The following is a 72089-nucleotide window of genomic DNA, read 5'->3' on the forward strand; positions in this document are numbered from 1 at the left end:
CTCTAAAAGGGTTTTTTGGTACTTAGAGATATTCACACCCGACACCCCCACGATCAATTGTTTCGGGTAGCCGTCGGCTTCAGAAAACACACAGTGGCTGGAAAGCTCCATCTGCTGGGCAGTATGCAGGACTCGCGGAGCTGCAATAGCACCAACACCACTACTACGCATCGGATGGAGTCTTCTGCGTCAGACCCCGTACACGGTGGGGAGTAGCTATAGGGGGTGCAGAGGTAGCAGTCGCTACCAGGCCCAGGAGCCTGAGGGGGCCCAAAGACCCTTGTGCTGCATAAGAAGACACACAAAGCACTAAGGGAAGGGGGGCCCCCAAGCCCAACTCTTGTACCAGGGCCCATGAGCCTTTAGCTACGCCCCTGCGTACACGATATGGTTTCCAGAAAGAGCTGATCAGTGGGGGTGCTGGGTGTTAGACCTCAGGAGAGGTCATGAATATCAGATTGGTGGGGGTCTATCTGCATTCCAGAAAACCCCTGACAACCAATTGGGGTTGTCAACCTGCTTTCCCAGACTCAAGAATGGCTAATCCGCCCATTTATACAGAAATACCAGAATCTTGACACAGGCGGCTTGTGCAATGGTTCTGCTCTTTGCCTGGTCCCTGATATTACACAACTGCTTCTTCCTGTTTTAACACTTCTCCAAAGTCACGTTCCTGCCCTTTATTACCAGCACCATTTCACCTCCGAGATCGCATAGAATACATAGATGAGGTCCTGTTTTAGGTCTGGTCTGTGCTTCATGGGAGACGTCATACTTTACACACAGTTTTCTGGCGCAAGTGGTGTTTTTGGACCAAAAATTTCAACTTTTTGCCTTTTCCACCATTCTCGCCAATTTCACAAAAAGTATGCAGGAGGAGGCGATCCGGGGGTCTGGCTCATTTAATAACATGTGCGCCAGAAGACTGCTACACATTAAAGGGGTTCCCTTTAATGCTCCCTTCTTCACCCAGGCAGCCCCTCATTTCATGCTCCGATGCTCTCCCTTGTCCTGAATCGCACAGGGCAAGGGCTTTTTCGTTCGATCCGGTGACGTACTAGGTCTCTGCTAGGGGGAAGCTTCCACCTAGCAGTAAGTCCGATGACATCACTCGCACTAATTATATATATATATACATATACACACACACACACACACACACACACACACACACATATATATACACACACACAGTCCTGGGCAAGGAAAGAGAATTGGAGCAGCAAGGGGCTGCTTGTGTGAAAAAGGGGATATATGTCCAGGTTCAGCTCTGAATCCAGACAATCCCTTTAAATGTCTTACTTTATTTACGGGATAACCCCTTTAAAACAATCCAATTTAGTATAGGCATACATGTATCTCCATAGTTAAAAACAAACCCCGTGTGGTCAGATGCTCCCTTCCAGCTTCTACCTGTTTCTCGCTAACTTGCAATCAGCCAATGTCGTCTACCGATTTATTTTTTTACCTCCAAGACCTGTATGCCAACACTTTAGCCCAGATTTACTAAACCTATAGATGGCATAACCTTAGCCCGGCGGTCTAGACCTGCACCAGATCTGTCAGAGGTTTAGGCTGGATGATACATGTGGTGGAGGGAGAGATGCTTTTCTCCGACTCTATACCAACTATTGGTTGGCTTACTTTGAGGCAGATTTTTACGATAGAATTTTGCTTAGGATCCCCCTACAGAAGCCAGAACGGACAGCCAGAGTCTGCAGGGAATATGTACAGTCATACATGGCTCCCCCTAGTGGCAGCAGTTAGAGAGGCCTGGCCCCTGACTTTTTGCACTAGGGGTTGTTTTCACAAGACAGAAAAGGATAAGGTAACGTTCAAATCCCTAAATTAAAAGGGGTTGTCTCATCAAGATAATCCTTTTCCATAGGGTATACAGACATCATGGAAAGGGGTTCCCCTGCTCTCTTTAGTAAGGACCAATGCAATACTACATTTGCCACTTCAGTACAAATCAATGGCCAGACGAACAGATGGCTTTTCTTTTCCAGGATAGGAGGGGGTCCAACACCCCGCACGAGCCCTCACCGATCAGCTGTTTTGGGGTACACAGCTCCATCCATTGTGTAGTGGACGGATCTGGTTACTGCAGCGCTGCTCCCATTCTTACAGAGTGGATGGACCCATGTAGTTCCAGCAGCAACTTTCAGTGTTAGGTTTACTGCAGAATAGCTGATCGGTGGGGCGCAGTGTCGGACCCCCGCCGATCAGATATTGATGGCCTACCTTGAGTATAGCAGTATTAAAATCTGGGAAAACCCCTTTAAAGGGCTCATTCAGACGACAGCGTTTCTGGGTCCGCATCCTTTCCACAATTTTGCGGAACAGGGTGCGGACCCGTTCATTTCAAAGGGGCCGCAAAAGATGCAGACAGCACACAGCATAATTCCGTTCCGCGGCCCCGCAAAAAATATACAGCATGTCCTATGCTTGTCTGCAATTGCGGACAATAGGCATTTTTATATAGGGCTGGCCGTATGCGGTCAGCAAAATGCGGAAAGCACATGACCGGTATCTGTGTTTTGCGGGTTCGTAATTTGCAGACCACAACACACTTACGGTCGTCTGAATGTAGCCTAATTCTGTAATTATCCAACCACTTGGGATGAATTTGGGGGGATACATAACTATGCATGCAAACTCAGAAATCTGGTGCAGCCTAACACCCATCGGTTGTCTTACCTTGCGACCGAATTTTGTGGCTACATTTTAAGCCACACCATTTCCTGTTAAGTCTCGCCCCCTATTTGAGCGAGACACGGTGAATTATTATTTTTCATTCATTTGCTTCATTAAATATATCTACAACAAGGAGTCAATATTTTGCACAAAAATTACAGATATTTGGTGCAGGATAAACGTAGCCACAATAGTAAATGCGCAAGCAACAAAACTTGTGTCCCAGTGTTGTCAGAAGCCCCCAGTATGATAATTGCTTACCAGCGCCGACATCCTGAAGACCACCGTATCAGCATTCCAATGCATTTCCTTGGTTAACACTGCCCCCTTTTGGAGAAACAATGGATCATTTGATGATACAATTTATAGCTTTATGGGTTGCTTGTATTCCAGAGACAGGGGTGCACCACCAATGAGGCCAGGTGAGGCGATCGCGTCAGGCAGCACCAGGTAGGGGCAACAGAAGGGCCATGGGCAAGGAGCGCTTTCATTGTGGCAAAGGGGTTAGGTTAAGAAATTGGGGGGGGGGGGGGGCGCAGTTTTAGTTTTCGCCTCAAGCAGCAGATAGGCTAGGTGCACCCCTGCCAGAGACACAAAGTAGATTTATAATGTGGGTAATGTTGAGGCAAACCAAATCATGACAATCATGTAGATCAGGGTGCACTAAGAAAAAGGTTGTGGGTACACTGTGCAGATCTCATGTGTTTGCATAGAGCCCAGTGCATACATATGTAAACTGTATCATAATGGGGACCCTGGTACTAGATTAAGGGCTTGTTCACACGACCGTAAAAAAAACAAATGCCGCCCGTGTGCCTTACGCAATTTGCGGAATGGAACATGAGGCCCATTATAGAAATGCCTATTCTTGTCCTCCAAACGGACAAGAATAGGACAGGACTCCATTTTTGCGGGGCCACGGAACAAAGCAACGGATGCGGACAGCACACAGAGCGCTGTCCGCATCTTTTGCGGACCCATTGAAATAAATGGTTCCGTATACGGACCGCAGAAAACGGCCCGTACACTGAATGCAAAATACGTTCGTGTGAACGAGCCCTAAAGGGAAGCTAACAAGCAGCAGCTGCCACATTGGTGGGTGTTCCCTCTGCAGGTCCAGTGTCTGGCCGGCCACGGCTTTCACAAATCATCCATTTGTCAGGATTCTCAGGAGCTGAACGATACAAACGCTTTAAGCTTCACTTCCATAAAGCCAGAAAATCCCTTTAAACCCTGTACAGCTGACACTGCAATCTTCAAGGCAATGGTTCCACGGAAAGAACTTTATCATTTTTAGGGTTCAGTGGGCTAAAACTGCACTAGAGTGCCACAGTCTGGAATATGAAATATCCAACCATTAGAATACATCAGTAGGATTGGTATATTATCCACCTTGGAGCAGAAAATAACCCTCTGCTGCCACCCAGTGGCCATAATGTGCTACAGTTCTGTCCCTGCTGCCATCTAGTGGGCATGTGATGAAATTCAGCTGGTTAAATCTTACTGCAAGGGAAGAGATGATATTCACTAACAAAAGATCTAAGGCAGATGATTGTGTCCCCCCAATAATGAAGGTTTAGTGAATTTACATTTAGAAATAAAGTCGAAGTGAAACAATTCTGATTTTCTTTGTCTTCATGGAATGCGTAGTTAATTAGTAACCCAAGTCCAGTCGGCATAAACCTAATTAAACCTTTTATAGAGCAGCATAGAACATGTTACAGCACAAGGAGACATGCCTTGTAGCGGAAAACTCGTGATATGGGTTGTTAAAGGGGGTTTCCAGGATTAGGATATTAATGACTTTTCTCACGATAAGCCAATAATATTAGAACGTTGAGGATCTGACTCACGACACCCCTGCCGGTCAGCTGTTTGAAGGGGCCTTGATGCTGATGCGCAGTCCCTTCAAAACAGATGATCGGTAGGGTGCTGTGGGTGTGACCCCTTATTGATGGCCTATTCTCAGGATAGGCCATATCCTGATCCTGGAATACCCCTTTAAAGAGGACCTTACACCTGGATATCCTTAATCTAATTATCCTACCTTATAGTGCAGCCCCCACTGATGTCTTTGCACTTTTTTTTCTCTCTAAAGAAGCCCCCCCCCCCCATTCATCTGCTGTGGTCCCCGTATCTTTTGGCGCCTCATATGCTAGCCCCTGGCTGGCACAGATTTCTGTAGTCTTAGACCTCTTGCACACGAATGTTGTGCATCCGTTCCGTGCATTGGCCTATCAGAGGGATATTAACTGCCAGCGTACGTTTTCCCTCTCCTTCCAGTATCCACATTAAGTCCTTCTTCCCCATTGTCTGCTGTAAAATCCGGCTAGTCCAGTCTGTCAGTAAATAATGTTTCCATCCCTTAAAATGCTGACACTGTGCGGCTAGGTAGTAAATCCATGGATTGGGTACTGCCAAACACCCCGTCGTTTTAGAATATTGTAACGTTTCAAGTTTGATCCTTGGTCGACCTCCTCTCCATATAAAGTTCCCTAAAGATAGAGATAATTTTATGGAATCTGTCCAGAGGTAGCCAGAATCGGGGCATTTGCTGGGTGATGTACTGGTAACAGTATATCCTGAAATCTCTTATATGTCTCCACCAGGATGCCATCTGTACCCGGGGCTGTCATTAGCCATGTCTTCCAAGGCATTGACCAATTCATCCATGACAATGGGTGCCTCTAATTGGTCCCTTTCCTCTTTTGAAAGTAAAATAAAATATTCTTTAAGGGATTCAGTTATCGGAGGAATGAACAAACAGAAGCATTCCATCGTTTACCCATGCTAAAGCTACCCGGGACAAAGAACCATATGTGGACGAGCTTCAAGAATATTACGTTCTGTCGGGTCTCTCAGTCTCCATATATCCATTAATCCCACCTCTAATGATGTTACACAATGCCGAAGTTCCCAAGGGATCTTCCATTTCCCCCCACCCTACATCTATCCATCCAGTGTGCAGTTGTAGTCTCCTACCAGCATCCACGGAATTCCGGGGTATTCTACCACAAACTCAAGGATCACTCAGCAGGGGTCAACGCAAATGGCAGAGGAATATATAATGCTACCAGTAACATTTGAATGCCCTCAATAGTGCAAAGTACACAAACAAATCTTCTGTCCTCATCTAAATGTTCTTTAATGCATTCAAATCTGATATTTTTATGTACCAGTATGCTTACTCCCCTGGAATGTGAGGATAGCACCGCATGAGCACCATAGCCCACCCAAGACTCTCTCCGCCAATGCAATGCATCTTTGGTTAAGTGCGTTTCCTGTAGACAGCAAAAAGCTGGATGAAAGCGTAATAGGTAATATAAGATGCCATGATGCTTTTGTGTATCAGCCTTTCCCCTCACATTCCAGCTAAGTATCCTAGTCATGTGAGTCATACTTTTGATATGAAACATAAAGTGATCTTCCCCCAATTTTTTTTATCTGAACCATATTGTATAGTCATGGGGAGAACCTCAACTCCTTAGGAGCCAGATATAAACTAAAAACGTTCCTTGAGCTGCACTTTCTGTGCACTACTCACGCTCCTGCATCAGAGGAACCGATAACTTGTTGGTATTCACAAAGTCCCAACAGTGGAAGAGTCTTCTGGTGAAGTGTCCCTCTGCATATTACAATCCTAGAAACCAGAGAACAGATAAAGACATCGCACTACACATTGAAAAATAAGAATCCCAGAGATCTTCTTTTCAGGCATTGTTGTCACATGCTCTCAGTTGGTTTTCATGGCAGTCCAGCCAAAACGCCGCCTCTCCTGGATCCTCAAAGAACTTGGTAGATCCTAGCCCCACCACACGCAATTTGGCCGGAAAGAACAGGGAGTATGGAAGTTGTAGATTCCTAGGTCTTCTCTTGATGTCCAGGAACCTTGTCCTGACCTCTGTGGAATAGTCCGGAAAGATGGAAATTTTTGCTCTATTGATGACCGTGTCCATGTTATCACGTGACTGCCTCACAATGGTATCCCTGTCCTTGAAAAGTGTAATATTTTGGCCAGGACGGGTCTCTGGTCACCCGATGAGCTCTTTCTACAGCATATAGTGGAGACAGTCCTTTGTCCTGAAATAGCTGGTGCAACCATTTTTCAATATATTCTGTGGCATTTGTCCCCTCTGTTTTTTTCCCGGGACCCCCACTATTCTGATGTTATTATGGCGTGATTTATTTTCCAGATCGCCTGGCTTGGCAAACAGTGCTGCCACATCTCTTGCTGACGTTTTGGACGCCATCTTAAGAGGCCTAGCTTCATCTTCCATCTCTGACACACTCTTTTCAAGCACTGAGGTTCTTTCATTGATTTTATGCATGTCATGCCTGATCAGAGATACATCTTCTCTCAGGCTTGGTGGTTGAGGGCTTTCAGGGTACTGTTGCAGCTAGCTGCTGCTTTCATGATATCCTTAAGGGTAGGTTCCTTTTCAGAGTGTTTGTGAGGGATTGCTTTACCCTGAGCTTTTATTTGGGACATAGGGACTTTGCAGTCCTTGTTGTTCTCCCCCCTCTTCATCTGTGGAGTGCTCCTCTAGCTCAGAGGAGGAATTATCTCCAGCACCATTGATCTGTGACCAGTCCTTTGTCTTTTCTGCTACCCTGGCATATTTGCTAAGGCGCGCTGCAACTCACCGCCTCCTGTCTTCCTCCCTTCCTCCTCTATTCCCATGCCCTGTGTCCTGTCTGTGCACGCGCCGCTCTTCCCACACTTCGGCACGTTTTCCACCTCCACTAAGAGTTCCAGAGGAATCCGCCATCTTTCAGGACTCTTTCTAGTGGTTTTATTACCACCTGCAGGCTTCAGTCTCCGGGATGTGTCAGGATTCAGGCAGGAGCGGTCTGACGCGCGTCCTACTCCATGCTGCGGTAGGCCACGGACCCCATCTGTTAAAATTTTGATTGACTGCAGCCACCACTAGAGGGCAGTTGCGAACTAACTCCATGACTTCACATGATATGCTGAACTTGATAACAGAGTAAGCTCCCCCTAGTGGTGACTTTTAGGGACAGTTTGTACCACCTTGACATTGTATAAGATATTACAGAGTAGTTTTACCCTGGTTAACTATGAAATTTAAATACTAAAACAGAAATTGAGACTCCAGTGCCCGAGAATGACTTTTATTCCTGAAATATTCACCACTTTCAGTGTGACAGACTCAGGACAATTCATATAATTTCACATCTATCCAGACAGGGTGCAATCATTGCTGGTACTGTAGAGACAAATCAGAAGAGGAACATCTCACCATGGAGTCTGGGGACAGGTGGAGGGCAGTGGACAAGAAACAAGACAAGAAAACATGATCTCAGGGTAGATCTACACAGCAAACACACATGGGAGAGGGACGGTCACGCGACATGGGGTCTACAGGGTTCTTCCATCAGTGGGAATGAATCCAGGGACTGGAAAGTGCACATTTAAGCTTGGTCCAATGAGACGGTACACATACTTTCACCGCCGCTTTTATACTAACCAACCATGTACTTGTCCGCAAGACCATTAACCAGCGGATCAGTATCTGCAGCTCCTCACATTGATGGAAGGCGAGCAGGAGCTTCACCAGACGCCTCCATACCTGCTCTGATGTCCCAGCTGAGGCATATCCATATTTACACACTAATGATATGAACAGAGAGTGACCTCATGGTAACGCAGAGGAGTGCTCGTCACCATTTAGGTTGTCCTTGAAGCCCCACACCTCAATTGTGGCGATCTGGAAGGTCTCTGAGCACAGAGGCTGATTGTTGAAAGTATTGCAGTGACTGGTCCGTCCATAATTCATATCAGAATCCATATACAAGGCTTGTCCATCGCCCCCTCCTGAGGAAACACATAAGGTAAAGGGTTACTGTCCAAATGGCATACAAAGGTTAGCAGATCTTCAAAAAATGTGGATATATACGTAATGTATATAAAAACATAACATTTTGCCTGCCTGCAGCCACCACTAGAGGGAACTTGGACATTAAGGCTGGGTTCACACCTGAGCGTTTTACAGCGCGTTCCTACGCGCTGTAAAACGCACAACAGGCAAGAACCAATGATTCCCTATGGGAATGGTTCTCACCTGGGCGTTTTACAGCGCGTACGATCGCGCTGTAAAACGCCCGACGCTCAAACAAGTGCTTGAGCTTTTTTTTGGGCGTTTGTCGCGCGTTCCCGCACATAGATATTCGGGAACGCGCGACAATGTGTGCACGCCTGTCTCTGTATGCGCGATTGTAAACGCCCGTACAATCGCGCATACAGAGCGCTCGTTTCCGAACGCTCAGGTCTGAACCCAGCGTTAGTGCATATTGTTTCCATTGAAAAAAAAAAAAAGTGTGCAGTAAGCTCCCCCTAGTGGTGGCTGCAGCCAGCCAGCCAGTTATAAATCTATTATCTATACCGTGTATTTGGTGCTTAGTATCTGGAAAACTGTGCTCTTGCCACTATAATTATATACTGAGAAATTAATCGGAACAGAATACTGGAGCCAAAAATGACTTCTTGATAAAAGATGAACATTCATTTTTAAGGCTCTACATGTGGCGGTTTGCAGACGATATTTGTTCTTCTTTTGGCAGTCGACACAATCTGATTTTATTTTCCGATTACACATTTTTTTCCATCTATTTCCTGAACATAGTTATGGGGGCGGCCATCTTGTCTGAGCTGTTCTTAACAGCATTTAAAGAATTGCTTTCCAGCGGCCTCATGGGTCATAGACACAATGTACAGGAGCAGACCTCATTAACTTCTATGGGAGAGTCTTCTAGGCATGCTCTGTGACCTGTGCAGAGGCCATTGTACAAGGAAAGAATAGAGAAGCTCTGACAATCGCCTATTGTGAAACCTATTTTATAGATTATGAGGGATTTATTTGCGTGAACGAGATGGGTAGGTGACTGCATCTAGCTCCTTTTGTCTAAGGCCTCATGCACACGACCGTTGTTTTATTCCGTGTCCGTTGTGCTGTTTTTCGTGATTTTCTGCGCTCCTATTGACTTTCAATGGGTCCGTTGAAAACTCAGCTAATGCACCGTTTGTCATCCACGTCCGTGGTTCCAGTCAGTCAAAAAAATATAACCTGTCCTATTATTTCACGGAAAACGGTTCGGACCCATTTAAGTCAATGGGAGTGCTAAAAAACACGGGGGCACACAAGATTGTCATCCGCGTCAGTTTTTTTCCTATCATTTGCATGGCAAACCTGTCTTAGATTTTTTTTTTTTACTTTACTTTATGTCTGGTGATCCTCCAAAAATAAAGGAAGACACACGGAAATGGATCACGGAACAACGGAATCCCATTTTGCGGAACGGAACACAACAACGGTCGTGTGCATGAGGCCTTACTCTGATTCTCACACATAAAGGCCTTGTAGGATCCTGTATCTCTTACATATGCTGATTGGCATAGAACAAAAAAGGCACCCAAACAGGGCTCCAGACAATAAAATAAAAAATAATATTATTATTATTATTATCATCAAGAAGCCTAACCTGAAAAATGTAGTTGCCAAAATGTAAAATACATATAAGTTATCGTATCATAAAAAAAAAAAAAATAAAGTTGTCACGATACCAAAATTTTGACTATTTCAATACTATAAAAAAAGTATTGCGATACTCGATACCATGTGAAAAAAATAAAACCACCAAAAAAAGACGCGTACATTCCAGATTTTATGGAACGTCTGGACAAGGCGACAAAAAAAAAAAAAAGAAAGGCAAATTGCAAGTTTTCTTTATTTTTTTTTTCCTGTTACGGCGTTCACCGCATAGGAGATATTTTTTAATATTTTAATAGTTCGCACCTTTTCGGGCGTGGCGATATGTTATTTTTTATATATTTTATAAATTATTAAATTGAGCAAGAGGGCGAATTAAACTTAATATTTGTGTTTTTTTTCTTCAAACTATTATTTTTTTATTTAATAACCATTTCCCCCCTTAGGGGCTAGAACATGGGATCTTTTCATCCCTTGTCCTGTTCACCCTGATAGAGCTCCATTAGCGTGAATAGAACCTCACACTGTCCCTGCTGCTCTGTGCACACGGCAGCAGGGAGTTTACCAGGGCTTCAGGAGCGTCCTGGCTGCCATGGTATCTGATCGGAGCACCAGGATTACACTGCTGGGACTCCGATCGGAACTGCCACTGCCACCAATGATTCGGCTTTATAAAATACTGGGGTTGGGGGGGGGGGGGGGGGGGGGTTCGGTGCACTGTGCCACCAATGAATATAGTTTACGCTTAATACAAACGCAGGCTGCGCTGCGGGTGCCAGCCATATCCCATACCCGGCACCCAGCCTCTATGACTGCGCGCTGTGAACCGCCGCTATTAACCCGTCAGGTGCGGCTGGGTGCCGGGTATGGGATATGGCTAGCACCCGCAGCGCAGCCTGCGTTTGTATTAAGCAGAAACGATATTCATTGGTAGCGCAGTGGCCACAGCCCCTCCCCTCCTCATCCCTGCTATCAGCCCATTGGTGGCAGCGGCAGCAGCGGTGCAGGGGGAGGGACTGCCTCCTTCTCCCCTGTGCTGTTGAGAATAACATGGCACGCACTGACAGCAGCGCGTGCCATGTCAGTTATTAGTGTGCGAGAGGCAGAGCAGCGGCGGGTCTAGGCGCAAATGGCGACAAGACTATAAAGTCTTGTCGCCATTTAGCAATTTTAAGTCGCATTGGTGACCATTTTGGTCACCATCTGGAGCCCTGCGAAAGTGTGTGAATAGTGGAGAAGTGTCATAAAAGGATAAAATAGGGGTACTTTCACTCTAGCGTCGCTGGATTCCGGTAGGCAGTTACATCACCGGAACTGCCTGCTGGCAATCTGTATGCAAATCTGGTCTAGTCTGTAGTGACGAAAGAAGGTACAGGGTGACTGCCATGTGGCTGCTCTACAAATCTGTTCTAAAGGTAGCGTCGGCCCTTTCTGCCAAAGAGGTGGAAACTGATCTAGTGGAATGAGCACCAAAACCCTTCGGGGGGAGTCTTTCCAGCTGAAGAATAGGCCAAAGTAATGGCGCTCACAAGCCATCTGTAAAGGGATTTAGTAGAGGCTGGGAGACCCTTATTCTTCCCACTAAATTGAATGAACAGCTTTGAGGTTTTCCTCCACTGACTAGTAACCTCCAGGTAATGAGATAGGCATCTTTTTTACATCCAAGCAATGGGGCTTTTCCTCCTTTTCATTGCTCGGATTTTGACACAAAGAAGGAAGGATAATGTCCTGTGTTCTATGGAACATAGAAACCACTTTTGGTAAGAAGGAAGGGTCTGGCTTAATGAGCACCCTGTCATCTAGGATGTTAGTGTAAGGTGGCGAAATAGAAAAAGCCGAAATTTCACCGACCCTCCTGGCTGAGGTGATTGCCACAAGGAAAGCAGTTTTAAAGGACAAGAGTTTTATGGGCAATTCTTGTAGAGGCTCAAAAAGGAGGCTCCGTGAGGCTAGTGAGGACCAAGTTAAGGTCCCAGGGGGGAACTGAAGGACCAGATATAGGTCTAAGTCTGCTGATGGCTTTAAAAAAAATCTTCGGACCCAGGGGTGGTTAGCAATGGGGGAATCAAAGAAGGCACTTAGAGCGGATACCTGTACCTTAAGAGTACTCGGCCTCAGATTCTTTTCATGACCGGCTTGCAGAAAATCTAAGATCTTGCACATAGGCGGGGGATTTAAAGGATTAACCGGATCCTTGGCAAACTTCTGGAAGGTGTTCCAAATTCTGAGATAAATGTAAGAGGTGATCTCCTTTCTGCAGGATAGCAAGGTGGAAACTACTTTCTTGGAGAGGCCTCTACTTTCTAGGATTTCCCCCTCAAGAGCCATGCTGTTAAGTGTAACTGCCTCACGCTCGGATGGTTGACAGGTCCTTGAGACAGAAGATCTTGCCTCTCTGGGAGAATCCAAGGGTCCGTCAGGGATAGCTTCCTCAACCAGGTTCTTCGGGGCCAGAATGGAGCAATTAGGATCACTCTCGTTCGTTCTTGTCTTAACTTTTGGAGGAATCTTGGAAGAAGTCTCAACGGAGGAAAGGCGTAGAGAAGCTGGTTCGGCCAATGGCGGGAGAAGGCATCTATCCCCGTTGGTGAATCTCTCGCGCTGAGGGAAAAGAAAAGACAACATTTTCTGTTTTCTCTGGTAGCAAATAAGTCCAGATGTGGACGACCCCAAAGTTGAATTATTTGATCGAAGACCATTTGATTTAGAGACCATTCCCCCTGGTCTAGTGTGTTTCTGCTTAAGAAATCTGCCACCTCGTTTTCCGTACGCCTTAGATGTACAGCCATAAGGGACGGAACACAAGGAATCAGGGAAAAAATGTCTGCGGCCAACTGCATAAGATTTTCTGATTTGGTTCCTCCTTGTCTGTTTAAAATAGGAGACAACTGTGGCGTTGTCCGAAAAAACTTTTATTGCCTTTCCCTGAAGTAGAGGAAGAAACTCTTTTAGGGCGAGAAAAAACGCTCTCAGTTCCCTCATGTTTTGAGAGTCTATACTCTGCTCTTTTTTCCAAACGCCTTGCCTTAAGTACCCTTGGCAACAGGCCCCCCAGCCGAAAGGACTTGCGTCGGTGGTAAGGGTAACAAAATTCTGTTGGTTCCAAGGGAGCCCCTGGGACAGGTTTACAGGATTCAGCCACCAGTGAAAAGACTGAATCACCTGGGGGGTGAGTGTGAGGGGTGTATCTAATGGCCAGAGGGTACCCTGCCATTCCTTCAGGATTTGCCACTGAAGGGGTCTGGAGTGAAGTTGGCTCCAGCTGACCGCTGGTATAGTGGAAGTCATTCTGCCCAAGACCGCCATTGCTTGTCTGATAGTAGGGTTTTTTGTAGACATCAGAGACTGAACCCCTTGTATTAATCTCTGAATCTTGTCTTGGGGGAGGATACAGAGTAGATTTTGTGAGTCCAGAATCATTCCAAGAAAGACACGAACTTGGGAAGGTATTAAATGTGATTTTCCCCAATTTACCAGCCGAGATCTTCTAGGATCTGCACTACTTCCTTGAGGTGTAACTCGAGAAGGAATTCTGACTCTGCTACCACCAAGAGATCGTCTAGGTAAGGAATTACTAGAATGTCTTTCTCTTATATGAGCCATGACTTTCGTGAATAGTCTGGGAGCCTGAGAAATCCCAAAGGGAAGGGCCGTATATTGTAGGTGATGAATGTGACCTCCTATTGAAACAGCAACTCTGAGACAGTCTACCTGAATAGGGATGTGATAGTATGCATCTCTTATGTCTATTGTAGCCATGAAACAGCCCCCGAAAAGTTGTTTTAAAACTGACTGGATAGACTCCATTCTGAATTTTTGGTAAGAGAGAAACTGATTTAGATCTTTTAAATTTATGATATAGTTCTGAATGTTCTGTCTGGTTTGGGAACCAGAAAAAGGGAAGAGTAGAAGCCCCTGCCTTCCTACGACTCTGGCACCAGGATTAGAAATTTTTTCAAAGTAAAGATGCAATCTCCTGTTGTAAAGCTAGATTCTTTACCGAATTTCCTAGGAAACTTGTGATTTTGAATCTGTCCGGTGGGTGAGAGACAAACTCTAGGCAAAAACCTTCCCTTATGACGCTTAAAATCCAGGGGCTTGAGGAGATTTTCTCCCAAGCGTGAAGGAAGTGAGTAAGTCTGCCGCCCACGGGAGAGAAACAGTCATTGCTGAGAGGGTTTAGAGGTTGAGGAGGATTGGGAACCGAAAAGGAAGCCCTTGCCTTTCCTATTCTTATTGTCTGCTCTGAAGTCTTTTCTCTGTCCCTTATAAAAATCCTTCTTGTTTTTGCGAAAAAAACGCTGTTTCTTGGGGGGTCTGGAGACAGGGAATCCTTTTTTATTGTCTGAAGCTTTATCCAAAAGGTAGTTTAAGACGGACCCAAAAAGATAAATCGCCCTGACAAGGAATTGCGCAAAGCTTATTTTTTGATCCAGTGTCTCCTGACCACCCTTTGAGCCAAATAGCTCGCCTGGCTGAATTAGAAAGTGCAGCTGACCTAGCGTTTAATTTCAATGCATCCACTGAGGCGTCAGAAATAAAGTCTACCGCTTTAAGTATAGTGGGAAAAACGGCTAATAATTGATCTCTCGGGGTTTTATTCTGAATGTGAGATTCTAATTCCTCTAGCCATAACTTTAGAGACCTAGCAGTGGATGTGGCGGCAATATTCGGCTTAAAAGCTTGAGCTGAGGCCTCCCAAACCTTTTTGAGGTAAACTTCCGCTCGCTTTTCAATAGGGTCTTTAAGAGTACCCAAGTCCTCAAATGGTAGAGCCGATTTTGTTTAAATCTTTGCAACAGGTGCATCCAACTTAGGCTACTTTCACACTTGCGTTCGGAGTGGATCCGTCTGGTATTTGTACAGACGGATCCGCTCCTATAATGCAAACGATGGTATCCGTTCAGACGGAACCGTCTGCATTATATTTCACTAAAAAAGTCTAAGTACAATTTGTATTCAGACGGATCCGTCCAGACTTTACATTGAAAGTCAATGGGGGGCGGATCCGTTTGAAAAAGGCACCATATTGTGTCACCTTCGAACAGATCCGTCCCCATTGACTTCCATTGTAACTCTGGACGGATCCGTTTGCCGCCGCACGGCCAGGCGGACACCCGAACGCTGCAAGCAGCGTTCAGGTGTCCGCCTGCTGAGCGGAGCGGAGGACAGACTGTGCCAGACTGATGCATTCTGAGCGGATCCGCATCCACTCAGAATGCATTAGGGCAGTACAGATCCGTTCGGGCCGCTTGTGAGAGCCTTCAAACGGAACTCACAAGCGGAGCCCCGAACGCTAGTGTGAAAGTAGCCTTAGGAGGCCTATCCCAATTAACTGAGTCCGCCTCATCAAAAGGATACTTCCTTTTCACATTTTTAGGGACAAAAAACTTTATAAGGTTTTTTCCATTCCTTTTGTATCAAAAATGTTATATTCTCATTCACGGGAAAAACTCTGGATTTTTTTTTTTCTGCGCTAGGTCGCCAAACATGATATCCTGAACGGATTTCGGGTCTCTGGATTAGTCTTTCTTCATGGTAGCACGGACTGCTTTTAGTAAAGCTTCCGTATCATCCGGGGAAAAAAGTGGTCTGCCAGTGGATTCTTCATCCTGAGACGAGTCTGGGCTATCTAGGATTTCCCCTGGTTCACTTTCTTCTAATGGATCCAAGTCAGATGTCTTATTAGCCATGCCTGATCTGGTTCCAAGGGAGCTCGAGGCTACAGAGGGGAGGCTCTTTTTGAAATCTTTCAAGGAATCAGAGACCTCTGTCTTCACCATCTCCCTAATACTCTGCAGAAGGAATGGGGACTCTTCCTCCACTAGTTTCTCAATGCAACGTTGACATAGCAATTTTGACCAAGAGGGTGCAAGTTTCTTTTTACAGACGGCACATTCTTTCCCTCTGGTTTTTGAGACCGCCTTTCTAGGCCCCTCTTTTATAGTCTAAAAGGCAAGACAAAGGGAAGGGAGATTTAGCATGACTAAATGAAAAAAAGTGATGGGAAATGATCCCCCTTACCCCACCAGGAGTACCGGTCTGCTCTCATGACCCTCCTGCTGATCGGCGCGTTGGGCACTCACCTCCTCCATGGTGCTGTGGGATAGAGTGGTTTCTAGGATCCAAATCCGGCTTCCTATGAGGTCGGGTCCTGCTGGAGCTATCTGCGGCCATTATTAGGAAATCTACTTCCTACTTCCGGAACACACACTGCGTGCGTTCCAAATACCGGAAGTCCTGCAGCAGAGATCCGGATCTCGCTTGTCTCGCGAGATTTTGTCCTTCTGCGATGCTGCGGTGAGGCCCCGGCCCGCCTGAACCCTGTCAGGAAGGGCCGGCGTGCCAGACGCACCTCCCAGTGCGACCGGGACTGCTGAGTAGCGGCAGCGCGGCATAGGCCGGACCCCAGCAGCAAGCACCAGACTTCCATCGGCGGCTCCTAGAGGAGACTTACGCCGGGACGGGTAAACCCCTCTCCAGATCAAACCCAGGGGCCCTGCAGCCTAAATCTTCTGCTCTCCACGCACCGTCCTCTGTCTAGGACAGGAAACTGGTGGTCTTGGGGCCATGCTCCTCCTTATGAGCTCTCCACGAAAGTTCCTGTTTCCTGTCCTGGATGGAGGCGGTCTCTCTCAAGGGTGCTGTCACGGGCGTAAGGGAAAAAACAAACAAAAAACACAACCTTCTTTGTAGACCATCTACCATTACAGTGACCACAGGCGGGTAGACATAGACACCTACAGCCTCAGACATCTTCTAGTCAGGGAACCCACAAGGCACGTCTGATAAGATCCCAGATCACAGCGGTAGTCGAGCTGTATGCATATATTGCAAGGGCAGTTTGTGATCTCAGAAAGCACCCATCTTTTTCCCCCACCACTGCCAGATAGTTCACAAAATGTCACATCAGTTGTTAAAGTTGGGCCACGGGTAGAGATTGCTTCTCCCGTGGTTCCTTTAGATAAGAGTCTTGTGTGTGAGAACCTCGTAAAGGGCGACTTACCAATGATGATGCACTCTGTGCTCCCCGCCATAAACATGGAGGCCGTTTTGGAAGGGAGGTTGAAATGACGAGTGGCCAGGAAAGGTGAAAGCCGATTGGAGGGGTCCGAGCTCTCAGCGGTCTCCTGGAAAGAGTTGGACTCATTCTCAGCTGCTGCCGAAGCAACTCTGCCGAGCTCCGGATGTTTTATTATCACCCACTCATAGCGCTCCACCTCCGGCTGCAGCTGTGTGAACAAGGGGAAGAATAAACACATTATCTCCATATCCCATGGATGTAAGAAAATTAAAATATTATCAAAAAATGAGGTCGGGGGGGGTAAAAAAGTCATGAACGGTACACGCCAAGGACCTCATATACATAAGCTCCCCCTTGTAGTGGGGCAGGATAATAATAATAAATTACCTTAATATCTAGAATATGTACTCAGGATGTAAAATGTCTGGACAATGGATCCCCAAAAAAAGTGGGTGACCTGGATGGATTACTCCATGTAAACATGTTCTTACCCGAAATACAAAGCATTCTCCAGTCCCAAAGAAGCTCAGGGCGTTCCCGCTCCTCCTGCGCGTGCTCCAGTCGGTGGACAAGTACGCACCGCACACCTACGACAAACCAGCAGGCAAATACTCAAAGGGTTATTCAACATGTAAAACATGCCCCCCAATGCCCAGGCCCCTTGTATAGATTATACTTACCCCGCTTCCCAGCACCTGCGTCGTTCCCGCTCAACGCATAGCTGACGCTGCATCTCCCTGTAGTACAGATCAAAACATCCGGCAGGCCGTGACGGGGACGCGGGGCAAGTATACAAGGCGCATGTTTTACATATTGGATAACCCTTTTAAGCATGGTGCCCAGATCACCGAGAATGCGCAATGGATGCAACTAGGTATAAACCAGTATATACACTGTATTGTAGAACATAGTGCTACAGCCCAGGCATTAAAGGGCATCTGTCAGCAGATTTGTACCTATGACACTGGCTGACCTGTTACATGTGCGCTTGGCAGCTGAAGTCATCTGTGTTGGTCCCATGTTCATGTTTCTCAGTAATGCAGGCACATATGAAGTTGTAATATATGCAAATGAGCCTCTAGGAGCAATGGGGGTGTTGCTGTTGCACCTAGAGGCTCTGCCCCCTCTGCAACTGTTGAGCCCTCTCTACTTCGACAGGTCCAGGCAGTGTAAATGCTTGGTCCCGGCAAAGTACAGAAGGTGCAACAGTTGCAGAGAGAGCTGTGTCTCTAGGTGCAACAGCAACACCCCCGTTGCTCCTAGAGGCTCATTTGCATATATTAAAACATCATTTTTCTCAGCAATGCGGGCACATATGAACATGCAACACAGATACATTCAGCTACAGGGCCCATAGGTGTTGGCTTGTTACTCACCTCTTGGTTGCTGGTTTTGATGAGAAGCAGGGTGGGCTCATGTCCCTCACAGTGCAAGTAAAACCTGACAACAAAAGCATTATTATGAACTACAGACAGACAAGATACCATAGGATAGTAGAACTGACTATTATAACCCAACCAGTCATTCATTTGATACCCAGGATCAAGGTCAGGGCAGTTTTGAGGGTCTGTATTATGTCCACAACATACTGGGAACCACTGACTTGTCACCTACAGTAAGTAGACCTTGTACGCAGGGACACCGCAGATAAGCAACTTGAGTTAATTGATCTTCACACAAAATACTTTATCCGTTCCAATCTCTGACGTATCAGGACGTCCATATGGCTTCCGGGTGCGTCCGTTATATTCTGGACCCATTAGCTTGAATTAATGAATCCGGAACAGATAACGGACAAGAAAGGTGCATGCTGCGAGTGCCTCATGTTTTAGATGTTGCTGAACTATGCCGAAAACTAAAAAACTGGATAAATCTAGCAATAAAGAGGATTCAACAGCGCTACAAAAGCCTACCATACAAGTAACTAATGGCAGCTCCTATATAATCACTATGGTAAATATAACCTGATGAGAGGAGGACCCTGCATTTAGCCAGAGACACAAGGGGGTAGAAAGAGGATGATGGTTGCCATGAAAAGGAGCAAAACCCGTTCATGAGCATAGGGAAGGAGGGTATACCTACCTGGTTCCAGGGGTGGATTGGCCATAGAACCTACAGGGAAAGTTCCCCGTGGGCCGATACCCAGAGGGCCACTCGAGCTCTCTTGATGGCCGCAGACCAGGTACATAACGATGAGATGCTCAATGGCAACAGGTGTCCTCCTGAACTCAACTGTAATACTGTCCTCATGATAGTGATATAATTGAATACTGCGCTTGGGGGCGGCAGGATTTTGTGCTGCCCTGTGGTGTTTGGTTCTGCTGGGGCGGTATTCTGTGCTGCACTACGGTATTACAGGCTCCGTCTACTTCTGTTGTGCCTGCCTACTAGTTTTGGCGGTCTTCTGTCAATTTGGACCCACCTACAACATGGGGCCACTTATTTTATTTTTTTCCCAGGGCCAATCCACCCCTGCCTGGTACCATGACTGGATGTCAGCATTTGGCGAGAGACATGTAGACAGGTTTACCTCTTCAGCAATCTGCAGAATTAATAGCATGTGGATGGAAATGTACAAAGGGCCTCACCCACCGACCTGTTCAGGCTGTTGCCATGTTCTTGATTGGTATAAAGCAGTAGCGGTTGGCAGAGGGCAAATCTCTCTGGGATCCAGGACCAGATGTCCCTCATTTCTTTCACGCTTACAATCCCAGACTTGAAATTTTCTGCATCGACAGCCAGGTGGACATTCTGCCTGTCAGAAATTAGGAGGTTAAAAAACAAAAAAAAAAAACGGGTCATTAGGCAGAAGAAATCAAATAAACAGCTACAGATCGCAGGCCTGACGCAGTAACAGTGCTCAGGCCATGCCGTTACCTCAATAAGCCAGACTGGAAGGGTTAAATAAAAGCGTATGTAACTGTTATGATCCTATGTATTTCCAAGCCAAAAGCTCCATTCAAACAATAAGGGTGAAGCTGCAATACCAAACAGCCTTTAGTCAGGAGTGGTGCCGTTTCTGGGGATAAGAAAAAAAATAAAAATAAAAAAAAACTAAAAAAAAAAAAACTAAAAAACTAAAAAAAAATTGTGCTGCCCGTAAATGCTATTCAGAATACTACTAGTTTTTCTTGGACTTAAAGGGCATCTGTCAGCAGATTTGTAGCCATAAAACCGGCTGACCTGTTACATGTGCACTTGGCAGCTGAAGGCATCTGTGTTGGTCCCATGTTCGTATGTGCCCGCATTGCTGAGAAAAATTTGGTTTTATTATATGCAAATGAGCCTCTAGGAGCAACGGGGGCGTTGCCGTTACACCTAGAGGCTCTGCTCTCTGCAACTGTCGCATCCTCTGCACTTTGACAGGACCAGGTATGATGATATTTACACTGTCTGGCGCTGTCAATAAAAGTGCAGCAGATGCAGAGAGAGCAGAGCCTCTAGGTGTAATGGTAACGCCCCCGTTGCTCCTAGAGCCTAATTTGCACATATTAAAACATCATTTTTATCAGCAACGTGGGCACATATGAACATGGGACCAACACAGATGCTTCTAGCTGCCAAGCGCACATGCAGCAGGTCATGGTACAAATCTGCGGACAGATGCCCTTTAAATAATCTCTTACAGGACAAGCTTAGCCATTACATAAATTAGCATTTCTTATCCCCATTCCATCAAACATGCAACAAGTTAGTAGAAGCATGGTCATGCTCGGAGGGGGATGGATGACGGCGTAGCGTCCCTCACTAGCGTAGCGCAATATGAGACAATGAGCTGGGATTGGGTGTCATGCGGAGATTTCAGTCAGCTTCCACCTGAAAAGGTTTTGCCCTTCTAAATGACGTATTTATAAGATTGGCATTAAAAATTCATTCTGCGAGGTCGTCTGGGATACAGAATGCTGTATAAACAGTCGTCCACCAGTAAGTCATGTAATCCTAGAGGATCCTAGGGAATTTAAAGGCAATGTGCTCTGTTGCAAGTCATTTCTCTGCGTCCACTACCAGAGCAGCGACTGTGCCGCTAATCTTCATGGTAGCAGAGCATGAATAGTTGCTGCTCCAGAAGTGAATGCGCTTGTGCAGCTACTCGGAGCGGTGGCCCTGTCAATCAAGCAGCAGGGGGAGCATTGACAGCAGCGGGAACAGCAAATAGCAGGTGTAGAACTCTGCTTGCTGACAGACAATTGATTCGCTCATCTCTAGTTCAAATGCAATTATTAAAACCTCTTTGCAAATACCAGACAATTACTAACGTATTGTGACTGTCCATATTGCCTCCTTTTGGTGGCTTCATTAATTTTTCCATTGCATTAGACATAGCTCGTTTCCAGGGGTTATGGCCACCGCTGCAACTCGGATACGGGGAGGGGGAGGAACTGGAGTTGCTGCGCATGCGTGCTTCCACGGTTCCGGCCACCAGAGAGGGCAGCACATTTTCCTATACTGTGCTAGTATGACCACCACTGCTGGACTGCAGGGTGGTCGTAACCTCTGGAAACAAGCAGTGAATAATGTGATGGAAAAATGAATCCAGACAGCAAAGGAGGCAATATAGACAATCACAATACATTAAAAGTGCCTTGTATTAACTTTAGTGTTGTGTCTATAGCTGTTATGCACATCCACTACTTATTCCTAACTGACTAAATGTACGTAAGGGTGCATTCACACAACCGTATAAACGGGTCCGCATCCGTTCCGCAATTTTGAGGCAAGGGTGCGGACCCATTCATTTCAATGGGGCTGCAAAAGATGCAGACAGCATCAGTTGTTCTGTTCTGCAGCCCCACAAAAAAAAAATTATTAGGGTATGTCCTATTCTTGTCTGGAATTGCAGACAAAAATACGCACTCTCTATATAGTGCCGGCCATGTGCGGAATGCGAAACACTTACGGTCGTGTGAATGCACCTCAAGATGTAGCAAATGAGCTCTCCTGCAGAAAGAAGAAAAAAAAAAAAGAAAAAAAATCAGCGTCTCTAGTGCCACCTATAGGTAGAGACTCTAAGTTAATGTCCGATAGAGCCTTGTAAACAGTAAAGAAGAAATGCAAAAGGCATAAAACTGCATAATCAGACTACACACTATTTGTAGTCTGTAGCCATAGAGATAAAAATAGTGCCTAGGTGGACATAACCTTTCAAAAAGGCCTGAACTGTACCAAATGCATACCTGCAGGGAGCTTCTGGCAACGCTGTAGAGAGAAGGCGTATTACAGGATGCCCAGTGAAATGCAATGGGCCATCTGGGTAATGCACAGACAAGTCACCGCAGATGCCAAGGTTCCTTGTTTTCGCCACCAGAGGAAGGATCTGGAGCAGTGGACAACCCTTCTGCTAACAGCTAGATGCTATAAAGTAGCACATAGATAAAGGCTGCATAAAGACGACCCCTTTAAAAAGGGCATCTGTCAGCAGATTTGTACCTATGACACTGGCTGACCTGTTACATGTGCACTTGGCAGCTGAGGGCATCCGTGTTGGTCCCATGTTCATATGTGCCCGCATTACTGAGAAAAATAAAGTTTTAATATATGCAAATGAGCCTCTAGGAGCAACGGGAGCGTTGACGTTACACCTCGAGGCTCTGCCCTCTCCGAAACTGGCACGCCCTCTGCACTTTCATTAAAAGGGGCAGCTGTGATGAGGTTTTCACTACCTGGCCGTGCCCACGTCTCTTGTCAGCAGCAAGGGGAAACCTGTGGGCCAAATTCAGATAAAACGATACCATCTGCTGACATTCAATCCATCGCTTGGCACAAGTATTGGTGCAGCCCGAACCTTCACATATACCAAAGGGTTCACCCCACATACTTACATAGCTTACATGTCCTAAGTGCAATGTTGAAATGAAGGAAAAGGTCTTAAAAAATATATATAATAATGAGCAGCAAATTAGCGTCTAAAGTTTATTGCAGACCACGGCTTGGGGTAAATTAGACCGGCAGTCAAGCAGTCACTGAATGTTACGGGAGAGTAAGCAAAAAAAAAAAAAGTCAGCGCCAGGGTAAGGAGAGGAAGGAGGACAGCAAGGTCACTTACCGGGCAGGAGACTTTACTCTGGAAAAGGGACAGCAGAAGTAGAGAGAAGAAAGAAAAAACAGGGAAAGGGAAAAAAAATATCAGCGAAACATTTCATATTAAAACCACTGACCAAATGTCCTACCGGCCGAGGCCGATGGAATTTCACCTTGGAAAGAAAATATTCTGAAAGTGCAGAACAGACTCAGAGAAGTCTATTAGTCGGCAGCAAACTAACAAAACACAGGCCAGCTTTATAATATGCATCACTCAAATACTTCATTGGAGCAGGTGGTCACTGTGCAAAACTCAAGGGACATGTCCACCATTCCAGAAAAATAACATGGTGCAAAAAGGTGGACGTACCCTGTCAAGATTCCAAACCATAGGTAGAAATACGACTATCACTTATATGCCAATTTCAGGATGTATAAGCTATGGACATTTTTGACATGAAAACAGCGATTTTTACATACCGTAGGTTTGTGGTTACCTTGAAAAAGAAAGTTGCACTAAGTTTCAAGCTGCAATATTTATTCTTTCATTCACTTTACATACTCTTCCCCTCTCTCTTCCCCCCCCCCCCCCCAATTGCAACCTGCTCCTGCTTTCAAACTTCTCGTGTGGAGGTTTTCCTTCCAGTAATGCATGCCATATCTGAGTCTAGGACACTGCTGAAAACTGTCTTGTGCGTGGTTTCCTCACCCATCTACAGCCTGAGTGAGCTGCTGTCCATGGATTCTCTGCCTTCCCCCTCGGTGTGATCCGCTATGTACAACCTCCTCCCACTCCCTGGTGCCATCTCTAATGGGGAGAGCAAGAAGGAAAGGGGGAGCAGATACAGGAATAGCGCTCTGATCGATTTACATCAGATTCAGCAGCACCATCAGCTAGGTGAAGGACTTGCACATAATCTGCAGAAGGAATATTGTAGGCAATGTTTAAAAGTTGCGCAATTATGCATGTAGGACACAAACAATCAATTAAAAAAAGTGTAAAGGTGTCCATAGCCTCTTAAGTGTAGTTTATTGCAGATATTTACTGCACAAGATGTGGAAAATCTCTCAGTTGCTCCTTAGCCACAAACCACCAACAGCCAGTGTACTGCTGCTGACAAAGTGGCCTTTTGATTACAGAGGAAGGGGGGGGGGGGGGCTGATTGCACTGTGGGATATGAGCAACTGAGCTAATTTAAAGGGGTTGTCGAGGATTAGAAAAACCATGGCTGCTTTCTTTCAAAACCAGCAAAACGCCTGTCCCAGGTTGTGCGTGATATTGCAGATCTGCCCCCATGACTTCAATGGAGCAGAGCAGCAATACTAGACAAACCCCATGGGCAGGAATGGTGCTGGTTTTGGAAGAATGGAGCAATGTTTTTCTAATCCTGGACAACCACTTAAGGCAAAATTAAGCAACTTTCTAAATAGTGTATTAAACATTGCTTACCATATTCCTTCTGCAGATTGTGTGCAAGTCCTTCACCTAGCTAGTGGTGCTGCTGAATCTGATGTAAATCCATTAGAGCGCCATGTTTTTTCTAATTCTTAACTGCTTATTATTGCTCAGCTTAAATACTAGACCAGATCCATCATGTATCCTGTAAGTAAAAATATTAGCACCTGGGAATATTCTCATTTTAGCATTCTTACCTTTTCTGTTTCACAGTGATCCCTTTCTGCTGCAGAGCTTTTTCATTTGCCATCTGAAGCAGATGAATCTCCTTACGGGAGAAGAGCCGGATTGCAAATGCTTTCTCCAAGAGCTTTTCAGGAGACACGGACTTGCTAATATCCCTCACAAATTCTTGGATGTCTCTTTTTACATTGTTCGACTCCATTGGTTGGCCGCCTCTTATCTTGTGAAAGAACTTGAGAAGAGCTAGGGCTACCCTGAAGAGCACTTTGTAGCCCTCCACTAAAAACACGTCAAACACCCGAGCAGCGCAAGCGAAGGGCAGGTCTCCAAAAAGCCACCTCTGCCAGTCAGAATAAACCTCTAGGACATCTTCGGATACGGCGACCATCAGCTTGTGAGGTCCCTGGCAATATTTGCCTGCAAGATCTCCGAAGGTCATACAAGACGACTCAAAAGCCAAGAAAGTCTGCTCGACAAGTCGTCTACTTGGGTCGTTACAAGCAAGTATTCTGGAAACGCTTTCAAAGCATTCTGCTTCATCCTGGCTATAGTGGAGAAGAAGGGCCACGATCGATGGAAGGACAGGGCAGAAGGAGATGTCAGGGAACTGGTTTGAGATGCATAAGAGGATTTTCCTTACAGCTCCGATGCCTTCAGAGTTTAGACAGTAGCTGGGAACCTGGCGGTCGTCCACAAACTCTGGTAGATGTAGGGTACTTGCATTTCTCTTACCCACTATTTTGCCCACAATGTCACGATACACGCTAGCATCGGGGGTTACCGTGCGGCATGGGATGTCCTTTATCAGTTTCTGATATACCTTGGCTCGTAACGAATGGCTTTTTGCCCAATACCCCTGACGGGATAGTTGTTTCAGCTCCTGGAAATCTGTACAGTTTAATACTTTGGGGCTACTTTGTTCCTGCCCTCCTGTCTCCATCTTATCCCAGTCCACAAATCGTCCATATTCGGTGTCGTCCATTGCTGATCTTTGGAAGATAAAAGGTATCTTTCAGGAATACTATTCCCAGTTCATAGCATAGTCTGAAAAACAAACAAACAATATTAACAGCCTATAACATCCTAGTCTTCAAAACAAAGCACGTCTTCACCTACAACCCAACCCCAACGTTTTTTTTTTGGTACCCATCCTCAGGATAGGCGATCAATATCAGATCAGTGGGAAGCCGACTCCCAGCACCCACTGTTCAGCTGTTTGAAGGGGCCACAGCGCTCAGGCGAGGGCTGCATCCTCTTCCTAGTATAAGGCTACTTTCACATTATCGTTTTCAATTCCGCTATTGAGATCAGTCATAGGATCTTAATAGAGGGAGAAAACACTTCAGTTTTGTCCTCATTCATTGTCAATGGGGACAAAACTGAACTGAACGAAACGGAATGCACCAAAATGCATGCCGTTCCCTTTGGTTGCACTCCTATCGCAGACATGTTTTTTTCTGTCCGCGATGTGGTGCGGAGCAAAAAGGATCCGTCCCCCATTGACTTTCAATGGTGTTCATGACGGATCCTTCATGGCTATAGAAGACCTAATACAACCGGATCCGTTTATGACGGATGCATGCGGTTGTATTATGGTAATGGGAGCGTTTTTTGCAGATCTTTGACGGATACGCAAAAACGCTAATGTGAAAGTAGCCTAAGATACCAAGCAAAGCGCCATTCATTGTATAGTGGCTGTGCTTGGTATTGCAGCTCAATACCATTCACTTTAATGGGACCGAGCTGCACCAATGGTGGTGACATGACAGCTCCTTCCAACAGTTGATCAGCGTGGATCCTGGGAGTCAGGCCCTCTCTGACCAGATATGCAAGACCCAGAAAACCCCCATCACTCATTGCTCCTGTCGGCACCACGCTGCACTGTACTGGGCCTGGCGTGCACACTTCAGCGTGCGCTGTGCATGTTGGGAGGAGAAGATGCCGCGGTCCTTCTCCTGCGGACTCCATATAGGCCAGCCGCACACCCTGCCAGGAAAGGCAAGTATTACGGGGGGGGGGGGGGGGGGTTGATGGCACTGTGGGATATGATGGCATGGAGGGGCTGATTGCACTGGGGGAGTGGGAGACATGATGGCATGCAGTGGCTGATGGCACAGAGGACTGAAGACATGGGGGGCGCTGAGGACTGACAGCACGGGGTGCTCGTGAGTTTTTATAAAGGAAAATGTTCTTTTAAAAAAATTTTTTTTTTTTTTTTATGATTAGAGTACTTGATTAAAATCGATAGAATTATTGTTTACTAAAATAATCGATAGCTGCAGCCCTAGTCTATTGCTGCATTTAAAATTTGCAGTGTTCAGAGTGGACATTTCCCAATTTTCCTTACTGGCTTAATGCCTAAAAAAATAAAAAAATAAGTTTCAAAATAGTATGTAGAAGAACAAATCTTCCCACTGCATCATAGGGGCAGAGCTAAACTTTTAGGGGCGTGTCTGACAACAAGCCTGATGACTGTTTCCAATGACCACCAGCAGGATTGTGAATTTCACTGTAGACTACAATATAGAATGTCACTATTCCCCTTCCCAAGGCACACATCTTTGCAATATTAAAATCCCTCTCTTTGGGGTGATTTTCTTATATTTGTGAGGTGTTCATTATGCATCTAGTTCTTGGTTCTGCCCTTTATAAACAGGAGCAGGTTACATAACCAAGGGCAGATTCCTGATGGCCGCTCTCCAAGAGCTCTTGCATAATATAAAACACCAATTACAGAAGCTTGTAGTCCACAGATATCAAGAAAGGCTGCTTCGCTTACAACACGGGAAGCTGTAAAACGTGCCTGTATTCTGCTGACTGCATTTAAGGCATTGTCACTCTTCTGCAAATGACATTTATCATGTAGAGAAAATGAATACAAGACACTAGGGGTGGGCGATAAACTATATAAATTCGGGCAACAATATAGATTTTGTCTATATCGCGATAGATGATCACAGAGCGGTAGTGAATTGAAGAAGCGTTTCACTCACCGCTCTGTGGCCTCCCGACTCTGCACCGGCCAGGGCCTTGCGTGCACACATAGCCAGTGTGCTGACTGTGTGTGACATCAGGTCCCTCCCAGTGCATGATGGGTAGAAGACGGAGTCCGCAGATGGACCACATCAGCCAGCCGTGCACCCTGCAGGAAAGGCAAGTATATTAGCAGGGGCCCGAATCTACCAGGGAATAGGGTGGGGGGCGGTGGATGTGGGACATGAATGATTGCAAATAGCAATGGCAACATGGGGCTGATTGCGCTGGCTGGGCAACATGATGACGGTGTCAATGGCATGGGGCTGATGGCGCTGGCTGGGCAACATGATGACTGTCAATGGCATGGGGCTGATGGCGCTGGCAGCGGGAGATGAATGATGGCAAATGGCATGGGGCTGATGGCGCTGGCTGGGGTGCATGGCTGATGATGGCAAATGGCATGGGGCTGATTATGGCCATGTAATTTGTATACAGACAGAAGAAAATAATATATCGCGATATATCGTTATATCGCACATGCTTCAAATTATATTGCAATATAGATTTTAGGCCATATCGCCCAGCCCTAGAAGACACTTACTAATGTATTGTGATAGTCTATATTGCCTCCTTTTCTGGATGGATTAATCTTTCCATCACATTATACACTTCTTGTATCTAGTGGTAATGGCTACAGTTGCAGCGCAGATACGAGGTGGCCGGGATGGGAGCTTATACGCGCTCCCATGGTCCCTGCCATCAGAGAGTACAGTGCTTTCTCCTATAGTGTGCAAGCACGACCACTGCTGCAGGATGGTCGTGACCCCTGGAAATGAGCAGTGTATGTGATGGAAAACTGAATCAAGACAGCAAAGGAAGCAATATGGACAATCACAATACATTAGTAAGTGCCTTGTGTTAACTTTCTCTACATGATATACGCCATTTGCTGAAGAGAAACAACCCCTTTAAGAAAGTAGTCGTGGGGAATTTTAATTCCCTGCAGCTGCTCTCCAAATTTTTCCAGCTCACATCTCGAGTGCATGTGTTTCCCAAGTAATTCGGGATATCAATGTTTAATAGGAAAAATGTATCACCATGCATTTCTGAATATATTTTGAGGGCCCCAAGGAATCCAGGGTGGAGCTGGACCTTTAACTGCAAGTAGAGGTGTTCACAACACGTGTCTGTTCTCAGTATTTGTACTTGTGGCCACTAGATGCTTTTATGAAGCCAGAGCCCTACAGGAAAAGCAGCAGAATCCAGTAAACCTGCCCGAGCCGAGATAACATCACTGCTGACCCAAATAATTTGATACCAAGGCTAATGCATTAAACAGGGACGTTTAAAACCACATGCAATGAGACAGCAAGCAAGACATTTCACCAATATAAAGTTATTAACCGTCCAACACTCCAGTGACTTTACCTAAAATCCATTTATACATTTTTTGCTGTATCCTGGGTTACTTATTGAACTATTCTACAAAACCAACCAGATCAGCACAGAGCTGCAAGCTTGGTTCATTAGAACTATAGAGAGACTAAGTGTTAAAGGGCATCTGTCAGCAGTTTTGTACCTAAGAAACTGGCTGACCTGTTGCATGTGTCATCCGTGTTGGTCCCATGTTCATATGTGCCCCCATTGCTGAGAAAAATGATGTTTTAATATATGCAAATGATCCTCTAGGAGCAACGGGGGTGTTACTATTACACCTAGAGTCTCTGCTCTCTCTGCACTTTGATGAACAGGGCCAGGCAGTGTAAACGTCATCGCTAGGGATGAGCGAATCGACTTCGGAAGAAACATCCGAAGTCGATTCGCATAAAATTTAGTTTCAATATTAGAATTTATTGGCTCTGATGAGCCGAAGTTATTACTTTGCGAAGTCTTGCGAGGCTTCGAATTATAACTTAAAAAATTGATTTATACTGTAAAAAAACATTTCCCGAACTCTGGTTCGGTTCCAAGGTACCACTTGGAACCAAACCAGAGTTCGGGAATTTTTTTTACAGTATAAATCTATTTCTGAAGTTATTATGCGAAGTAATAACTTCGGCTCAGAGCCAATACTGTATGGAGTGCTCGCTCCGTACAGTATTGAAACTAAGTTTTATTAGAATAGACTTCAGATGTTTCATCTGAAGTCGATTCGCTCATCCCTAGTCATCACGCCTGGACCTGTCAAAGTGCAGAGGCCACGGCAGTTGGAGAGCGCAGAACCTCTAGGTGTAACGGTAACGCCCCCGTTGCTCCTAGAGCCTTATTTGTATATGTTAAAACATAATTTGTCTCAGTAATGCGGGCACATATGTACATGGGACCCACACGGATGCCTTCAGCTGCTAAGCCGAAGCGCACATGTAACAGGTCAGCCAGTTTCAAAGGCACAAATCTGCTGACAGACGCCCTATAAGCCCATAATATGGACACTTATGCATCCAATACGCAATATCACTGGACACGCCAGCATGTTGCCTATTCCTTAGGGATCATATGCACATTTTATATGCATTTATATAGCGCTACTATATTCCGCAGGGCTTTACAGACATTAGCATCAGGCTGTCCCCAATGGGGCTCATGACTATATTATTGCCCACATATAACCTTACACAGTGTATGGAACTGTAAGGGCTCTTTCACACGAGCTTGTCCCTTGCTCGAATCGCTCTCCATGTGAAAGGGATCGTGCGTTCAGGAATTACAGAAGCGCAGGGCAATGTCATGATTGGTAATGCTTCATGCCTCTGCCTGACCTCTCTGTTAAAGAATCATTCTGACATAAAGCGGTCAGTATGATTCTGCAGAAGAATGGTAATGCTGTGTGCCTCTGCATGGCCCATCATGATAATGCCCTGCGCTTCTGTAAGTCCAGAATGCAGGATCCCCCTCTCACACGGAGCGCGATTCCCGTAAGACACGCTCGTGTGAAAGAGCGTTATCATGGATAAGTGATAAAATGCATGAGCACTGGGCTCCCCAACTGATCTAAACAGGGGGTCCCGTCTTTCCATTTTAAAATTGTGCAGTGCTCATAGATGGGAGCTGCTGCCCCCATTCAGTGTCTACAGACTGACTGAGATAGCCAAGAGCTGTACTATTTCCATCAGTCCCATTGACAATGAATGGAGTGGAAGCTTGCGTGTGTAACCTCCACTCCATTGATATGGAGAACATGGGAACGCATTCTAACAATCAGTGAGGATCCCAGCAATCATACTGTGGATGGCAGAGCCTTTGCAGCAGCACATGGAGGTTGTGCGACTTTTGAATGGCCTCTGCGCTTGGCCATTCAGGCTCATGATGACGTGATGAGAAGGAGTATGAGTCATGCCAAGAAAGGATAAGGTACGCAATACTCACAATGATTTAACTAGTGAGCTTGAAGAAGCTTACGAGTTAAGTCAACCTGAAATCTTTCCAGAATTTCAGGAACGGGTGGAAGAGCAAATCTCTGTGGCTGATGCATGTTCTGAGGAGTCGGAGCGTCAACAGCTAAAGGGGCTCTTCGCCGAATTCCAGGACATGTTTGCTAAGGATTCTTACGACTGTGGGGAAACTAACCTACACGTTGCAAGAATCCAAACGGATCCCAATGCACCCCCTGTATATGTTAAACAGTACCGACTTCCGCTGGCGGCATATGAGTCGCTATCGGAAATCGTCAAAAACTTGGAGAAGCGGGGGATCATCCGTCCAGTGCACAGCTCCTTCAACCATCCTGTGCTTGGGATTCTCAAACCCAATGGTCAATTCCGGCTCTGTTCGGACCTAAGGCAGTTAAACAAACGTGTATACATGTCCGGATGGCCCGTACCATATATTGACCAGAGTTTAGCGCAAATACAGGGATCCAAAATTTTCACTGCTCTGGATTGTGCGCAAGGATATTGGACAATTAAAGTGGATGAGAGGGATCAATACAAACTGGCCTTTACATTTGGAAAGCAACAATATGCATGGACCCGATTACCTTTCGGGTACATAAATGCGGGTCATGAGTTTGCTGTGTTCATGCATAAGGCAATGCCTGATGCCACTGAACGAGGTACCTTATCCTATGTGGATGACATCCTAATCAAAAGTACAACTTTTGAGGAGCATATTGCGGAACTGAGGCATGTACTAACCCAACTAAGAAACGCTGGTGTAAAACTTTCTTTACAGAAGGCTCAATGGTGTCGTACCAAAGTCAATTTTTTAGGTCACGAAATCACTGCCGATGGAATTAACCCACAGAAGAAGAAAGTGGAAGCAGTGATCAACACAAAGTCACCTACAAATACCAAGGAGTTGAGATCCTTCCTGGGCATGATGAACTATTCACGTAAGTTCATAGATAACTATGCCGAGATTACAAAACCTCTTTTGCAGTTGCTGAAGAAAGGAGTAGAATGGGAATGGAGTGAACGTCACGAGCAAGCTGGGAATGAGCTCAAAACCAGACTTATCCAGGCCCCATGCCTTGCCTATCCAGAAGGTGGAAAACCCTTTTACATTGAAACAGGCTTCACCAACAAAAGCGTGAGTGCAGTCCTTTTCCAAAAACAGGACAACCTAAACAAGATCATTGCCTATGCCAGCAAGTCCTTATCACCGGTTGAGGTAAAGTTCAATGACTGTGAAAAAGCATTACTGTCAACTGTGTGGGCTTTGCAATATTTCAGGAGTTTTATCCAGGGCGAAAAGATCATTGTGGAAACCGCACACCAACCCCTGCAATATTTGCAGAGTGATAGAATCAAGGATGGGAATTTATCAAACAGCAGGATAACCGCCTGGACGATGTCCTTAATGGGATGGCCATTGGAAATCAGGTACAAACAAAATAATAAGAATCCAGTTGCTCAAGGATTAGCCAAACTGCATGATTGTTCCAATTCAGGACATCAAGGTGAATTACCACAAAATGATTTCCTGGAAGAGCAATCTTCATCTCCATACAAGTCTTATGAAGAAGAATACTGCAAATCCTTACCATGTGTATATGTTGATGGCTGTTCTTTCCATACCGATATAGGAACTGAACGCACATTGGTTGCAGGTATCGGAATCGTATGGAATAACACATTCCCAGACATGTCCGTCGGATACAAAATTGGTCCCAAAAGTAGCCAGTTCGCGGAGCTCACCGCTGTGTATAAAGCTATACAAATGGCTATTGATTCTGGTCTTAAAGAGTTTGTTATAATCACAGATTCTAATTATGTTCACAGTAGCTTCGTGGAGTACTTCCCTGGATGGAAAAGGTCTAAAATGGCAAGAAGTAACAATAAGCCTGTCAAGCATGGTAAAATGTTTTGTAAGATCGACGAGATGGTTACCACCCATGGTCTCACCATTTACTGGAAAAAGGTAAGAGGTCACTCAAAATCTCCAGGTATGGATAAGGAGGGGAATGATTTGGCAGATTCCCTCGCTAAACAAGCAGCCATTAATGGAGAAGGCTTGGACGTTGATGACCTCATGGGAACTATCCAAGTGGATGCAATAACAAGAAGGCAGGCTCAAAAGGAAACCGAAGCCAATGTGGCCCAATGGAGCCAAGATTCCCCAAGTGAGGACCTTATCGCGAGTCAGAAGGGGGATCCAGTTATCGGCATGTTTTACAAACACATTGAAGATCCACAGAATTGTCCCATCACTATGGAAGACTGTGCAGGCAAAGAAGAGTTACGAATTTTGATGAAGGGTAAGTCCCAATTCTCGTTACAGGATGGATTGTTGGTAAGAACCTCAAAGAATGGTATCTCACAATGGGTAGTACCCACAGCATACCGAGGTTTGATGTTACAACACGCCCATGACGCCCCAACGGCTGGTCATCGAGGTGAGAAGTTAACGTATGAATTATTACGGGATTACGCTTATTGGCCTCATATGTTGCAAGACGTTCGCACATATTGTCAAGGATGTTTAATATGCCCTCAATTCCAGCCGCAAGCACCCACTCATCGGGCACCGCTGATGAAAAGGGGGATGTCCATGTCATGGTCAGATATCCAGATTGACTTTATTGGACCAGTAACAACTTCATCAAAAGGCAACAGATATATGTTAACCGTGACCTGTCTATTCACAAAATGGGTAGAATGTTTGCCTTGCAAGACTTGCAGTTCAAGTGTGTGTGCGTCTCTACTCATTAACCACGTGTTTTCCAGGTTCGGTCTTCCCCAACGCATCGAGTCCGATCGCGGAAGTCATTTCACTAGTGAGGTGATGACAAAAACGTGGGAGATACTAGGAGTAAAAAGGAAGCTACATATAGCTTACCGGCCAGCCTCTAGTGGTGGAGTGGAACGCTACAACCAAACAATTGTCAACATTCTAAAGAAATTTGTTAATGAATCCGGTAAGGACTGGGATGTAAAGTTGCCTCTGGTTCTCATGGCCATAAGAGCCACTCCAAGCACAGCAACCAAACTTTCTCCCTTCGAAATGATCACAGGAAGGAAGATGGTGTTACCCCAGCATTTACTCTACCGGACAACAGACCAAAATTTGATAAATGCTTCAACAGCCCATCAGTACATAGAGAATCTACGTAAGCACCTTCAACATGCTTTTGCATTTGCCCAGAAGAATCTGGAGAAAGCAGCAGTAAGCGCCAAAACCTACTATGATCTGAAGACTACTCAAAAGGAGTACCAAATTTCCGATCAGGTTTATCTCTATAACTTCGCCCGGGATCAGGTGAAGGAAAGGAAGTTCCTGCCTTCCTGGAAGGGACCCTATGTCGTCACTGACAAATTGTCACCTGTGGTCTACAAGATCAAAATTCCAAAGGGGGATGAATTTATAGAGAAATGGGTGCACATTAATCAATTACGTGTTTGTCATCCTAGGTCACAACTTCGCCAAATGGAAGGATTGCCGGATGATGAAGAGTAAAGAGATAACAAGGTTCCAGCTAAAGACGGAAACCCAGGTTTGGTATAGTATGAACATACAAATGTACTAACCTATCCTCATGTATTTTCCTCTGTGACTAATTATCTCTTGACTCACTTTGTATCGAGAACTTGCTCTGTCCAAGAAAAGAAACAAGACCAAATCAAAGATGTATGGTAGTATTAACTCTTTTCTTGCAGGAGTGATAAAAAGTGGAAGATGTATGTACTTATATTTGTCATACAATATATTACAGGTGCAAAATGGCACGGAGGGTTGTTGCCGTTATCTACATCGTCCTGATCTTGGGGAAGGAGTTCCAGGCCGAGCCGATTGCTGTACCAGGCCCTTCATCTGGGATCATGCTACAGGATACCACGGGATTCATCTTGACGAATAAGAGGATTCTATCCCAAAAGATCTACGTCAGTTTGGACCCACGTGTCTTCGTCGAGAGACAGTTCAACATTTCTGAGATTTCGTCTCCGGAGATAAAGATTTGGTATCAAATGCACATCGGCTATTCCCAAGAAAGAGTTACACAGATCCTGGAACAGACAAGGAAAACCATGACCAGAGAACAGTTTTCAACAAGTCGACGACCAAAGCGGTTCATTTCTGCAATTACAGCCGCCATAATCTTTGCCGTAGTGGGCACTGTCATTGCCACCGGTGTATCAGCTGTTAATTCCATCTCCGTTAAGACATTGGAACTTGAGATCGGTTCACTGAAAAGGAACCTAATGAGTATTCATGCAGAGATGGAGAACCAGAAAAAACATTTATCGGACTTATATTCCGTTGCAGAGGATACTGTCGTTACCGCCGACTTACACTCAAAGTTATTGACTCATTCAATAAATCTTCAGAAGAGTAATGAACAGTTTAAACAAGAACTTATTTCCCTAAAAGAACGCATTGACTTCCATACTCAAGTCTATCATGATGAAGTACAAAGTGGGATGCAGGACTTAAGGGAAGGACGCATTCCCCTGTATTTTGTTTCTTATGATATCATTCGTAAAATGCTACAACAGGTCAGTGAAGAGAAAGTAGAGGACTTTCAACTGAACTTAGCGTTCAACATGGGGATTGCCATACCATTGTATATTGATCCTATAAAGATGGAAATCTGTTTTCTTCTGTCAATTCCCGTTGTTTCTACAAATAATGTGTTCCAAATTAAAAGAGTTCATAATGTGGGCACTTGGAAAGACAATATCCACGTTAGAATTCAAACTCCTGACATTGTAGCCTATCAGCCCTGGAAACCGGACTGGCTTTCTGTCCCGATTCTGGACAATTGCGTAACATTCCGGGACAACAATTTCCAGTGCGAAGGCGATCCTTTCAATTATGACGCAACTAACGCGTTGTGTGGTCTTGAATATGAGACACATGGATCAGAAAAGTGCCAGGTGACCCTGTCTAAAATCGAGGAGGATAAGGTAGTGAACGCTGTTTTGATACAAGACAAGTGGCTTGTTAGTACCCGTTTACCAGATATGACTGTTTTTTCAAATGATCATGTGATGGTGAAAGTCATTGCCCTACCTTCTCGTGTCTCCATTGTAAAAGTGCCCCGTAATTCCAGGATTATGATTGGAAACCGTACTCTATATCCGGTCGACATAGGGGACGTTGAGGGGGAAGTGGAGAGTATTGATGCCTTCCAAAACCAAGAGATTACCATAAATCCAGATTTAAAATTTCTGCTAGACAACAAGCCTAGCCACATAGTCCGCATGGTAATCAGGAAGGATAACGTCACCATGGACACGTTACAGTATTCTGTATCGGACAATGATATGTTACATCCTTCTGTGTGGTCATGGGGGGCGGATTATGTATGGGGTGTGCTGATTGTCATCATTCTGGGATGGTTAAGTTTCCTGACCATCCAAGTGGTGCGTTGGTTAAGATTCTTCAGAAAAACTTTAGCAAAGCTTTGGTTGGAACATTACAAACCGAATCTGCGCACCCGGGTTTTTGAAAAACCCGAATGAAAAGCCCTTTGTGACATTCCAATGTAGTCCAACTTCTCTATTGGATTACATCGTAATGAAGGGGGATTTTGTTGTGCTTTTTCATAAGTTTAAACAGTTATACTTACTTATTTTAGTTATAATGGGTATTCATTGCCTTTAAGAGCAATGTTGATTTATATATTCACTGTTTTGTATGGATTTTCATGTAGGCCGAAGTAAGTCCATGAGAAGATTACTGTGCCGTTCAAAAGCTACTGTTATTGTAACAACATATTATACATTTAGAAAGTTAGAAGATACACCGCACCTGCAGATTCTGAGGCTTCATTGTTTTTCCTATCTGAACATGAATTCTACAGTGTGAGAATGGTCTAGATGTTCCTCAAAGTATATATTCATGTATCAAAGTTTGTCCCTCAGCCCTGAGACAAGGCCTCTAGATGTCAGAGGTGTGAAGTAGTGAAAATATTAGGCATGTATGAGTTAACCCTTAATGGTATGATGCTTATTGCTTATACAACAGTGCCATCTAGATATAAGCGGTTAATACTACATCAGTAGCAAAATTGCATTCTGGGTAGTATTATGACGCCATGCTCCTTATCAATGCACACACCCCTCCAACAATGATTGGTAAGTTCCAAACTCGGAGGGCGTGTTCATCTGATAAGTTTTGGGTTAAGAAACCAGTTACCAGAAAAAAAGGAAAGAAAAGAAAGAAAAAAAAAAGGAGAAACAAACATTTGGATTATAGATCTCTGGAAAATCATTTGGATTATGGGGAAAAACTCTTGAGAGCTGGCTGCCCCAAGACTCTGCACATCACTTGACCCTTGGGTAATGTATATTTTGTTTTATGTAGTATTGATCTAAATTAATTGGCTTGATACTTAGCCAGATACCCGCTCACTTGCGGACGTGTAACGTTAGTTGCTACATCCGTATTTTCTCTGATTTCAGTTACGATGCATATAACTGAAACAAGGGGATAATATTGGAGAAACTCTTTGTTGGGAATCTTTGAATTCCCTAGTTTTATATCAAGCCAATAATTTATACGTTTTGTTGCAATACTACCATTATCTGAAAGATTGGTCATCATTTTTGGGCGGAGCAAGGGCTCGTATCTGTCATCTTCTTGATTGAGTTTTCCGCATAATCCATTGATTGTATATCTCTCACAAATTTAAAGCTGTATTGCATAATATTCTTGTGTTGGTTGAGTAGTGTTTTGTTGGTATCATATAGTGGTGAATTCTGGGTACTGCATATCATTGTATATTATTGAAATTTAGGTTGATTCATTTTTGTTTGTATTTTAACCTATTGTATAATAAACCATTTATATTTTTGCATAGACGCTTGTACCCTGTTTTACTGATTGCACAAAATAATCAGGTTCTTGATTGAACTCTTTAAGATGTTTATGTCCATCTAACTGGGTCAATATAGTTTGCATAATTTTTCTTTTGACCCGATAATTTTTTTAAAAATATTTATATAAAGCATTTGCTTTATATACCCGACAGAGCCTAACCAACTGAGTCACCTTTCCACCGACTGATCCACTTCCAATCATTACTGGTAGGGGAGAGGTGGTGATAAAAGAAGAATTAAGCACCGACTACCGATTCCTAGTTATTATATTAGTCACAGCGATTCATGCATTTCTGCAGGATGACCTATTCTACCAAGACTTGTTGTTGGCTACAAGAATATATTGAGGTTTATAGTAAAATAGTGAGACGCAGGAGACCGATCTCCACTAAAAAGGATGGAGGAATTGCAGAAAAATGTAACCGGGCGAGCACGCGGCTATAGATGACATCATCCTGGATCATGAGCAACCAAAACACATTTTCTAAGGAACAATGCTGAAAAACGGAAGAACATTTCTAATATGACTGAATCTGGAAAACAGTCAGAGTCACTGACAAGGCTGTGCTCCTAAAATGTCCTTTTTACAGGAATTGAGAAAGCACCTGCAAATGCCAGTTCAGGGGGGCTGTACATCTGCACCCATAGGTATCTTACAGGTGCTTGTATTTAGAGCACCACCATCTCATTACATAATGCATAGAACAGGTATCTTCACAGGTACCAACCACTTAACTTCCTGTCCGAGTGACTACCATTCGAGTCCATGTGAACCTTGGAAATCCTTCTAGAACAATACTAATATACTAATCAGCCGTCTCATTAAACCACATTAAAGCGAAGCAAATAATATTTTTCTCACAATGGCACCCATCAAGGGGTGGGATATATTAGGCAGAAAGTGAAGTCGGTTTTTAAAGAAGCACTTCCACAAAATTTTTTAGTCACTAACCTGTTAGAAAAGGCACACACTAATCTGTAGTAAAAGTAATCATCTTACTAGTGACCGTATTTGTGAATTATAACCTCCCTTCTGATCCTCAGCTGTGTCACGTGACCAACACTCTGATCTCCAACTGACACAGGACAGGAAGTCAGTTACTTCTCTACTCATTCCTAAGAGACTGATATTGATGCTTCCATAGGAATACATACAAAAATTGGCTTCCTGTCCACACAAGATTCTGTGCCATTTGTAAAAGTCAGGGTGCTGGTTACATGATACAGCTAAGGATCAGAACGGAGGTTATAAATCACAAATACAGTTAGAAAATTACCTTCACTACAGTTTAACATCATGTACCTTTCTAACAGGTCAGAGAATAAAAAAAGTGTGCGATTGCTTCTTTAAGTTGATGGAAGTAAGATAATAGTCAAGTGTAAGGATCTGAGAGACTTTGACAAGATCCAGACTGTGGTGGTTAGTTGACTGGGTCGGAGCATCTCCAACAAAGTAGATCTTTTGGGGTGTTCCTGGTATGGAGTGGTTAGTACCTACCAAGAGGTGCCCAAAGAAGTAGAACCCGCGTATGGGCACCCCAGACTGATATGCTTGGTTAAGTAAAGGCTATGCTGTCTGGTCCAACAGAAGACGAACTGTAGAGCAAATAGCTGAAAAGTTTTTTGTTTTGTTTTTTCAGTCAATATTAAAAAGTGGTGTCAGCACACAGTGTATGGGGCTGCATATATCTGAAAACTGGTCAGAGTGACCCTGCTGATTCCCAAGAAGGCCTAAATCGGGTATGTGAGCTGGACCATAGAGCAACGGAAGGTGGTAGCCTGGTCTGATTAATCTTATTTATTTTTACATTATGTAGACGGCCTAGGGAAGAGATGACACCAGGATTAACCATGAGAAGAAGACAAGATAGTCTAAACTGTATTAGGCTCTGGGCAATGTTCTGCTGGGAAACCTTAGATCCTGGCACTCATGTGACACGTACCACCTGCCTATTATACAGGCAAGTACCCCTCTTCACAGCAACGGTAGTACCTAATGGCAGTGACCTCTTTCGGCAGGATAATGCTCCGGCCACACTGCAAAATCTCTTCAGAAGTGGTCTGAGGAACATGACAAGGTCCAAAGTGATGACGTGGCCTCCAGATTTCCCAGATCGAAATCCATCATCTGTGGGATATGTTGGAAAAACAAACCCAAACCATGGAGGCCGCACCAAGCAACTTACAGGATCTGCTGCTATAGGACACCTTTAGTGACCTTATATATAGAGTCCATGCCTCGACGGGCCACAGCCATTTTGGTGGCATAAAGGGGGCCTATATAGTAGGCAGGTGATTTTAATGTTATGGCTGATAGGCAAGTTTTCCCTTCCTCACAAGCTTAAAAAAGGGGTATTCCAGTTATAAGAAGTTGTTCCCTATCCACGGATAGGGAAGAACTATCGGATCAGTGGGGGGGGGGGGGGGGGGGGGGGTCCTACAACTGGGAATCCTACCAATCAGGAGAATGGGATCCCAGACTCTGTGGAGCCCCCCTGAAATGGACTGAGCAGCTGGTCGGAAAAGCACGTCGCCGCTCCGAAGAGCTGCTCTGTCTATTTCAAGGGGCTCCACAAGGTAAGGGGTCCCTGTCCTTGTGATCGGTAAGGGTCCCAGTGGTAGGATACAGGATCACTTGTTATAACCGGAATACCTCTTTAAGACAACTGCTCAAATAAGCAAATTAGGATAAGGAAAAGGAAAATAAAAAAAAATTATAAAAATGGAGAAAGGTTGTGTAATGAAATGCATTCTTTTTGTCCAGCATGTAACTATAGAGAGATGCATTGCAACATCCACAGGGCTCACCCACCCATACACCGGAGGAGGGGGCTCACAGCCGCACGCAGCTCCATTACAGAATCACTGCACCATTCAATACAGTCCTGTAATGAGATTAAACACTGTTCGATTTACCCTTGAATAGCTGCCAGCAACTCAGCGCACACACATCAGGAGCCTGACCACTACACTGCCCTGGTGATGCAAAGAGACAAATGGCCAACATTTCTAGACTTTACCTACGGATATATAATGTCCATAAGTGGGCAACCTGTCCCACCACACAGCCCCCTGCACCATTATTTGGGGGTGGTGACTGCTGTTACTGCCGTCTGGCAGTGCAACATACGTTTCACGAAGATCTGCTCTGTGCCCGATTAACCCTTTATGGTCACCATAAAAACACCATTAAAGTGCTCGTGTTAAAATAACCAAAACGGTTCAGATAAAAGGGCTCTCGTACAGAGAGACAATTGCCCAAACAATCCTTTATATAGGCTTTCATTCATGATGATTGCCCATTTTTGCCCTGTTTGATCGCTGGACAATCGTACAAACGAAAATCCTTAGGATTAGAGATTAGGGAAGGTCTTAAGATTCTATTAGGCGACCTGCACACGTTGCAGAATACATGCAGAAAAACTGCAAGATAGTACAGTACCAGCAAAGTGTATGAGATTGTACAAATCTTATACAACTTTGTGGATTATTTTTATCTTGTGAAAATTGACATGCGTTGCGGATTTCACCCTTTTCCAATGAAGGGCGAGATCTGCGGTAAAACAGCATCTAATCCACACAACAAAAAAATAAATAAATAATATCTAGTTAGAAATCCACATGGATCGTATGTGCGTTCACCCACACTCGTGTGCAGTAGGCCTTACGCTCGGTTCAGACCTGAGCATTCGCGATGGAGCGCTCTGTATGCGCGATTGTACGGGCGTTTGCAATCGCGCATACAGAGACAAGCGAACGCCCATTGTTGCGCGTTCCCGCTGAAGTCTATGTACGGGAACGCGCGACAAGACGCCCCAAAGAAGCTCATGTACTTCTTGGGGCGTCGGGCGTTTTACAGCGCGTACGATCGTGCTGTAAAACGCTCAGGTGAGAACCATTCCCATAGGGAATCATTGGTTCTTGCCTGTTGAGCGTTTTACAGCGCGTAGGTACGCGCTGTAAAACGCTCAGGTGTGAACCCAGCCTTGGGGTCAGATTCCTCAGAATTGAATTTATTCAGAAAGTGCTCAGATTGACTGAAGAAGTCTCTGTATCTCTAATCAAAAGACACAGAATTCCTGTTCGGTAGAATGAGAACTTTTTGAAAAATTCTGGTTACATTTTAGAATTTTAGATTCAATTTGGATTTGGGGGGGGGTGTACTAGCTCTCCTTGGGGTGAGCGCCTTAATCGGTGTAAGGAGACTTTTAGAACAGTGTTTCCCAACCAGTGTGCCTCCAGCTGTTGCAAAACTACAACTTTTGGCTGTCCGGGCATGCTGGGAGTTGTAGTTTTGCAACAGCTGGAGGCACACTGGTTGGGAAACACTGTTCTAGGCCATACATACATGCTTGCTCCGCCGGAATTCTGAGAAGAAAGGGATACAAATGAGCTCTTGACAAGCTCTGCCTCTAATGCCACCAGATGCAAGGCAGCTATCCTATAAGTCAATGTTCGACCCTATAAATAGGCCTTAAGACATGACTTGGATATTAAACAAGCCAGCATCATATCTGCAGACAGAGGTTTTGTGAGCGATTGCCCCTCACCAGTGCAGAGCAGAGAGTACTTGCTTAAATGGGCGAGAGGCCTAGGTCAGGATTTGAGGGGGTACTCCCTCTCCTTTGAGACAGAGCGCTTGTAAGTCAATGTTTACCATTTAAATAGGCCTTGAGACATGACTTGGATAATAAATAAACCAGCATCTCATCTGTCTGCTTTACATCTGGTGGCATTAGAGGCAGAGCTTGCCAAGAGCTCATTTGCATAGTTTTCTTCCAGAATCATTTGCTCATCTTTACTTACGATACCTGGAACATTTAAATGAAAGTAAACTAGCGCCAATCTGATCGTTATATCAGCCATCAGTGCTCGCTATAAGCAATTTATCTGAACCCCAACACAACATGATAACATTATCTTACATAGGACTGCACGCCACCATCCTCTGCAGTCCCCACTGCTCCATTGTTATGATCTTGTCACGCTAGGTTCTCCTTAATGACGTTGTTGCCCAGTAAGGTCACAGGATACCAATATAGTTGACATAATGGAGTTTTAGGTTTACCGGTGAACCCCTGGATTGGATTACGTATGTATTCCTGTATACCAATAGGTTTAGAACATCTAATACGCAATCGCATATGACGTGTGTGTATAGTCCTCACTGGATTGCGACATTTGCCACGTGCTCACAGGGTCCCCATGGCATTTAATTTCGTAGAAGGACAAAACCTCCTGTACGCATAATGAAGCCTGACATTCGCTCAGTTCCATGTCGATAACTTGGGCACGTGAATGAAATGGAAATGCCAGACTGCGGACTGATGTGATCTCTGCAGAGCAGGCAGCACCCCAGGGAGCCATAGCGAGGTAGAAGGGATCGCCTTACCAGGTGTCACAGCAGCCGCGTGGGCAATTAGACAAAATAATAAGTATTACTTCTCTCACCGCCTACGTCAGCTGGACCGGGAGGAGAAGCAGTTCACGAAAAGTTCAGCTGAGCCAGGTTTAACCATTGCAATAGACATAGATTCAATGGAACAAAATGCAAGTACATATAGGAAATTTGTTTATTACAAGGGTCGTTAGAGTATATGGAAGACATGGGGGGGCCTGCTCAGGACGCCCCTCACTATGAACCAGAACGGAAGGCCTGCTTTGTGTCACCCATGCAATACCAAATTTCCCCTGTAGAGGCCGCTGCAGGGCAGATGCCTGGCCAAAGAAGGATTCCCAGACCTTGCAGCGATCAGCTGATCACCATGCCTTTAATATGAACGGGCATTTCTCTAGAAATAGTGCCACCCTCGACCGTGGACAAAGTAACTAGGGTTGAACTACAATACCAGACACAGCCCAAGCTCTATGAAGTCACTGAACCAGCAGGGTGATGTTAGTGCAGAGGCAGTTCTTAATAGATAAACACTGAGGGGATTTATTAATGTTTCATGGCGTAAAAAAGTCACATTTTGCTAAAATTTTGTTCAAAAATTGGCACGTTTCCTGAATTTATGCCATGCTCACCGCTTTCCCCAAAAAAAATAAAAAAGATAGGGCCTATGCCATTTGACAATTCTTCCACCACCTCCTTGCTGGCATAGATTTCATTTTTTTGTGCACCGATCTCTAGACATGCACCTAAATTTTTTTTATAATAAGGCCTCATGCACACAACCGTATGTAATTTTCTGGTCCGCAAAAAATACAGATGACGTCTATATTTTTGCAGAACTGAACAGCTGGCCCCTAATAGAACAGTCCTATCCTTATCCGTAATGCGGACAATAATAGTACATACGGACGGAAATACGGAAACAGAATGCACACGGAGTAAATTGTTTTTTTGCGGACCCATTGACTCCCCCCCCCCCCCCCCAGAGTCGATCTTTATGTTCATGTGCTATTTATCTACGTACAGATCAGAGAGATTTTAAAAAATAAAAACCCGCGAGAGTCTAGAATTTCTGCAATAAGAAAAAAAAAAAAAAAAAAAAAAAAAAAAGCTTGTGGCAGAAATCCACAAAACCAACACTATTATTTTAAAAAGGATAGTTTTGTTTAGTTTTTTAAATACATCTCAGATGTATATATTTCACTTAACTTTATTACCCTTTACGTTAAAAGGTTCGGTCAGGCAAATACAAATGGCCTATTACATTACAAATCACAGAAGAAAAATAATAAAAAGCCCCAGAGCAGGCGATCTTAATACAGCAGATGATCTCAGAAGAGATGAGGCAAGGTTACGTAATCGCAAGCGCTGGTACCTATGCCTCCGTGAATGATGCTTTTGTTCGCAGGCAGCCGATATGGGCTGTTAACTGCGGGCATACGCCACACTTGCTGGAACATTTCATTTTAAAAACGGGAGGTAGACACTACAGAGCGGCGCAGTGTAATTATTCAACATGACAGCACATCAGCACCGAGGGGAGAAAAATGAGCCATATGCAGAAGAAAAATAAAAAAATCCCTGCTTTATGGAAAATGTTAAGGCCACAAAAAGGTAAAAAAAAATATCCAATTACCTGCAGATATGGCCCAGTGTAGGCAAATAGTGACACATGATTATAGTATGTACATAGAGCAGGGTCATCACATAAATCTAAGGCCGCTCATACACGTTTCTGAAGCCAGCCATCACTCCACATCCTCTCATACATGTACCTGCATGTATTCTCAGTAGGAAGAGGGAGCTGTCGGCTCAGGATCAGGCATACCCAACTGTCTGATCCTCATCTCTCCCAATATCTGCGGTCAGGGGAGAACCTCGAGGCGCCCATACAAATTAGTGGTCCTGTTCTGCGGAAATCAGTGGGTGTGGCCCACATTTATGTGTACAGCCATATGGGGCTGCCGTAGCCCTATTAGGTGCGGCCGCCCAATTCCTCCTCGCAGCTGCCAGCCATGTACATAACAACCCGACGCCCTTAGCGTTAATTAACGCTGTGAATGTTAGGTAGGCATTTTGTGCTCCTGGGACAATATTGTGCGCTGCACTGTGGTATCTGGTTCTGCTGCGGCGGTATTTTGCGCTGCACTGTGGTATCTGGTTCTGCTGCGGCGGTATATTGCGCTGCACTGTGGTATCTGGTTCTGCTGCAGCGGTATATTGCGCTGCACTGTGGTATCTGGTTCTGCTGCGGCGGTATATTGCGCTGCACTGTGGTATCTGGTTCTGCTGCGGCGGTATATTGCGCTGCACTGTGGTATCTGGTTCTGCTGCGGCGGTATATTGCGCTGCACTGTGGTATCTGGTTCTGCTGCGGCGGTATATTGCGCTGCACTGTGGTATCTGGTTCTGCTGCGGCGGTATATTGCGCTGCACTGTGGTATCTGGTTCTGCTGCGGCGGTATATTGCGCTGCACTGTGGTATCTGGTTCTGCTGCGGCAGTATATTGCGCGGCACTGTGGTATCTGGTTCTGCTGCCGCGGTATATTGCGCTGCACTGTGGTATCTGGTTCTGCTGCGGCGGTATATTGCGCTGCACTGTGGTATCTGGTTCTGCTGCGGCAGTATATTGCGCTGCACTGTGGTATCTGGTTCTGCTGCGGCGGTATTTTGTGCTGCACTGTGGTATCTGGTTCTGCTGCGGCAGTATATTGCGCTGCACTGTGGTATCTGGTTCTGCTGCGGCAGTATTTTGCGCTGCACTGTGGTATCTGGTTCTGCTGCGGCAGTATTTTGCGCTGCACTGTGGTATCTGGTTCTGCTGCGGCAGTATTTTGCGCTGCACTGTGGTATCTGGTTCTGCTGCGGCGGTATATTGCGCTGCACTGTGGTATCTGGTTCTGCTGCGGCAGTATTTTGCGCTGCACTGTGGTATCTGGTTCTGCTGCGGCAGTATTTTGCGCTGCACTGTGGTATCTGGTTCTGCTGGGGCGGTATTATGTGCTGCACTATTATACTGCTGGCCCTGCCTACTATCAATTTACCCCCGCTTAGGATACGGGGGACGCTTTTATTTATTTTATTTTTTCCATGGCTACTTATGTTCCCAATCCTCCCCTGTTCGGCAGTACCATGGAGCAGGAGCAGCAGCAGCACATAGACAGGACCGCACCATTGCATACACTCTGGGGAACTTTATTCTCATGAGTGAGACCCCAAACAATCAAAAACTCCTGTGGATAGGTGATAAGGTGTTATGGTTGGACAACCCTTGACCTTGCAACCTTATCTGGTGGATCTGCCATAACGTAGATCAGCAGCTTCCAACCTACGACTCCACGTGTTGCGAACTTACAACTCCCAGCATGCTCTGATCGCCGCAGGATGGGAATTGTGCCTAGTGCTTTCCAGCTATGACAAAACTACAGAGTCGAAAAATGGCGTCAGTGGGTAATTCACTGCATTAGGAATCGCTGGCGGCCACGGACCATAACCATGGCCTAAACACTCTGATATCGTATATTTTCGGCGGACAGAACGATGTACAGTACATGCCTCGATGGTCTGAAATTTAATTTAATCCAGTGAGTCATTGTGTAATGAAAGACATGTGGACCGCATTTAGGGAAAAACAGGACTAGAAGACACTATAGGCAGTGTGCCGAGGTTACTGGAATTCAACTTTGCTCAGAAAACCCACATTATGCAGAAAGCCGCTTACTGGAGAATTAGGCGTCGGGTTAAATCATTTGAACTAGTGCATAAAGTAATATTCTGCTTTCTGGAAAGACTTGGGAAAGTTGTTACTAAAGGTCGGAAACCCCTTCTATACGACTGTTCCTACTAGTTTTTATTGAGGATCTAAGAGACAAGCTCAGCACGACCATATATTACATTTATTTGAGCGTCATGTAATACTACATTTTCCCTGTAGTGGCCGCTGTAGAGAAAAAGGTTTACCCATCTGCAGCTGATCGTTTCAACAGCCAGACCTGAGGCAGTCATTCGGGGCGGCATCGTTAGGATAACCCCTTTACAGGTATGACCCCACGGTTCGACTGGCCAGATGCAATTAAGCCATGTCCACCTGTGGCAGCCAATGGCTGCACGGCTTGCTTGCACTATATTGCAGTAAGGGCTGCCACTGGGTGCAGGGGTGTATCTATCACAAGGCAAACAATGCATTTGCCTAGGGCGGCACTTGCCAATGGGGCGGCAAAATGCCTTGTTTGCTTAGTGATAGTTACACAATATGCAAAATACACAATATGCTAAATATTTTTTTTGCCCCTTGTCCGATCCTTCACTATGCGAGCGGCATCGCCGGCGCCGCATAGTGAAGGAGTTGAAAGACTTACTTCCTCCCGACCTCCCCTGCCTTTTGCGCTTGCGCGTTGCCGTTGTGACGTCACACGGAGGTGGAGTCACGGGCCGGCAATGCTAGGGTGAGCCTTATCTCCTCCAAGTGCAGAACAGATCCTGCACACGGTAACCGTGAACACTGAGGCCAGGCCCCGGCCACCAATGCACTAATCCCTGAGCCTGCTGTCTTCAAAAACTTTGGCCTTGACAGGAAGGGGTGGGTCAAATTTATATTAGGGGGGTGCCCGAGTTTAGTCTCGCCTAGGGCAGCACAAAACCAAGATACACCACTGCACGGGTGGCTGTGGTTTAGCCATGGCCAATATAGGAGGGAAGGGGGGGTCCTAACCTCCCTTTATTACCCCAAACTGAATTTTTTTTTTTTTTTTTTAAGAGGTCTCGTTTCAAATGATACTGGCCATACATTTTAGGTAGTTGTTGGCCCACAAACTTCTTTGGCTGGCTGCTATCTCCTGCAACTTCCTTAGGGCTCATGCACAGGACCGTATTTTCTTTCAGAGTCCGTTCAGTTTATTTTTGCGGAACCATTAATTTCAATTGTCCGCATTATGGACAAGGATAGTCCTGTTCTATTAGGGGCCAGCTGTTCCGTTCTGCAAAATACAGACTGCACACGGGCGTCATCCATATTTTTTTGCGGACTGCAAAATATATATACGGTCGTGTGCATGAGCCCTAATACAGTACCAACAAAGTGCATAAGATTAGACAAATATCATATCCGTGCGGATTTTGAAATTTACTGTATGTCAATTGTCACCCTTTTCAATGGAAGGGGGAGATCTGCAGAAAAAAATAAAAAAAAAATCTCATCAAATCCACAATAAAATCCGCTAGCAACATGTACAGGTGGCAAAGTAACCATCTGGCGCCCAGCAAGTTTCATGCGCTGGTCCTATTAATCAGTACTGGCCCCATGCACAATCTACACACAGTCATGCAGTAACCTCAGTAAAGCTGAAAAACTGTTAACCCTTGTGACAGAACAGCTCAATATTTTTTTTATAAAGACCAATTGAAAAAAAATAATTTTTAGCCCAAAATTAGTAAAATGCAAATCATAAAAAATAAAACGTTATGGAGGACATGAGATGCAGGCCACAGCACCCAGCCAGCCCTATCTTCAGCATTCTGTCTGGACTTTGCTTATTAAAGGAAATGTGTCTCCAAAGTTTTTTTTCTGCCATTTAAAACCAAATAGTAACACGTATCCATTTTTTCTAATCAGTTTTTATTATCTGATTGCAGATTTCTCTATTCTATTTCCTGAACATGATTATTGGGGCGGCCATCTTGCCTGAGCTGTTCTTAAAGGGGTTGTCTCACTTCAGAAAATGGCATTTATAATGTCGAGAAAGTTAATACAAGGCGCTTACCGATTTATTGTGATTGTCCATATTGTCTCCTTTGCTGGCTGGATTCATTTTTCCATCACATTATACACTGCTCGTTTCCATGGTTCCGACCACCCTGTGATCCAGCAGCAGTGGTCGTGCTTGCACATTAAAGGAAAAAGTGCTAGCCTTTGCACACTCCTGAGCTCCCTGCCACCAGAGAGGCCAGCGCTTTTCCTATTTTGTGCAAGCATGACCAGCACTTCTAGATTGCAGAGTGGTCAGAACTAGAGATGAGCGAATTTCAGGTTATGAAATTCGATCAGGCTTCGTTTACTGGTAAAAAGGTTAATTACGTTACGGAGTCCGTTACCACGGACCATAAGGCAATTCTATGACGGAATGCCTTTAGAGGCATTTCCGTCATGATAGAAGTCTATAGGCTGCATAACGGATCCGTCCCATTTCCATTATTCCATTCCGCTGCATAATGGAGAGGACTCCCCTGCATAACGGAAACGGGACGGATCCGTTTTGCAGCCCATAGACTTCCATTATGACGGAATGCCTCTAAAGGCATTCCGTCATAGAATTGCTTTATGGTCCGTGGTAATGGAATCCATAACGCAATTCACCTTTTACCAGTAAACAAAGCGTGAACAAATTTCAAAATATGAAATTCGCTCATCTTTAATCATAACCATGGAAACGAGCAGTGTGTAAGCAAAAATACATCAAGCCAGCAAGGGAAGCAATATGGACAATTACTATACATTCACAAGGACTTGTATTAACTTTCTCTACATGATAAATACCATTTGCAGAAGAGAGAACCTCTTTAACAGCATTTAGAAAATTGCTTTACGGCAGCCCCTTCATCGGCAATGGTCAGGAGGGGGCCCCATTTACTTCTATGGGAGAGTTTTCTAGGCATGCTCTGTGACCTGTGCAGAGGCCATTGTACAAGGATAGAATAGATAAGCTCTGGAGGATCCAGTCTTATCTAGACACAGATGTGATATCATTACAGGCAGGATTAGAATAACAGTTAAAGGGAACCTGTCACCGGGATTTTGGGTATAGAGCTGAGGACATGGGTTGCTAGATGGCCGCTAGCACATCCGCCATACCCAGTGCCCATAGCTCTGTGTGCTTTTATTGTGTAAAGAAAACGATTTGATACATATGCAAATGAACCTGAGATGAGTCCTGTATGTGAGATGAGACAATTTGCATATGTATCAAATCAGTTTTTAGAGTAAATAGTTTTTATTGGTGTTTTATAAAACAGCAAATAATAGCTATATTAGCAGTGTCACATCACAGCAGGTGTTACATCACAAGCCTACCCAGTAGGCCTGAATACATAGCAATGATATACAGAAGTAGTTTTGCATATTCGACAGGGTCTGTAACAAAAAGACCATAACTTTGAAGGATAGAGGGGGTGGGAAAAAAGGGGGGGGGGGGGGAGGGTGGGAGGTAAGAAATGTCAGCTTATACACTAGAATGAGAGAACCATTCCCACTGGATGTCTGTCACCCGACTCACAACCCGAGTGCGTGGAACAAGCATCGATTCAGGAGGAATAATTGGGGTTACGGAACCAAGGATCCCACGTGAGTAGCTTAGATTTAAGGGAGATAATCGTGGGTGGCAATGAACTCTCGTATCTACAGGACGTGTTGACCTCTTGTATGACCTCAGCTAAGGTTGGTGAAGCTACTTGCTTCCATTGACGTGTAATTATCAATTTAGCACTAAGTAAAATATGTCCCATAATATTCCTGCCCTCAGGGGGAACATCCTGAATACCCAAATCAGTTTTTTTACACAATAAAAGCACACAGAGCTATGGGGACTGGATATTGCGGATGTGCTAGCGGCCATCTAGCAACCCAAGTCCTCAGCTCTATACACAAAATCCCGGTGACAGGTTCCCTTTAAGCAGATAACTGCAGCAAAGTTATCTGTACAGACCAAAAAGTGGCGCCTATTATGCTTTGTGGCCAGGGCGAAAGCTGCAGGATTTTGTGTTTTTTTTGTTTAGATATACATATCGAGAAGAAAAAAAATTATAAAATGTATTATTATTTTTATTATTCCACCATATTCCGCAGCGCTTTACAAATTCATAGGGTTCGTGTACAAAAACTAACTGGCTAATATACAACTGAAACACTAGGAGTCAGGGCCCTGATCGCAAGAGCTTACAATCTATGAGGAATTGGGGGTGACACATAAAAGGTAGTTGATTGTGATAAGTAGGATTCAAGCCATTATTGAGCTGAAAGGAGTATTGAAAATTAAAAATAACCTTAAAAAAAAATTATGTGTTTAACATAAAATCGTGATTTAACCATTTTCGGATGACACCCCAGTAGCATGCCCCTTATTCCAAGCCAACATTTGCGGTGCAGGCAGGGGCCTCTTCCAGCCCGAGATGCCTGCGCCATTGCCTCATATATAGCGGGCCACAGGCTCCTATGGCCTGCTGTAGTCAACTGTATCCCAGTCCTGTGGACGGTCATACAATTTAATTTAGGAGGGCCCCTGCCGCCGCCATGTGAAAGCGTCAGATCATTATATCTATGGTCGTTCCGCCCCTGCCTTCTGTGCGCGTTTCGTTATTTCTCCTATTCCTATCCGTCAGGCAGACCAGAATAGGTCACAGTCTTTAACTTGCAGATACATGGAACTGCCAAAAAAACACAGAAGTGTGCACGGCCCCTAGAAATGAATGGGTCAGTGCGCTACGCCGTGTGGACAGCGAGCGGATGAAAAATTCGGCAAGGTGCATGAGGCCTATGGGTACATTTGCGCTTCTCCATGTCCAACGTTTGCTTGGACAAGCGCTTTAAACAAGACACGTGAACAAATATTTCACCAAGAGAGGGGATTTTTCCATCCCATACAACGCTCGGGTGGGCAGTACTACACACAGCGAGTTTTAAGAGTCTGTTTCTGCATTCACACCCCCAATCCACAGCCAAACTACACTGAGCATATAGGCTATGCGCATACAGAAAGGCAGCCATTTTTAAAGCCCCCCTCCCCAGAAAGGCAGCCATTTTTAAAGCCCCCCTCCCCAGAAAGGCAGCCATTTTTAAAGCCCCCCTCCCCAGAAAGGCAGCCATTTTTAAAGCCCCCCTCCCCAGAAAGGCAGCCATTTTTAAAGCCCCTACTCCCCAGAAAGGCAGCCATTTTTAAAGCCCCTACTCCCCAGAAAGGCAGCCATTTTTAAAGCCCCTACTCCCCAGAAAGGCAGCCATTTTTAAAGCCCCCCAGCCTTTAGGGTTAGCATTAGTCTCCAGGCCCACATCCAATAAGCTGCATACCATGCCCATAGGTCGTGCCTGCAGCACCTGAGCCTCTCTGTACAAGGTGCTCCTACCTGCCTTACCTGTTATACTCAGGGTCTAGGCCAGGGCTGTGCTTGCAGAAGGGAGGCCTCAGCCGGCTGTCTCATTTCCTTCCCTCTTTATCTCTAGCTGCAAGTAAACGAATTATCCATTCCGCCCACCACTTCCAGGCGTCTCCTCCCTGAGCTGTCTCTTAGACAGCTCCAGACCACGCCCCCCACAGGAGCTGTCACTCACACGCCGCAGCCCCGCTTCCCAGTCTGCGCATTACGCCTGTCAATCATATCATGCAAGCCCCCGCCCACATTCGCACCTTGGCTGTCACTGAAACAGAACGTCCGCGGTTGACCTGCTGTCAGTCAAATGGAGCTAACCACGCCCACTCCAAGCCCAAGGAACGTTTCGATTCCGCTAGTCGGCGCATGCGCAGTTGCCGCTCTACAATCGCCTCAGAGTTGACGTGACGCAAGGAGGGCGCGTGTGAGCCGCTGCTAGGTAGTAGTCACGGAGGAGACTGGAGTCGTGTCAGTGTGCTCATGTGTGAGGAAATAAGTCACAAAAACTGACACTGAGAACGAACTGAAGGAAAACGTGAGGTATAACAACTTGAAAGACGGTCATACTGGGCATTGGGGAACCTTTCTAAATTTAAAGGGGTACTTCATAACTATATATATATATATATATATATATATAAAAAATGTATTTTATTTTTCTTGAGAATTTTGCTTTGTAGGTAACATAAGGTTACTTACTGGAAATGTAGTGCCAGCTTGAGCCTGCGCACAAATGGCTACCCGGTATGGACATGTGACATTGTCATGTGACCTGTGTAACCAAAGTCAGCTGATGAGTGCGAGGTGTGTCGCACTTGACAGTAGCTTTTTAATAAGAACCTACAATAAGGCCAGGTTTACACAAATTTTTATTGTAATTTTATAAATTTTTTGCATTTTTTGTCAAAACGTGGCAAGATTTAAACTGAAGAAATAGTTATAAGTGGCAGATTAAGAAGACCCTGGGCTGTTTCCCAAACTACCCCCTCCACTCCACCACCACTAAATAAATTCAGACCCCAGATTATACACCTAATTTAAAGGGGATTTCCGAGATTTTTTTTATACTCTGGATAGGTCATCAGTATCTGATCAGTGGGGGACCCCTGCCGATCAGCTGAACCCCTGTGGGGCTGAGCTGCTCCTAGACCATGTGACTGATAAACGTGACGTCACATGGCCTAGGAAAAGCTAAAAGAAGGCTGCGGCGCCACCGTGAGTAACAGTGCCTTCTTAGACTGACCGCCTGGGGTCCCAGGTGTCGGATCCCACCGGTCAGATACTGATGACCTATCCTGAGGATAGGTCATCAGTTAAAAAAAATCTTTGAAAACCCTTTTAATCCAGACCCAACAATACAGACCCCAGACCAGACTCCTCCATATACTCCTCACTCCTGATTCCCCTTCATCACTGGACAGCGTCAGGACCCAGCGGGGCAGTGCCTGGAGATGAAGAGGAACCCGGGAGCGAAGAAGGTAAGTAATGGCAGCCATTGTTTATTAAAAGGGTTTTCTGGTTGTGCAATACTCAGGATAGGTCATCAGTATTGGATATACAAGGGTCCGACACCCGTTACCCCTGCAATCAGCTGTTTGAGGAAGCTGTGGTGAGCGCCCCCCACTGATCTGATATTGATGACCTAGGTCATTAGTTAAAAAAAATCTTGGAAAACCCCTTTAATCCAGACCCAACAAAACAGACCCCAGATCATATACTCTTCACTCCCAATTCCTCTTCGTCACCGGATGGTTCCTGGAGATGAAGAGGAACCCGGGAGCGAGGAGGGTTAGTAATGGCAGGCTGGCAGCCATGTTTATTAAAGGGGTTTCCTGGGTTGTGTGATGACCCATCCTCAGGATAGGTCATCAATTTTGAATATACAAGGGTCCGACCCCTGCGATTGGCTGTTTGAGGTGAGCGCCCCCCCCCCCCCCCCCCCCACTGATCTGATATTGATGTATATTCTGGAGTCTTTGGCAGCCATGGTGACACTTGTAGTTCTTCAATGTACTGGTAGCTCCCATTCACTGCTCTGGGAGTTATTGGAACAGCGGAGCGCCGACTGCTTGGCCGTATCCGTAATTCTAGACACCCTAGCCCAGTGCGTGCTGAGAGATATTCCCATCTCGGCCATTGAAGGCCGAGGTGGGACGACCCCTTTAAATTGTCCTTTTCTGGTAGACTGGAGAGGTTAGATGCGATTTACAGCCTCCGTATGCTTCTGTATGACCCAAACCTGCACACATAGGGCACAGGAATGGGGTGACGTTATTTACGCCTTCTACTTTTTTCCACAATTTTTGTGGACTTAACTTTTTTACATTGTTTAGAAAAACAATATTTTCCACCCGTCCTGCTAATAAATGGCGGCAGTCCAGGTGCCCACACAGTCCCAGATGTGCATTACATGCACACATCTGGTGTTCACTGGGAAACCATCAGTTCCTGGACCTTAGCCTGACCAGGTTACTGGAAAGCGAGGGACACCCAGGCCAAAAATAATGTTTTATAACCCTGTGTCTAAGAGACGAAGGCGATAGAAACAGAAGCTGGAGAGAAATGAGATGAGACGGTTAAAGGGGTATACAGGAGGCATATTGTAAAGAAATATCTAAGGCTCCATGTTCATTGCGTAAAGACGTAACCTGCCCCAGTTATACCAGTGGGTTTACGTAACTGGGCTTGCACAGATCAACATGACCGCCAGGGCAGCTGTTTTTAGAGACTGGTTTGCCTTGATGAGACCAAGGGTGCACAAATTATTTTTAAAGTGGTTTTCCAGGCTCCTGATATTGAGGGCCTATCCTCAGGATTGGTCATCAATATCCAATTAGTGGGGTCCAACCCAACCCACCCCACCGATCAACTGTTCCCTGCGGCTTCTATTGGTAGTATAAGCAGTTAAAGGGGTTGTCCGGGTTTAGAGCTGAACCCGGACATCCCTCCATTTTCACTCTGGCAGCCCCCCTGACAGGAGCATCGGAGCAGTTCATGCTCGGATGCTCTCCTTTGCCCTGCGCTAAATTGTGCAGGGCAAAGGCATTTTTAGGAGTTCCGGTGACGTATCGGGGCTCTCCATGGGGCTGACAGGAACCCCGGTGACGTCACTGGCACTGATGGGCGGGATTTAGCTCTGCCCTAGCCAGTAAAACGGCTAGGGCAGGGCTAAAGCCTGCCCCTCAGAGCCGGTGACGTCACCGAACACACTGCCGGGCGGAAGTTACCGCCCGGCAGTGTGTTATTGAAAACAAAAGAGCCCGTGCCCTGCGCGGTTTAGCGCAGGGCACGGGAGCGCATCGGAGCACGAGATGCTCCGATGCTAGGCTCAGGGGGGCTGCCGGGGTGAAAATAAGGGTATGAACCCGGACAACCCCTCTAAGACGGCGCTTGAAGCATAGCTCTGTTCAAAGGGTAGTGGTGGTGCCGGGTACTGCAGCTCAACTCCTAGTCAAGCGAATGAAGGTCGAGCTGCAGTAACCTGGTATGGCCACTATACTTTGAACGGACCTGTGTTCCTGCTTCATTCAGGCTGCAGGGAACGGCAGATCAGTGGGGTGTGGGACGCCCACTGATCGGATATTGGTGGTTCCCAATGGTCCTGCAGCGATGACGTCACATACCTGATTCACATGACCACTGCACCCAATCACTGGCCTCAGCAGTACTGTGCGATACGTTCAAGCTTCATTGCTGTGGCCAGTGATTGGTTGCAACAATTACTAGAATGATGTACATGACACCATTGATGCAGGACTGCAAGGGAATAGGTGGGTGAGCTTCTTTTAACAATTTCTTATGCAACCTTTTTTTAATCAAATCGTTTTTATTGATCAAATAAAGTCAGCTTATTTTATGACAGTACAATGCCTCTTGTCATCACAAAAGCATATTCAATAAGCAGCAGTGTCATATGGCATCACCACAAAAGAAACGCCATGCAACGGCATACAGTGTACACAAACATAAGACAAAATTCAAATAGCAGATACCCGCAACATAGCAGACGCCAAACCCCCCCCCCACCCATGTCCCCCCCCCATAGAACTAAGAGCGAACCCCTCCAAAATATCTTAAATGACCACATGCGTATGAGATAACCACTCACTCCATAATTTCTCAAACTTCTGAGGACAGCCTCTACTCACAAACACACCTCTTTCCATTGTCAACATGTCATGTACCTCATCCAATGTGGGCGGACTCCCCTGGATCCACCGCTGCGCCACCATCTTCCTGGCTACATATAGCAGCCTACCCACCGCTACCTTTACCGGTTCACTCCCGCCGATTTCAGACACATACCCCAACACACATACCTTAGGGTCCCTTTGAAGCCTCAACGTCAGGTTACGATTAATCATGCTCAACACTCCATCCCAGAAGTTACCTATCACTGGACAAGACCATAGCATATGCAACAGGTCCGCACCATCCTCCATACACTTTGGACATTTATCATCCAATCTAACCCCCACTTTTTTTAAAAACACCGGAGTTTTATACACTCTGTGGATGATGAATAACTGTGACAACTTACCCTGTTCACTTAGGGACACTCTGGGAACTACCTCCAGGATATCTTCCCACTGATCATTAGAAATGACCCCCAGATCATCCTCCCACTTCTTCATCCTTGTAAGCGGGAACCCCTCTAAAAATGTGTCCAGTAAAAGGGTATATACCTGTGATATCAGTCCTCTCTTCCCCCCCGTTGGAAGGACCAGTTTATGAACCACCTCCATTTGAGCTATAACACAGCCTTTCCTCATCGTGACTTCAAAGGCATGCCTCAACTAGAGATACTTATAAAACCAGGTCCTGGAAATGTTAAACTCCTGCTGCAAACTCTGAAACGATTTGAATTTATTACCCTCAGTCAGTTGACCTATCCTCATCACCCCATGGGATTCCCAATTCCGCAACCCTGACAAAAATAAGAATTCTGGCAAAAAGTTATTATTCCTAAACGGAGAAAGCTCACAAACACCACCCACACCACGAAGCTGCTTCACCTTCCCCCAGACTTTCTTCATAAGGTCAATAAGCAAGGCCTTCCCTCTCCCCACATGCATTCCCGATCCTTCCAAAATACCCATAAGGTCCCGACTGCCCAACCAGTGTTGCAATATCTGTCCCGTCACATCCGGCAACCGGAAGTCAAGCCATCCCTTAGGCTGGGTTCAGACATGAGCGTTCTGAAACGAGCGCTCTGTATGCGCGATTGTACGGGCGTTTACAATCGCGCATACAGAGACAGGCGCGCACACATTGTCGCGCGTTCCCGAATATCTATGTGCGGGAACGCGCGACAAACGCCCAAAAAAAAGCTCAAGCACTTGTTTGAGCGTCGGGCGTTTTACAGCGCGATCGTACGCGCTGTAAAACGCCCAGGTGAGAACCATTCCCATAGGGAATCATTGGTTCTTGCCTGTTGTGCGTTTTACAGCGCGTAGGAACGCGCTGTAAAACGCTCAGGTGTGAACCCAGCCTAAAAGTGCTGACACTGGGAAGCTAAAAAATAGATCCATGCGTTAGGAACAGCCAAACCTCCTTCAGACTTAGGGTATTGCAATGTCTCAAGCTTAATCCTAGCTTGACCATACTTCCAAATCAGATCCCTAAACATAGAATGTATTCTCCTAAATCTGTCCAGAGGAATCCACACGGGAGCATTATTCAATACATAAAGCAGCTGGGGCATCATTACCATTTTTAAAAGGTTTACTCTGACAGTCTAGGCATTATATACAGCCCTAAATATTTGAACTTATCTACCCAAGGGACTAAACTATCTACGCGCCCACCAGAGAGGGCCTGCCCATCAACCGGCATCAATGCAGACTTCTGCCAATTTATCTGAAGCACCCAAATCTGTCTATTAACGCCATGGCCGCATCCAGGGATGCCCCAGCTTATGCAACCTTTTTAACCCTAAAGGGGTTCGCCGGACTTTTAATATTGATGAACTACCCTCAGGAAAGGTCATGAATATCAGATCGGCGGGGGTCCGACACCCTCACCGATCAGCTGTATAAAAAGAAGGAGCGCACAGTGCGCACGTGCCGTCTCTCTTCCTGCTCGCTGCTGCTTTACCATAGACAGCGGTGAGCAGGAATAGAGACAGGAGACGGCACGTGCACACTGCGTGCGCCTTCACTTCATACAGCTGATCGGCGGGGGTGTCGGACCCTCGCCGATCTGATATTGATGACGTATCCTGAGGAGAACTTGAAGGAACACATGAACAATGAGAGTGGCACTATTTAATATTGCATACGTCTACGATATAGTGAGAAGTTGGAAAAAAAAATCCAAATGGAGTGAAATTGGAGAAACAAAAATGCTATTCTGCATTAGTTTTATGGGTTTTGTTTTTATATAGTTCATTATACAGTAAAACTGACCTGTTTACATCATTCTACGGGTCAGTATGATTACAGCGATATGACATTTCTATCGTTTTTCTTGTGTTTTCATCCTTACAAAAGATAGGGGGGGGGGGGGGTTCGGGTAATAGTTACGTCTATGGAGTTGTGTGACAGGTTATTTTGTGCAGGGCGACTATTCGTTTTTATTAATACCATTTTGGAGTTTGTATGACTTTTTTGGGGAGGCGAAGCAACAAAAAAAGGTGAATTTATTTATTTTTTCCTTTACAATGTTCACCATATGGGCTAAATTTATATTTAAATAGTTTTGGGATGCGGTGGTGCAAATTTTTTTATTGTTAATTTTTAATATGGAGAAAAGTGGATTTTTATATATAATATATATATATATTTTTTTTTTACTTGTCACTAGGGGACTTTAACATTTGACTGTCTGATCGCTTCTCCCATAGACTGTAATGAATTCCCATTGCAGCCTATGGGAGTTTCACTGGGTTTCTGTGGAGCCATGCCGCAGTATTGAGCAGGTGATATAATTAGCGTCTATGCATCAGATTTTAATACAGGTATCCATTCTGTGGGATATTCTCAAATCATGACCGGCAGGTGGGCCCTGAGGACTGGAGTTGAGGGCCCAAGGATGCCATGGCAACTGAATGGCTTCGGGCTCTGAGACCACAGATCTCTCCATTCTTTGCCTGGATGCAGCAGCCAGGGGCTCAAGGTGGGGCCACATCTTGGCATATTCCCCCTAGGACCCCCAAAGTGTACGTTGAACAGTAACGGGGGTTCTCTGATAGTATTTAGAATTTGCTTGTTTGTCTCAGTTAATGTGATCTGATGTGGTGTCATTCCACAGTTTTTCATTAGGGGGCAGTATTGACCTTCAGTATACAGGGAACTCACCAGTAAATGCTTCTGGCTTCTCATTGTTTCTCCATAAAGACTAAAAGAAACATGGTGCCGGAGAACATATGCCGTTATTTAGGTACATTACTAGCGTGTACAATTTAGGGATTATTTGGAGAGGGAGGTTATGGCTGGAAAGGAAAGTGCAGGTGAAAAGTGACGTTTCTGATTACAGTTATTTCTTCACAAATCCTGCAGACTCCCTAATGAATTCGCTGTGCAGGTGCAGGGCTGACAAGAGTTGGTGCCGCACGTTGCTGTGCGGGTGCACGCTGTATGTGAGGTTTGATGCACTTGTTAATCAGGAGTGTGGATCTGGAAATATGGAGCCGTAGGTGTCAGGATAAGATGACTGGTATATAAGAAACAGGTACAAGAGCCAATTAGTGGTTCATTCATGGGTAGATGCCAAAATGCAGGGAAGGGCCTCCCCCCCCCCCCCCATAATGTATTTAAAGGGTGTTGCTACTAACAGCACTTAAAGGGGTTGTCCCATTACAACAACTTATACCTTAGGTGTGCTCCCCATGCTGCATTTACTTGAATGGGTCCGCGATCCGCAAAATTCCTAACGCGTTCTATTTTTTTTTTTGCGGTGCGGAAGCACAGACTGAAATCCCACAGAAGCACTCCGTAGTGCTTCCATCGGTTTCCACTCTGCGCTGCTCCGTATCTTGCAGATTGCAGACCCAGTACGGGCACGGGCCGCACACGTTACTGTCCATGAGCCCTTGATACTGTATTTGAACGGCAGGGCTTCGACCACAGGGCTTATCATGACAATGGGGGCCCATGTTTCCCAGTGTGAATGGGGCTGCGGACACACATACACACTGGCCCTGGGAGTTAAATAGACATTTGTGTCTGCTGCTCCATTCAAATGGTGGAATGATGCAGTGGTCCCGCATTTCTGCCATCCCTCCATATTTAAGAGGTTGTCCCATCTTGACAATCACCTTTTCAAATGCCGTTTTTGGCCACACAGACATCTTATTGGTGGTGTTCCACTCTGGACCCCTCTCTGACCCAGAACGGAGAACCAATGCAAAGAGCAGTTCCAACAGACTCCTTGTCACCATGTATTACTTGATCATTTATTTGACTTAAATTTGACTGCAATAAGCCATTAAAAATATGCCGTTATTGTCAGATAGGTGCAGGTCCCACCTCTGGGACCCGCTGTTATCTCCAGAACAGGACCTCCAAAATGAACAGAGAACAACCATACATGCACGGGCAACCTCTGTTCACCGCTACAGCTTGGCTATTCCTGCAATCCCACAGCAGTAAATGGAGAGGCGTCCACCCTTGCGCTGTTTACTCCCCATTCACAAGCTCAGCTACTTTCAGGACTCCCATAGTGATGAATAGAGATCATGCCGCACATGCACGGGATGCTTTCTTTCACTTTGGGGACCCCATTCTGGAGATAGGTGCTTGTCTCACCTCTGGGACCCACTCCCATCTGATATCAATGGCCTATCCTAGTGATATACCATCAATGTCTGAGATGGGCCAACCCCTTTAAATTCAGTGAATAGATGAAATTGTCTGAATACGAAGGGTAGGCCTGGGCATGACAATGTGAGAGAAAACTCGCTCATTAAAATTGATTGAAAATCACTTGTTTTGCAGGGAAACCTACAATGCCACGCCAGCATTAACTATAGGCAATCAATTGATAATCCATTATTAATTAATGTCTGATATGGGCCAACCCCTTTAAAGGGGTTCTCCGGGAATTAAATTTTTTTTTAAATATTACTTTACTTTATTATAAATATATTCCCAAATACCTTTCATTAGTTATAATGGCTTTCTTTGTCTGGGAGCAATCATTAGGAGAAATAAAATGGCCGCCGTCTTATTAGTACACAAAAAAACCTGTCCTAATCACACAGGAGGATAAGTTACTTTTAATTGAGCTAAAGAGCTGCCTCATCCTCCTCTCTGCTCTGCTTGTCTGGGGTTATGGTCCTGAATACAGCTGAAAAGATCTTCAGCCAAATCTCTGTAGGAATGGAGTTCATGAGAAGACATGAAGTACAGAGAGGAGGTGGGGATGTGACTAATGCACAGCAGCACTTGTATACAGTCTCCATTACCACAGCGTGTCTGTCCTCTCTGTACTTCATGTCTCCTCATGAACTCCAGAAGATCTTATCAGCTGTATTCAGGATCATAATTCCTGACAAGCAGAGCAGAGAGGAGGATGAGGCAGCTCTTTACCTCAGTGTTGTGTAGTAACTTGTCCTGCTGTGTGATTAGGACAGGTTTTGTGTGTACTAATAGGATGGCGGACATTTTATTTCTCCTTATGATTACTACCCAGACAAAACGAGTCATTATAACTAATGAAAGATATTTGGAAATCTATTTATAATAAAGTAATATTTAAGTATTTTTTGTCACTTTATTTTCTTAATTCCCAGAGAAACCCTTTCCTACATTGTAGGAAAAGGCTTGAACTGAGTTACCGCTCCCATGCCAATGCCTACTTGGTCTCTGCTTCCCAGTCCCTTTTTAACATACAGAAAAGGCCTGCTCTGCCAATCACTGAGTCAGGTCACCGCTGTAGCCAGTGATTTGCTGTCAGGGCCACAGAGATACTGCAGGCCGTGATATCAAGGCAGAGGAGTAATAGTATTCACTCCGGTAGAAGAAGCAGCCCTCCAAAGGTTCTTCAAACAGTGAATCTATGCACCCAGTGCACAAGTGACATCTATGACACCATTCTCAAGCTTCGTTCCATAGAAGGCGTGAAAAGTGGCTTGTGCATTGGGCGTATAAAGTCACTGTTTATTTGAAGAACCTTTGGAGCCCTGCTTCTTCTACTATTATAACAGGACCTGGAGTCCAACCTCATTTTAGGCTTGCACCTTTCTGTTTTGAGGATTTTGGCTTTAAAGTCTACTTAAACTTTATACAATTTTATTAAAACCTATTCTAAATTCCATAAAATGTATATCTGTAATATACTTAATTTTTTTCATATTTCCCATAGACATGTTACAGGAGATGGTGCTGGTGCAAAAACTGTGACGAAAAGCTCAAAAGAGCAGAAACCATTCTTACTGTGCTGCTCCACTTCTGTGAACTTATGGCACATCAGTAAAATACACAAAAATGTACACTATGATATCATAGCACAACAAAAAACAGCGCAATGATGTCAGGTGCAGGTGCAGTGCAGATGAAATAGGACCAGGGATTTGGCCCCTTAGTTGTTGGGTGCCATAGCATTTGTTACCCTGATATATACGCTCATAAAATAAAAAATGTTAGTTGTCATGGGTTAGCGCAGTTCTTTACCCTCGTAGCATCTCTATACACAATATGTGACAGAATTGAAAATTAGGAGGTTTACAATAGATACGAGTGAGTAAAGTGCTCAGAAAACAGAGCAAGCTTGAAGGAACAAGGATGAGAAGATGAAGCCAAGATGCGCAACGGTATCAGTGGTGGTCCCTCTCACAAGCCAAGCTGGAAGTTAAAGAGTTGGAAGCCAATACTAAATCCAAAGGAAAGTCAAAGGCATTACTATACTGAATGTCAAATTAAAGCTAATATGTTTCATTAGGATGGCAGCCAGAAGAGCGCAGTCAACCAGAGGATGTCAGGACGAAGAGTCTTATAAATGAAGAGGGGGGGCTGTAATGTGAAAGCTGGTGAAGAGGTTGAAGAACGTAGACAAATACAAAACGGTCCTTACATTTTACAGAGAGCGTGTGTCTTTGGCCATGGCTTGTTGTTGCTCTTTCGGTAGAGTGTTAAGTGTGGAAACCAGATTAGACAGCGCCAAGCAAGGTGTTAGAAGAAAGGAAATGAGTCATGTGCCCGTAGTGGAGAAAAACCTGGAGGAGGCTTGATAGGGTAGCAAGTTAGAAATTAGAGAGGGTCATGAGGTTGAGGCTTTTCATTAAGGGCCCTTGCACACGATCGTATGCCCTCCGAGACATACGGTCCGTGAGCGGGCCATATGTCCCTGAGCGGCATTGATCGTGCTTATGGGAGCACACAGCATCATAGATTGCTATGATACTGTGTCCATCGGGCTGCCCGCAGGGCTATTGTTCTGCACTCATATGATCTTATGAGTGCAGGAGAATAGCCCTGCGGGCGGCCCGGCGTGCGCAGCATCATTGTAATCTATGATGCTGTGTACTCCTGTGTGCACGATCAATGCCGCTACGGTACATATGACCCGCTCACGGACCGTGTGTCTCGGAGGGCATACGGTGGTGTGCAAGGGCCCCAAGTAAGAAAATCTGTCAAAAAGACCAGGTTTGGATTGGTACAGCGGTGTACCGGAGGATCCTCTAGTACAGTGATGGCTAACCTCCGGAACTCCAGCTGTGGTAAAACTACAACTCCCAAGATGTACACTTGCTTGGCTGTTCTCAGAACTTCATAGAAATGAATGGAGCTTACTGGGAGTCGTAGTTTTACCACAGGTGGAGTGCCAGAGGTTAGACATCACTGCTCTAGTAGGCCCAGGCTTTGAAACAATAATGGACCCCATAGGTTCAGGAGAATACAACCCCATCTAGAGGTGACCATCGAGCCGATCACTTAGGTCCATTTCTTATGGGATGTCTAAATAACCTGTTAGATGTAGAAGACGGTAATCTACAGCAGCTCCGAGTTGCCGTAGGTTTTAGTTTAGGAGCATAGAGGATGTGCCAAATTTATGACGAGGCCTGCTCCTTACTATAAATTAGTAACATTCTTTGGGAGCGCAGGGGATATCAAGACCGGCCTAGCAAGAATTTTGGAGCAGTTTTGTTGCAAAATTGCATATCGTAGACTATGCCCACTTTTTGATAAGCCCCACCCACTTTTCAACCAAGTCTGAAAAAAAGTAAAGAAACCCTAGTTGCTCCAAATTGCGTCACTTTTTAGACAGATTTTAAACACAGGCACATTAGTAAATCTGGGCAGTGGAGTGGACAGAAGTATACAGCAGTTGTATACACCATACTTGGTGTGATTGGAGCCTCGGTCATATGAATTATAAAAAGTGTGTTGTTGCCGCCTGTCTGGGGTCACTTACTGTCACAGTCCCTCAGGTGACTCATGTCAGGAAATCAAGGAGATTGGCTGAGCATGGAGGAATCTAACAGCCTCCTTGATTTCTCTTGATTCAGTGTTGATAGGGTTAATGACCACATCCCTCTTCTCAGCTGTTGCTCAGTGGTCATCACTTCTACCCTTTATAATCTCACCCCACCCTTCTGACTATGCGGTTGATGGCTTTATTTGGGTTTGGCTGAGCTGGTGTGAGATCCTCTTTGGTGTTCCTGTTCTTCCATCTCTACAGAAGTTAAGTGTCGCGTTTGTTTGTATTTGTTATATTCCCTGTTGTTGTATCTGGGCCTGAGACAGAGACTTCCATTCGTCCTTCTGGGGAGGAATGCGTTGTCCCTGGTCCTATGCTTATTCCAGGACCTTATAGGGAAATCAGGGACTAGGTATACTTCTTACGAATATTCCTACGTTCAAGGTCTATTCATATTGATAGGTAGTCAGGGCCCGGATTAGGGTTGTCTAGGAGGTGACCTGTTTCTTCCCTAGTTTCCAGGCCCAGTTACTACTGTTCCCCTTCCCTCCTGTGTTCAGTGTGGAGTTTCCCCCCCACACTGATCGACGATTTGTGACATTTTCAACCGCCACAAAAACCGCCATTTCGTTCAGGTCAGTGTAGCTATGGATCCTATGTCTGTACTGGTCGAACAGCTGCAGGGATTGTCTTTGGAGGTAGCTGACCTCCACGCGACAGTCTTACGGATTCAGAGACCACAGTCGGTTGTTTCCGATGGTGGGTACCAGGCCTGCCCTGAACCTAAGGTTGCCCTCCCGGACAGATTTTCTGGGGTAGTGACAATTTCTTTCGGTTCAGGGAATCGTGTAAATTGTACGTTAAGCTGCGTCCATACTCTTCTGGGGATAAGTGTCAACGTGTGGATATGATCATTTCTTTGCTTAAAGGGGTTCTGCACTTTGTTTAAACTGATGATCTATCCTCTGGTCTTCATCCTCAGGACGTACTGTCAAATAAGGTGGCGGTTTACTTTGACACCTATGGTAAAGAGACACCTGTGGTTACGCCTTGTGCGGAGCCTATGCAGGTGGGGGAGCTACTCCTGGGACTGCTGGTAAGAGCTCTGGTCATATGAAGGGAGTCTGTTTTGTGGAAAGAAGGGACATTTTGTGAATATTTGTCCGTACATTCAGCGTCAAGGTGTAAACAAACTGTCCAAAACTGTGGCAATCGAGGTATTTATCGACAGTGGGGCTGGGGTTAACCTGATTGATGGACAGTTTGTTCGAATTCATGGGTTGACTACTAGTGCACTAGAGAGAAGCATTTCTGTCTTTGCAATTGATTATGCCCTTCTTACCCAAAAAAGCCTGTCGCAGGTGGTAAATTACATCCATTTAAGAGTGGGTAATTTCCATCATGAATCTGTCTCGTGTTATGTGTTGGAGGGTCTGCCTGCACTGATGGTTTTGGGCTTACTATGGTTAAGCAAACATAAGCCTACCAAAGACTGGCAAGCGAGACAGATTCTCGATTGGAGTGATTTTTGCATGGACAACTGTCTTAATGCGTCTTTCTCTGTGGTCACCACTAAAACTGTACCCTCGTTCATTTCCGAATTTTCTGATGTGTTTTCCGAGAGTGGTAACCAGGAGTTACCCCCGCATCGGGAGTATGATTGTCCCATCAATCTTATTCCTGGAGCTAAACTGACCAAATCTAGGTTGTATAAACTTTCGGAGCCTGAAAGAAAGGCTATGCAAGAGTAACCACAGTGGCTGCAGGGTTGTTCTTTGTAAAAAATAAAAAAATTAAAAAGAGGTGGTACCCTTAGACCATGTCTGGACTTCTGTGAGCTCAACCGTATTTCCGTCTGTGATCCTTACCCCTTTCCTTTGATTCCTGATTTGTTTAGTCAGATTGTCAGTGCCAAGGTGTTCTCTAAATTGGATCTGAGGGGGGCATATAATCTGGTAAGGATCAGGGAGGGGGATGAGTGGAAGACCACATTTAATACCCCTGAGGGTCATTTTGAAAACCTGGTCTTGCCCTTTGAGTTAACCAATGCTCCAGCGCCTTTTCAACACTTTATCAATGACATCTTTCATCATCTGATGGGGAGATTTGTTGTTGTATATCTGGGTGACATACTAATTTATTCTCCAGGCATGGAGACTTATAAGGATCATGTGAGACAGGTGTTATAGATCCTAAGAGAGAATAAATTGTATGCGAAGATGGAAAAATTTGTTTTTGCTGTTCAGGAAGTGCAATTCCTGAGTTACCTGCTCTCACCGTCAGGTTTTCGTATGGATCCCGAGAAAGTCAGTTCCGTGTTGGACTGGGATCAACCCGAAAATCTGAAAGCGCTTATGCGTTTTTTGGGATTCACCAACTACTACCGTAAATTTATCTTGAACTATTCAATTGTGGTTAAACCTTTAACAGATATGACTAGGAAGGACGTCGATTTCTCTGTTTGGTCTGAGGCGGCATTACAAGCCTTTTCTGCTGTGAAGGAATGTTTTGCTTTAGCCCCTATTATGGTGCAACCGGAAGTGTCTCAGCTATTCATTGTAGAGGTTGACGCATCTGAGAGAGGGGTGGGAGCAGTTTTGTCGCAAGGTGGTCCTTCACCTAGCAAATGGCGCCCATGTGCTTTTTTAGCGAATTGCTGGCCATTAAGTTGGCTTTTGAAGAATGGTGCCATTGGTTGGAAGGAGCAATTTATCCTATTACGGTAATTACTGATCCCAAAAATCTGGCTTACCTTGAGTCGGCTAAACGACTGAATCCAAGGAAGGCCAGATGGTCGCTGTTTTTCACCAGATTTAACTTCATTGTCACCTACCGCCCTGGGGTTAAGAACGTCAAGGTGGATGCTTTGTCGCTCAGCTTTCCGGGGGGGGGGGGGGGGTGATTCTAAAGATCCTAGTCCTATTTTGTCTGAAGGGGTAGTCATATCTGCCCTATAGCCTGATCTTGAGGCTAAGGTGTTGAAGGCCCAAGAGGATGCTCCGGACTCTTGTCCTCCAGGGAAATAGTTTGTTCCTTCAGACTTTCGTCACAAAGCATTTGAGGAACATCACTGTACTGTCTTGGCTGGACACCCTGGGAGTAGATCCACTGTCAATCTCATCTCGCGCAGATTTTGGTGGCCGGGCTGCGCAAGTGTGTTGAGGACTATGTGTCAGCCTGTTAAACCTGTGCTCGTGCTAAGGTGACACATACCCGGCCTTCTGGATCTCTTCTTCCGTTACCCATCCCATCCAGACCTTGGACGCATTTGTCCATTTACTTTATTGCGGATTTACCGAATTCTTCGGGAAAAACCGTGATCCTGGTTTAGCAAAATGGCGCATTTTATAGCATTGCCTGCTCTACCTAATGCCAAGACTCTTGCACAAGTGTTTGTCGATAACATTGTGAAACTACATGGCATTCCCTTTGATGTGGTGTCTGATCGGGGGCCTCAGTTTGTTTCCAGATTATGGAAAGCGTTCTGTACTCAACTGGGGGTACAATTGTCCTTTTCTTCGGCTTTTTGAGATGTTTTGTTTCGGAGAACCAGGAGAAGTGGTCTTCATTCTTGTCGTTAGCTGAGTTTGCCATTAAAGGGTTTCTGTCATCAGAAAAATCGTTATGTATCTGGCTGACATTAGCGATGTGCTAATGTCAGCAGAACATAACTGTATGATTTTTAACTCCCTGCCTGCTGCCGTTCCCTCAAAATAAAGACTTTTATAATATGCTAATAAGCCTGTAGGTGCTAGTGGGGCGTTGCTGCAGCACCTAGAGGCTCCGTCTTCTCACCCTTTGACACGCCCATGTCCAGTTGATTGACGTTCTAGTTCTCCTCTGTGCCCGTGAAATCCCGCGCCTGCGTCGTCCCGTTTAGTATTCGGCACAGGCGCAGTGAGTGAAGCCGGCAGCAGGAGAGCGTCCTTCACTCACTGCGCCTGCGCTGAATACTAGAGAAAACTTCAGTATTCGGCCGAATACTAAACACAATGGCACAGGCGCAGGATTTTACGGGCACAGAGGAGAACTAGGACGTCAATCAACTGGACATGGGCGTGCCAAAGGGTGATAAGACGGAGCCTCTAGGTGCTGCAGTAACGCCCCAGTAGCACCTAGAGAATCATTAGCATATTATAAAAGTCTTTATTTTGATGGAACGGCAGCAGGCAGGGAGTTAGAAATCATACAGTTATGTTCTGCTGACATTAGCACATCGCTAATGTCAGCCAGATACATAACGATTTTTCTGATGACAGAAACCCTTTAATAACCGTAGACAGGAGTCCACTGATAAGTCACAGCTTTTTTGGGGCATATGGATTCCATCCACAGTTTGGCACATTTTCTGGTTCTCAAACGTCTGGTATTCCTGAGGAGGAACAATTTTCCTCTTCTTTGTCTTCGATTTGGCGGAAAATTCAAAATAACCTGAAAAAGATGGGCAACAGGTATAACCGTGTGGCTGACAGGAGACGTATGAATGGTCCGGACCTGAGTGTCACACACACAGGGGGGTGGGGAAGTGACCACTGAGCTCCACCCGCACCTCTGTCCCTGCCTACTTGCCTCGCAAGGCCTAGCGACAAGGGACAACTGGTCGACAAACCCTTAGCTAGGAAAGTGCAGGGAAGACAGCCAACACAAGCAACAGAGTAGTTAAACAAGCAGAGTCAAAAACCAAGAGAGCAGTAAGGTACCGGAGGAGCAAGCAGAGGATCGTCAGGAGAAGCCGAAGTCTGAACCAGGAGGGAAAGCCAAGACCAATGGATGAGACGGATGGGTAATCAGAAGCCAAGCAGGAACAACAAACCAGGTAAGTATATTGCAGGAAGGACCTCAATAACAGGCAATCTGTGGCCAGCAGATTGCCTGTTTTAATAGGGCGCTAGTGCAGTCATGTGACGTGGCCAGTGTCACATGACTTCAGAGTTCCAATACAGCCAAGTGATCAGCTCGGCACTCAGCCCCAGAGTGGTTACCACGGGAACGGGTGACACCGGGCGCGCTGATGACGCGAGCCGTCCCTGCCTCCTGGAACCACGTACAGAGCACATCGTGACTGTATTCCCCCCCTCTTTCCTCCACGCGGGGCGACCGGACCCAAGGCCCCAGGCGACACCTTCTCAGGATGTTCTACATGAAATGTTTTGACAAGTCTAGCGGCATGCACATCCTTAGCTGGTACCCAGGACCTTTCCTCCGGACCATAGCTTTTCCAGTGCACCAGGTACTGTAAGTACGCACTCTCCTAACATCCAAGATCTTGGAAACCACAAACCCCTCTGAATCATTAACCAGTACCGGCGGTGGAGCGGACTTTGAAGGAACAACAGGAGCAATATGTTTTTAAGCAGAGATTTGTGGAAGACGTCATGGATGTGAAAAGATTTGCGCAACTTCAATCTAAAAGATACTAGATTAGTTACCTCCGTAATCTCGTACGGACCTATAAAGCAAGGTGCAAACTTTTTGGAGGCCACCTTACGAGGCACATTTTTAGAAGATAGCCACACCTTGTCCCCAACCGAAAATCCATCCCCCTAGAACGTTTCTTATTTGCTTTGAATTTTTGATTTTTTTTGTTTTGCTTTTTCTAGGTTCGACTGAACCCGAGCCCAAACTGTGCACAGTTCTGATGAGACCTTATCCACCTCCGGGTTAGACGAGGAGACGGATTACCCAGAATGGAAACCGTAATTACAAAAGAATGGGGAGACACTAGCAGGGGAATTCATATGGTTGTTTATGGCAAATTCCGCCAATGGAAGGTACTTAACCCATAGCTGTTGATCATCAGAGACATATGACCTGAGAAACTGTTCTACAGACTGATTAAGTTGTTCCGTCTGCCCGTTACTCTCAGGATGATAAGCAGATTAGAAAGACAATGAGATTTGGCACCTCTGACAGAAGGCTCTCCAAAATCTAGACAGACTGGACACCACTATCAGACACAATGTTCTCGGGAACACCGTGCAAACGTACAATTTGTTCTACAAATACCGAGGCCAGAGTCTTAGCATTAGGAAGCTTAGCAAGAGGAACAAAATGTACCATCTTACTGAACCTATCGACCACTATCCAAACCACAGTTTTGCCCTCTGCAGGGGGCAGGTCCGTGATGAAATCCATAGAAATATGAGACCAGGGTCTACTGGGAATGGGGAGGGGTCGCAGCTCACCAGCAGGGTGAGTTCTAGGGGTTTTAGACTTGGCACACACCTCGCAGGCCAACACATAGGACTTGACATCCTTGAATAGGGTGGGCCACCAGTAAGACCTAGATACCAGCTCTTTAGTACTCTCGATACCATGATGTTCACACAAAACAGAATCATGACACTCACCCAACAGCCGGAGACGGAATTGTTCAGGGACAAACAACTTATCTGTTGGTGTGAGTGCTGGGGCCAGATGTTGTTCTGACTTAATAAGAACGGTAAGATCTTGGGACGGCTGCTAAAAAGACATTAGCTAGCAATATGGTTTCAGGCGGTGCGTCCGTTGGCTGAAACGCACAGAAACTCTGAGATAGAGCATCTGCCTTCACGTTCTTACTTCCTGGCCTGAAAGTGATGGAGAAAGTAAAACGTGTAAAAAACAATGCCAATCTGGCTTGACGGGGATTCAACCTATTAACAGACTCACGAAACATCAGATTTTTGTGATCAGTAACAACGGTGACACAATGTTTATCCCCCTTAAGAAAATGCCTCCACTCCTCAAAGGCCCATTTAATGGCCACGCAATTCACGATTTCCCACGTCATAATTTCTCTCGGTTGGAGAAAATGTTCTGGAAAAGAAGGCACAAGGCCTTAAATTGGTAAGACTAGCGGGGCCTTGTGAGAGGACCGCCCCTACTCCATCCTCTGAGGCATCCACCTCCACAATAAAAGGTCTCTCTTGATCCGGCTGAATCGAAACAGGAGCGCTACTGAAGGCCTTTTTAAGAGTTTCAAATGCCTCAGTAGCTTCAACAGACCAGTTATCCAGATCCGCCAGCTTTTTTGGTGAGGTCGATCAAGGGCCTAGCAATTACCGAAAAATTATTTATAAATCTACGGTAATAATT

General features: G+C 45.4%; 1 protein-coding gene across 2 annotated transcripts; it reads right to left on the bottom strand.

Annotated features, from left to right (window-relative positions):
• Window positions 1-7816: 7816 nt before the first annotated feature.
• On the bottom strand, window positions 7817-52838 carry TBC1D24 (TBC1 domain family member 24). Of its 2 annotated transcripts, XM_044303715.1 has the most exons (8): window positions 52638-52837; window positions 24901-25930; window positions 23273-23290; window positions 19826-19984; window positions 18606-18669; window positions 17721-17816; window positions 17212-17437; window positions 7817-8533 (listed from the first exon to the last, which is right to left on the bottom strand). In XM_044303715.1, exons 2-8 carry the CDS (start codon window positions 25866-25868, stop codon window positions 8355-8357), a joined length of 1710 nt encoding a protein of 569 aa, XP_044159650.1. In that variant the 5' UTR covers window positions 25869-25930; window positions 52638-52837; the 3' UTR covers window positions 7817-8354. The 2 variants fall into 2 exon arrangements, with proteins under 2 accessions (XP_044159650.1, XP_044159651.1); XM_044303716.1 differs by lacking the exon at window positions 23273-23290 and having other exon boundaries at window positions 52638-52838.
• Between the last annotated feature and the right edge of the window lie 19251 nt (window positions 52839-72089).

This window comes from Bufo gargarizans, chromosome 8, assembly GCF_014858855.1.
Source record: "Bufo gargarizans isolate SCDJY-AF-19 chromosome 8, ASM1485885v1, whole genome shotgun sequence".
Classification (NCBI taxonomy): domain Eukaryota; kingdom Metazoa; phylum Chordata; class Amphibia; order Anura; family Bufonidae; genus Bufo; species Bufo gargarizans.

What these genes read in the sequence shown, in the direction of transcription:
- TBC1D24 (XM_044303715.1), bottom strand. Translation starts at nt 25,868, where the DNA reads ATGGACGACACCGAATATGGACGATTTGTGGACTGGGATAAGATGGAG. An exon ending in GAGAATGCTTTGTATTTCGG is followed by an intron (nt 17,438 to 17,720) that starts GTAAGAACATGT and finishes TTGTTCACACAG; the next exon opens with CTGCAGCCGGAGGTGGAGCG. An exon ending in CACAGAGTGCATCATCATTG is followed by an intron (nt 8,534 to 17,211) that starts GTAAGTCGCCCT and finishes GTGTTTCCTCAG; the next exon opens with GAGGGGGCGATGGACAAGCC.